Raw genomic sequence first — 72,089 nt, 5'->3', positions numbered from 1 at the left:
ACTCCAGTTAGTCAACCTGGGGCATAATCTTCAGCAGTCAGCATTTTCAGGTGATAAGACTTTAAACAGAATTAGGGCAACTGGATAGATCAGGTAGGTCCAGATAGCAGATGTGGTCGGGAACTCTGGGAGCTTAGGAGTAGCATGTATTGCTTGAGAAAGAGAGAGAAAATGTTAGGTTTCAGAGAAAAAGATGAAAGGGAAACAGTTTTCAGCACAGCTATGATTTATTGCCATGCCATGTAGGCTCTCTACTGTCCCCTTGTTGTTCCGGTGTTTAATTAATAACGATAGGCAAATTCATCCTTGGGGGGTCACGGTGGCTTAGTGGTTAGCATGTTTGCCTCACACCTCCAGGGTTGGGGGTTCGATTCCTGCCTCCGCATTGTGTGTGAGTTTGCATGTTCTCCCCGTGCCACGGGGGTTTCCTCCGGGTACTCTGGTTTCCTCCCCCGGTCCAAAGACATGCATGGTAGGTTGATTGGCATCTCTAAAAAATTGTCCATAGTGTGTGATTGTGTGAGTGAATGAGAGAGTGTGTGTGTGCCCTGCGATGGGTTGGCACTCCGTCCAGGGTGTATCCTGCCTTGATGCCCGATGACGCCTGAGATAGGCACAGGCTCTCCGTGATCCGATAATAGTTCGGCTAAGTGGTAGAAAATGAATGATGAATGAAATGAAAATGAATGATGAATGAAATGAAATGAATGAATGAAATTCATCCTTGCTTACATAAACAACATTCTCAGTTTCTACTTGTATTTCATTCAGGGCTTTAGCTCTATTGCTAGCACACTAGCCACCCTGTTGAAGTAGGGTTCAAAGAAGCTAAAATGGAATTACAAGGCAGATTAATCACTGTCACAGTTGAAAGAGGCATTCATGTCTGCCCCTATTCTCCACCATCCCAAAAACACCACTAAACCATTCAAAGAGCAGAATACAAAGTTCAGAGCAGTACACTCAGTGATTGACCCTCATTTGTTTCCTTACTCCTAGCTTTTTTCTCGTCCTCTAATTACCTGTATGAAAAATCACCAGACACTTTGCATGTTCCTAAATTTTGCCAATGATACTGAGATTTGTATTTTTGTGTTTGTCTTTATATTGAATAAAATCATTCACCACCAATATTGCTGTCTGATGCTTAACACTATTAGTCCATCCATCCATCCATCCATCTTCTACCGCTTATCCGGGGCCGGGTCACGGGGGCAGCAGTCTAAGCAGGGACGCCCAGACTTCCCTCTCCCCAATTTATATTTCTCCAGTTTCCCACTGTTCCAATTTTGACATCAGCACATTTACTTATCTATTTCTTGTTCTACTGATAAAATCTCCTAATATTCCAATATGAGAATGAGATGGATGTGTCCAAACCTTCAAAATGTTTGCAGCCAGAACATGATGCAACAATTGAAATATTATTTAATATAAAAGTTCTCATGATACAAATAATATCCTGGCTACTTATCTGAGCCATTGAGATATTTTAGCTTGGAATCATCCATCCATTAGAATATGCTTTGAGAATGAGGTACTTTACAGTAACATACTCAGAGACAAGATGACAATCAGGACACTGTAATATTTCTACTATTTGCAATGCAGGTCTCAGTTTCAGGTCTTTATCTGGCTAATGCAAGAGTGTATGATGCTCTTTCATTCTTATTTTAAGTGAACCTAACTGAATTCCTGTCTGTTTAAGAGCCTTTGAAAAGATGTGAATCAGGTTAATGACCTCGGGAAAACATTTAACCACGTTCATAAATTGCAAATATCACTTTACAGCTAGTTTCCATTAATCATTGGTCAATTCTGCTGAAACAATGTAATTAACTCCAAAATCCCCAAGATCTCAACTCTGCATTTGAACATTTTGTATCTGTCACTTGCTAGCTTAAAGTATTCTATTGTAATGAGTCTGTCTGTGTTTTCCTTTGTTTCTGTCTGCTGTCATTCCCTGCTGTTAATTGTTGGCCCCGCCCACCTATTTGTTACCATGGATATTAATTGCACTCAATCTCTTCCCCAGGTGTTTTGTCCTAGTCTTTGATTGTCTCCGCCTTGTGATTGGTTCTTGTTCACTAAATCTACTCTGTTTGTCCACTTCCCTGGTGTTAGTTGTTTGTTGGAGTAGTATGTTGTCTGGTTATGTCTCTGTTCCTGTCCCGCTCAGTGTTCTGCCCTGTTTTTGCCTGCCTATCTGTTGTTTATTTCTTGTTTTGGTTTAGTAAAAGTTCAAACTGCACTTGGATCCTCACTCGCCTTTGTCTAATCGTGACATCTAGCTTCTACCATATACTTTATGATGTCCAATATACTTTTGCTAGAGGATTGGCTCTCCATGAGCATCAGGACAGTTGAATGTGAGACTCCTTCCATGAAAAGCCCTAGTAATGCTTCAAGGTTCTTTCCAAAACTATGAATATATCCACACTACACTCCTAATTCCTCAAGATCTGTGGCCATTTATTGGTGCTTGTGTGAAGAGCACCATCCAGACCCTACAGTATCTATCCACACTACACTCTAATTCCTAAAGGAATTCCTTCAGTATAAGAAGAGAATAGGTCTAAAGAGGAAAGTGTTATGGGGAAAATGTATGTTTTAAGTTGTTTGAGATTTAAAGAAGGGAAGGAAATGGTCCTAAAGGTTATGGGGCAGAGTGTTCCATAGTTTGGAATCTGACACTGATGTCAGTTTGATCTTGGGCCTTGCCAGCTGGTAAGCATTGCATTGGATCTATTTTGCTCTGGGATGTGAAGAACCAGTGGCACAGAAAATACTCCATGGGTAGATGGAAGAATGGATTCCAGTAAATATCACCAGTGTGACATAGGCATTTAAGAACAGAAAGGAAACCAGCTTCTGGACCCGAATCAAACACATTCACCATGAATTGCTTCAAGAAATGGGAGCTGAAGATTTTGAAATTGTCTTTAAAGTTACTACGCATCATTCATCATTCTTGTGCTACAAAATGGCACAAGCGTATATCTCTTAACTAGAAATGTTCTTCAAGGAATAATGGGTGAAATTCTCTTAAAATAGAAATGCTCCTAGCTCTTTAGAATTAGCAAGCACTAATATCTGCCCAAGTGGGTATTATCAAGTATTGACTTAGTAGTAGATACCACAAATATAAAATAGTATGTATAGAAACATATTTTAGGAGATTTTTATAGGGATTTTAGCACAACAGTATAAGATCCAACTAATCAAGTGATTTCATTCGTTTTGATTTCCTTTGTGGATTTCATTTGCTTCGACTTCATAAAGAAATGATTGCATATATATTATAATGTATAACGTTAGAAAGTCAAGATTGTGGTGAACTGAACAGTCTATAGGTGTTATGATGGTAAATAACATAAATAACTTTGTGCATGTATATAAAATGATCAGTACTATCTATAAAAATAATGAATGTGAAGCAGAAAATTGCACTTCTGCTTTGTCAGACTGATGATGGCGCCAAAGCACTGTGTCAAATTAACCTATTTATTCCTTTTGTTTGCTTGTATGAAGAAGAAGAAGACTTTATTCTCTCACATATACACTGCAGCACAATGAAATTCTTTCTTCACATACCCCATTTTGGAAACACAGAATCAGCCTTGATACAGCGCTCCTGGAGCAGTAAGGGTTAAGGGCCCAACAGTGGCTGCTTAACAGTATTGGGGACCTAAATCCTCTGAGCAACAACCCAGAGCCTTAACCACTTGAGCCACCACTTCCCCATGCCCCATGGTTGTAGAACTGAAGTGATTAGCCATTTAGTACTCACATTTCATCAATCAAGGTGCAAAACCTAATAATGTAAAGCATTAAGGCACCTTTAACTGAACGCTTTAATTAATAACTAGAAATAAAATAATAGTCTATAGTAATAATAATAATAACCTATATAATAGTGCCTATATTATATAATAATTGTTAAAAAGAAAACACCAGATCTATATATATTCCAGTCATATATAGTATATAGTGTGTATACTGTATATGTGTGTATACTTTTATAACATAACAAAATGTAAGGTAAAAGGGACAATGTTTTTGAAAGTGATGTTGTATTTCACATAGAGTAAAAGGCAAAGATGGAGGAGTAGCATTGAAATGCATAGAATGAAAGTTTAGGATTTGCATAATGTGATCAGAGTAAGGCTCGTTGATGTGTGATGGCTGCATACGATGCATAATTGTGTGCTTAAAGTTTCAGTCTGTGTACATATTATTCAACTAAGGGTACATATGACAACCCATCACATGTTTTCTGAATACAGATATAAACAGCCCTTGGCATTTTCAAAATATTTGACCTTCTGGTTCACTTTAACCTTTATTGCTTAAAATCTTTACCTGCTTTTATATATTCATGCCATGTTCTTAGCCTGGCTATGTAGCGATTATATTCTTCATCCTATTCCTCATATCAGTTTTGTAACCCAGAGTAAAGATATTTTATAATAGTGTATATTCATTTTATAGGCTTATTAATCCTTTTTTTTCTTTCTTTCATACAAATTTCTTCGCATCTTCTATTCTACTCACTGAAGCGTTTTGTTCATAAATTCTTTCCAAATATTGGAAGGCAAAATGAATAACAAACAGCATTTATTTAAATAGATTTTTGGTACATTCCGGACACATTTCCACAGCTTCAAACCAGACAGTCAAAAAGCCTTGCTGATTTAGCAAATGCAAGATAATGAGCACCCGTGGACCGTGGGGCTGATAGCATGATTCTCAGCCGAAAGCATGTCATGTATGATGGTAACTGTGGCAACAAGGCAGAATGGAAATGAATGAAGAACATAAAGCCATTGGAAACATGACACGATGTACCAGTTCATCAAGATCTGGCTGTGTGTATGTGACTATATTCTGTAGTTGTTGATGGACAGTGCACAAATAGCAGCATTCATGTGTCTTCATGAGCAATCCTAATTTGACTGAGATATGCCATTCTGCATTGTGCCATGCAACATAATTGAACTAGCATTCATCTGTGCCTCAATTGTACATTATGCTTCAATCAACCTCATCTTGAAAATCATTTATTCTGAACCGCCAGCATTATTTATAATGTGCCACTCAGTTTAATGTGTTGAATAGATATAATAATGCATTTATTTCGATTGCATTGGTGACAGTAGATATGATCTGTCCGTGTGAGAAATAAAATCTTGAATTTTGAAAGAATAGAGGCTGCATTCAACTAGGCATGTGAAGAGAAAGGAAAGACTGTTTTTTTTTTCTTCACCTTAGCTGTCGGCAAGCTTTCACTACCGCCATTGCTACACAAAGCAAACTGACATGTATTGAAGTGAAATCACCATGGAGCTGCACTACCCACAGGAGATCAAATTATCCTGAAAAGTAGAGTTTTAAGCGATTGCTTTCAACACTGAGAGCAAACGATTTAAAACAGCATTATTAAGCTCATTACCAGGCCCGTATGTATCCATGTAAAATGTATCATGCTGTTCTACTTTAACTTTTGTTTAGAATTTTTTTATTTCTGTTTGTTCGAATGTTTAAAAGCCTCATTTTTAAGGAGTAAATACAGAAAACTTACCATTTGGTTACTCACACATAGATGGAAAATTATCTAATAAATATTGAACCTTCAGAACTGGTTTATAAAGCAACCTAGGTGACTTCTTTCAGAATCTTGATGCTATTTCAATACTTATGCTATAGGCTTCCTCAGTTCTGTGTTCAGTGTGGTTCGGTGTGGTTGTGCTTAACATGAACCGGGTCAAAGTAATTGTCTCCTTTCTGCTCTAAGAATTCAAATTTCACAATCGACATCATCACGCAGTGGATTTAGAGAACTCCAGATGTAGTTTTAGATGCATTATGAACAAACCAGAGGAAAAAGTGTAAAGGAAAAACATCAGGAAGAAACATTGAGAGGAAGCAGACAGTGAAGATGCGCTTTGAGTGACCTGTGAAACTTCTCCAAGCTGCTTAGATTTAAAAATACGAGGCTTTTAAAATGATTAAAAATCTAAAGCATATAAAAACACTTCCATAGTTGCTATTTCAGATGATCAGATATGACACACCATTACCAAACCTTTTTTACAGCGTCATACTTTTTTTTATAGCTTTGTATGCATGTCTCTATGTTGTCTCTATTGTCTAAAATGTCCATCCTATCTTCAGTAAGTGCTGGTTGGTGTCTCAGAAAAAGCAATATATAGCCGAACATTTGTGGACATCTGACCATCACATCCGTATGTGACCATCACATCCCATTTCAGATTTAGTCTACCTTATAATAAGCTCAACTCTTCTGGGAAGGCATTCCAGGAAATTTTGGAGCTTGGAGATTTGCTAATTAAGCAACAAGCAATTCAAATAGATCTCTAAGCCACTGATGTTGATAGAGAAGACCTGGGGAATACCATTTGGTATTGAAGTTCATCCCAAAATTGTTCCTAATGCTACTGCTACTAATCATCAACTGCAATAACAAAAATGAAACCAGTTGCTCAACCACACGCATAAATTGGTGCTAAAACAATACAAACAAATGTGTATCAGTTGTGGTGTGAATATTTATAGAGTGCAATAGAGTACAACTTTAACTGTATGACAGTCCTGTTAATCTGCAGACAGACCCATGTAGACTGGGGTGCAGAACTTGGTACACACCCTTGATGGAACACCAGGGCATCATGCATACACAAAAACACTTTACACTTATGGCTTGTTTTTAGGTGTCAGGAAACCAGTGAACATGAAGGGAACATATGCAGATCACTATAGCTGTAACTTGACAATGCTAACTGCACCACCTTATCATCTTAAATTTAGAACAACAAAGTAGAACATTTTGTTTTGTTGTGAGCAAAGACATATTAGACCCTTAAGTGTGAGTGCCACATCAGAAATAATCAACATGTGCATGTAGTACATGCTATTAATGAATGCTAGAAACACACTGTACACTCAGGAGGCTACTGACCGGTTTGTTTTGCCAAGCACTCAACTGAGTGCAGTATTACCCAAATGATCAGTGCAGCTGTGTGGTTTATACAGAATACAGAGAAGAACATACAATTAGATGTGATTCATTAATTTGTTGCCATGGTTATGTGTTGTTTCCCTAGCTGGAAACTTTGCAGATTAAGATACCCACTATGAGTTCTCTGAATTGGTGCCAATACTCAGCAAGCACATTTAGGAAACTTTTTACTTCAGATGTCCTTAGGGATCCATGATTAAACAGTCAATATTTCTCTTGTCAATGTTTATCCGAGTTGTTTAATGCTTTTCTGTATGGCCACATTTGACCATTATAAATATTTAATGCTTTTCTGTATGGCCATAATTGACCATTGGATATTTGTTTTGCTTATATTTATACAGTATATAGTCCATAGAGAACAGTGACGCCAGTGGTTATGTAATATTCCTCAAATTTCTTGTCTTAAGCCAGCAAATCCACTTGAATTAAAAGAAATCTGGATGTCTGGTTTCATTCACCAGAATGGTCAAGCACCATATTCAGTGCTCATTGAAGTCTTGTCAAAGCAACAAATGTGTATTTCTCCATGTTTTGCTTGAAGAAGCCAAACTGGAACATTTATTTTAACATTCACATTTGTGGCATTTAGTAGCGGCCCTGAAGGTTTATTGTTCACAGTGATATCTGTGTACTGTACTGTTAAACATATATTACTGTAAAGTGCTACAATATATTACATAGTTTAAAATCACACATAACCCTGTACATTTGTTTGACACAGGATACAAATGAGCTAAAGGGTCTATCTCAAGGGCCCATTCGAGGCAGCTTGGGGTGCTGAGATTTGCAAACACAACCTTCTTATATGTGATGCAAAACCTTCACCACCACAACAAACATGGCTTATTTGCACTGATACAATGCAATCTTGTGGAATTAATAGAAAATGAAATGAAAAAAGTGGAATTAATATAAAATTGAATCAATGCAAACTAGTCGCAGGTAGCTCAGAATTGATTTAGAAGCTTGTTTAGAAGGAGAAGACCCTTAAACTTCAGCTCTTTTGTTTCAAGTATCAAGCAAATGTACTGGGTTAAGTTTTATACAACACTGAGATACTACAGGGGGGGGCACTGTGGCCTAGTGGTTAGCATGTTTGCCTCACACCTCCAGGGTTGGGGGTTCGATTCCCACCTCCGCCTTGTGTGTGTGGAGTTTTCATGTTCTCCCCGTGCCTCAGGGGTTTCCTCCGGGTACTCCGGTTTCCTCCCCCGGTCCAAAGACATGCATGGTAGGTTGATTGGCATCTCTGGAAAAATTGTCTGTAGTGTGTGTGTGTGTGTGTGTGTGTGTGTGTGTGTGCCCTGCGATGGGTTGGCACTCCGTCCAGGGTGTATCCTGCCTTGATGCCCGATGATGCCTGAGATAGGCACAGGCTCCCCGTGACCCGAGAAGTTCGGATAAGCGGTAGAAAATGAATGAATGAATGAATCTAATACTAAAGTATCTTACTCTATATTTTATTACATATATATATAATTTTATATATTATATTTATATATATATTTTGTACTTATTATTTATTGTATACTGTACAGACATGAGGAAAGAATGCAACTGTTTCAACTGTTTACATTTATCAGGGCCTAAATAAAAATATTAATTGTCCTCACAATTTTTATTTTAAGCACAAATTATTTATTTAAAAAAACAGGTTAAACGAAAAACACAAAAGAAAATATTAGATGAGTGAATCACCAAGAACTGTCCCTATAAAAAGCAGAAATTTTGTCAGTTTGGTCTTCAGGAGAAGTCAAATATGTGTCTACATCATACTAGGGAGAAATGACATCAGTCATTATTTCAGAGAAGCAATTGCTGCTGCTCATAAATCTTAAATTGGTTAGGAGTTCATCTCCGATTACAATTTGTAATACAATATTATACCGTGAGAAGGATTGTTTACAAATGGAGAGCCTTGAAGTATGTTGCCAATCTTCCTTGGTCCTTAGACTATTGAGCTACATCAGGTTACCTACAGGACTCTGTAAGCACATTTTATTGTATAGGTTTATGACAGACCTATCGGAAGAATACTGAACAAGTATAGTGAGTTCAAATCCCAGGACCACCAAGATGCCACTTCTGGGCCCTTGAGCAAGGCTTTTAATCCTCAACCACTCAGTATAAATGAGATAGATGTAGTTTTCCTACCAAATGCCATAAATATAAGGTTTAAGTAAAAATAAAAAACGAACAAAAAAACAGTATAGTGTTTGTAGATGCGTGGCTAGAAATAAAAATGCCATTTTATTCAAAAATAATATAGCAGATGTTTTGCAACACTGCACCTGAACAAACCACAAAAAAAGAGTTCTGGAACAATATCCTTTGGATTGATGAGATCAGTGTGAGATGTTTGTTCATCATGCACAGTCCAATATTTGGTGAAAACCAAACACAGCACATCACCACAAACACCTAACTCCATCTGTCAAGCAGAGTGATGAAGAGGTGATGGTGGAGAAGCTGTTTTACATTGACAGGTCCTGGGACAGGTCTTGGGAAACTTGTAGAAACTTGAGAAAGCACTTTATAACAGAATATTATTGAGGTAATTGTAAAGTCATCTGTCCAGCAGCTTAAGCTGAGCTAAAATTGAGTTATACAACAGGACAATGATCCCAACACATTAGAAAACTGACATTTGAATGGCTGAAGAAAACAAATAAAATTGTTGGAATGGCTAAGTGAAAGTCTAGAATTCAACTCCATTGAGATACTGTGAATAGAATTTATGTGAGTGTAAACAAATGAACTGATATTTATATGTTAATAAGAGTGGGTCAGAATTCCTCCAATAAGATGTGAGAGACCAAAAAACAAATTAAAAGTAAATTTTTTCTCCAATGTCTACATTGTAGGCAAAAATGAATGAAAAAACATATTTACAATACAGCAGAACATTGCCAATTCAGGTCATCTATAATAAAACCTTCGAATGTAGGTCACTGCAAGAAAAAGGCCAATTAGCCAGTCCCTTGCCTCTGGTGTAAGAGAAAAGGAACTTCGCATCTCACAGACTGCCATTCATTTGTCTGCCTACAGTATGTGCCTGTGAGGTTTCCTCACAATGGCAAGACAGATGTCAAGCCAACATCTGGTCACTTTTGCATGACCTTTTTAGTGGCCCATGAGACCAATGTGGTTCACATCATTAATAAATGTGACCCCATTTATTGTGTTGCCATTTCTGCAATAAAATTCCGAATTTCAGTCCAATAAATACTATACCTTATATTCCTGATGAATTTTTGTTTTGTGGTATTTGAAGAACAGCAGGGACATCGTTGAAGAATTTTTCCTATTAACCAAATAAAACCAGTAGAATGTTATAGATACATTTAGAGAACTTTATTCTTATTCTGAATATGGAACACACCTCATCCTTTTAAGACAGCTTCCTCTTGCATCAGCAGCTATTCCTAATTGATTTAGTTCGTTAGTTTTGCTGGAATACCAACATTACTTGCTGGAAACTTCCTGTTCTGATCACTGAGAAGCAAATCAACGATTTGTCCTCTTTTGAACTCTGATATGTCTCACATTATGTTGTGTGGATTGCAATCTCTAACGTACAGCTGTGCTATTGCTCTGCTAATTTAGCCTTCACACTCTGCTTTTACTTATGGAATGTGAAATTAGTGAAGATTGGCCATCAGACCATGCAAATGTAGGCATTAATCCTCCAACACTATATTTATATTTACATTTACAGCATTTGGCAGACGCCCCTATCCAGATCGACATACAGAAGTGCTTAAGTCTCTATCATTGGATACATTAACTCTGGTTTACGGTTTAAGAGGTTACATACTTAAGATACCAAGTCTAAAACTTTGTTCAATGTTTTTTTTGGTCTTCAACCGTCGTTTGAAAATAGCCAGTGAGTCAACTGTCTGGACCCCTAGGGAAAGTTCATTCCACCACCTTGGTGCCAGAACAGAAAAGAGTCTTGTTGTATACTTACTCTTTCTCATCCAACCCCTTGTACATCTGTAATGCATAGCCACCAAATCTTCCCTCTGAAAAGTCATAGAAAGTTCTATGAAAAATTGTACATATAGATGTTTTGAAAAGTGTTTATTGTCTGCCTCAACACCTGGCTCTAGATTTCCATTATAAGTGTGATTGTATTAAACAAGTTTTCTGTTAATTTATCCGAACAAGTAAGAACACTCATCATCACCTGTGACAAGAAACTGTCTTCCACATCCTTGCACAGCATATCTATAGCTATATATATATATATATATATATATATATATATATATATATATATATATATATATATATATATATATATATATATATATTTTGTGTGTGTGTGTGTGTGTGTGTGGAGATAGTAATGAGTAATACACTTGTTAATCAGATCCAATGGTACTGTTTGCCTGGGAAGTTTATTCATAGCTATGAACAATAATTCTAACCTTTGTTTTCTACAAGGACAGAATGCAATAGATCTCAAAATAAAATAAAATTACTGGCAGCTGCATTTACTAATACACCTCTGTGGAAAAGGCAAGGACAAACAGTATGACTGCAGGTACTTTGCTTAGATGATGAGAAATGGTCCATCACCACAGCAACATCAATCCAGTCGTGACTAAACAGCATGCAGAACCAGCTATGTGAAGGCTGAAAGTTATTGATTAATTTAAGGCTATATAGAAAGCTGAATATGTTGTACTACACCTATAACACCATGGACATTTTAAACATGCAGTCCTTATTCCTTCTCTCTTCTAGATATTTTCTCCACTTCTTTATTCAAATTGAAGTGATTATGCAAATGAAGTAGAATAGAATTTTAATTATACAATTAACACTTGTGTGATAAAAGAAATTACACTCCTGAAAGAATTAAATTTACTGTAAAAAAAAAACCCCAACAATCTGTGTCAATTTAAATTATGAAATGGTCATACGCATTGATATCATAGAGGACATGTATATAGTGTACAATTTCAAGAGAAAACTTCATTCAGTATTTATTTAGAAGAAATGGTTGATTTATAGTTATTATCAGTTGTAAAATATTGTATATTATGCTATTATTCTATTACACAGTGGTTGGGGTGGCTTAAATCTTTAAGGCTCAGGTTGTTGATCAGAAAGTTGAAGGTTCATTGACATATATATTTATAATATATATATATAAATATAATATATTTAATGTTGCATACATTCATTCATTTGTTCAATCTATTTCTGTTTCAAATCCACAAATGCACAGAACGCAATCCACAAATGAGCAGGAAGCCATTCACAAATAAATACAATTAAATATATATTTATAAATATTTTTTTTATTTGCAAATCCCATTTTATTTATTTGTGAATTTCATTTCTTTTTGTGAAATTTGTAACATATATTTAAGGTTTGCTTATTGTACATTTGTTGATTTAAAAAATATTTGTGAATCATAGTATATTTATTCAGAATAACGGAACAATTCTGACCCCGTAGACATGCTGGGGTCTGTTGGTTGAAGGGATGACAATATTAATATGCTGAACTAAAGTCCATGAACAGCATTCGTGCATAAGTGTTGTTATTCTCCAGGTGAGTGAGCACAGAGTGCAGCGCTGAGGAGTCTGCATAAACTGTTGTGGGTCTAATATGGGTGAGTTTTTTAGATGTGCCAGGACCAGTCGCTCAAAGCACTGATAGGTGTGAGTGCTAGTTGGCTGGACAGCACCTTGGTGCCAGAACAGAAAAGAGTCTTGTAGTATGCTTACCTCTTACCCAAGTAGCCTGAGAGGCAAATGTATTCCAGTCAGTATGTTGAAACCTGCCCTGAAGTACAGATTCTGCCTCCGCTGGCCACACTTTGATGGCCGTCATTGTTAGCTTCACACTTTTGATGAGTGGTAAATATTTAAGCTTGAGAAACAAAGAAAGGTGGTCTGACTGTCCCAGATGGGGGAGGGAGGGTCATGTATAAGCTCCAGAGACGTTTGTGTAAACATGGTCCAAAGTTTTGTTTCCTCTTGTATTGCAAGGAACAAACTGGTGAAATTTAGGGCACACTGTCTTTAAGTATAAGTGATTAAAATCACCAGCAACTATATAGGCAGCCTCCAGCTGAGCAGTCTGGGTTTTTTTTAAAGCTTTGCATTAGCATCTGGGGGGACATACAGTGGTGTGAAAAAGTGTTTGCCCCTTCCTGATTTTTCACACTTTAATGTTTCAGATCATTAAACGAATTTAAATATTAGTTAAAGATAACATAAGTAAACAAAACATGCAGTTTTTAAATGGAGGTTGACTGGCAAAATGAAGATCCTCAAAAGCTACACATCATGCCAAAAAAGAAATTCAGGAACAAATGAGAAAGAAAGTAAAGGGAAAGGAAAGTAAATTTCTAAAGTTTTGGGACTTCAGCAAACCACAGTGAGAGCCATTATCCACAAACGGTGAAAACATGGAACAGTAGTGAACCTTCCCAGGAGTGGCCATCTGACCAAAATTACCCCAAGAGCGCAGCAACGACTCATACAAGATGCCACAATATACCCCACAACAACATCCAATGAACTGCAGGCCTCACTTGCCTCAGTGTTCCTGACTGAGCTTCGCTGCTGAGCAAAAAGAACATAAAGGCTCATATCAGATTTGCCATAAAACATTTTGATGATCCCCAAGACTTTTGGGAAAATACGCTGTGGACTGATGAACTTTATTTAAACTTTTTCTAAGGTGTGTGTCCCATTACATCTGGCATAAAAGTAACACTGCATTTCAGAAAAAGAACATCCCATACCGACAATAAAATATGGTGGTGGTAGTGTGACGGTCTGGGTCTGCTTTGCTTACGGTGGCCGAGAAGTGCAAAACACATTAAGAAATCCGAAAACAAATTAACAAATCAAAAAAACACATCAACAAATCTGAAAAAACACATCAACAAATCAGAAAACAAAATAACAATTCCGAAAATAAATTAACAAATCCGAAACCACATTAACAAATCCCAAAACACAACGACAATTCAGACAACCCGGAAACGGTAGGTATGGTTTGTGAATGGAAACTTACCAATCATCGGACGAGACACCTGTCACTCAAGATATACAGATATGGAATCTTATGTGTAATGTGTAAAGTTCTCTGTTTAAATATGTAGCGATTTTGGCTCACGAAGCAAGGAAAATTTTTATAAGTAATTATAACGTGTTATAGTGACTCCTAAATATTTTAACCTAAGTTGAAATTAACGGTAATAGAATTAACGTTACACTTATTTGGTCTGTTTGTCCGGCGAACAGGCCGTGTAACCTCTATTAATTCTATGAAGGCGGTATCTTCCCGGCCGAGAAAGACGCACTTCCCTTTTACTTCATACCGTAATATAAATTAAATTAACTTAATAGAGCATGTAGTTCAGAGCAGATGTTGCAGGTACCTTACATTTGTGAGGGATACTCAGAGATAATCACTTGTGGAACAAAAATATGGCGTTTAATGAATGAGACAAACACAACATAAAGCCACACCCTAACTGGGAAATCGTCACCGGAAACTTAAATTCACCTTAAGACTCAATACAAGGTTCATACTTAAAATATGCATCTAAATTGGTTGGTAAAGGAAACGGTTACTTGCATTGGCTTGCTGCACAAGAGTCCGGATGCAACAGAGAAATCTCTGAAGAGTCAGTTAGGGTGGGGTCAGACATTCTTCCAAGTTCTCGTGAAGATCAGAGCAGTTGTTGTTCTTGGAAGTGAAGCTTGCTGGAAGTTCTTTGAAGGAAGATGGAGTCGTCTTGAAGCTGTTCCGAAAGTCTGACCACGGATTGGTGGTGTTTGTGACATTTTAAAGGTCCCGAACTCCACCCATCTTTGGGGCCAATGGCCAATATTATGGCCTGAAATTTCGGAGGGAAAAACTCCCTTTGTCTCCCAGTGTCTGTGGTCGTGGTTTAGCTATAAAACTTTTAGATGACTTTAAAGTTTTATCCAAGGTGTATTAAGACGGTATGGTGCCTTTCGTGCTCAAATAAATTACACCATTGTTTGAAAAATGAGTAAGCGATAATTTTGTGGTCATTTGGATACTAAACATGAAAGGGAATGACGGTATAAAGGCAGTGGTACATTACATACACAGATCAGTAATCAAAGTGTAACTGATGTTAATACAGTGTTGTGTTCTGACACAAAGAAACGCATTACAACAGGGTTACAAGAATAAGAATCTTAGAGTATCAGTATAATTGGGGAGGAGATACATACGAGTATGGCTCAATGCCGTGGGATGTCGGGCATCTTATTCACTCGTTTTATTAGTTAAAGGAATGTCCCATTGTGTTGTGTGTGTGTGTTCTGGTTGAGGGTCCCTATGAGTTCAATCAGAGAAACGGCATGGGGTTATCTTGTCTTTGTGTAGGCTCCAGGCATTCTAAAGCCAGTTGTGTATGTGTGACAATGTGGAATGTAGCCCTCAGTAAAATCCTAAAACTGGGTTGCCAACTGGTTGATTGAAGAGTAGATGCCGAAATTTAGGGTGCCTGGGACATGAAATCTAAATGACCCGTACCAGACGCTACATATCCCCCTTTTGGGTGCCGAAGTTTCTGATGAACATCATCCAACAGTTATGAAGGTCGGCTGGTAGGTAGATTATGATGGTCAAAGGCAGGTGAATCGTGGTGGTCGGGTCTGTCCCAGGATCTCCCAGGGCGTCCAGCTTGGTATTTGGGACGGGCGCCGCCGTGACCCTGTGGTTCTCTGTTAATTGGAAAGCGTCGTGGCACTTGCTGGACAGGTTTGTCATGATAGCGTTGCTGGGTGCTCCGTACCTCGCGGCTGGAGGGGATCCTGAGGAGGTAGAGTTGGTCTCGTGTAGTAACGTTGGCTACAGTCTGTAAATGAAAGTCAATGTCTTGCAGGTAGGCATGTATGTCATAGACTCCTGCAGGGTCTGGTGTGAAAGTAGGGATGTTTCTAGCCAGTTTGTCCAATTCCTTAGGGGCGACCCTGTGACTGGAATGTGGGGTTTCTTGAAAAGTCTCCCACCCTGGGGAGGTCTCGAGTCGGGATTTCTCACCCCCCTTTTGAAATGTTGATTCTTGTTTTGGGGGTATGAGTCCACTGGTTAAGGGAAACTCCACATTGGGCATTTCCTTTTCAGGGTCCCTTTGTAATCTATATGCGTGTTTTAGTTCCCTGTGAGTTGTGTCAAGTTCATCTTTTAAGTGAGTTCTTTCTTGACACAGGGCATTGATTTCTTCCCGGGCACTTTGCAGATGCCTTTCGTATGCCTTTGGCAACTCTGTCCTTAAGTTCAGATTCTGCTCTTATCAAAAGGGCCTTGGCTTGTCGGAGTTCCTCCTGAGTGTCTTTTTCCTGCTATTCTCTGTTTGCCGTGTCCGCGCCGAGGTCGGTCAGGGGCTGTTGTAGTCCTTTCACTTTCTCCTGCAGTTCTGTGTCCTCTTCATCTGCCGTTTCTTGTTGGCTCTGAGTCCTTGCCTGGACTTGGTCTAGCTGGTCGTGAGCCTGTGCCAGATTCCTCCGAGCCTCCTCAGCTTGGATCTGGAATGACAACGATTCCTGTTGCAGGCGAGAATTTTTTTCTTCCTCCATTTTTGTCTGGGCGATGAGGGTTAGGTCAATAATCCGAGGATCTTGGCCAGCTCCTTGTGGCTATAGTCCTGTGCTGGGTTATGAGACATCACCGCACTCAGGTTGTCATCAAGCTGTTCCCAACTCATGTGTTGCAGATCAACAGCAGTTTCGGGTAGGAGGGTACCCATCGTGGCGTTCAACCAGGTCTCTAGCTGATCCCAGTGTGCCTCAGGGCTGGAGGGTCTGGACATGTAGGCTCACTGGCGAAGAGAGACTGAGACAAGGGCCAATGCAAGTTCTTACAATATTGATAATAATGGGATAATATTATTCTCGACCCTACATGTCATGCAACCTTATTTCGACTGGTTCAAATTAAGGAAGCAGGCTTTATTCGCTACCTCTATAAAATTGTAGGGCTGAGAGGACGAAACTCTCGCTGTTGATATGTAAGATTAGGTCTTAAGAGTTAGCTGATAAGAGTTACACTACTCAAATCACAGTTTACCAACTGAGGGAAGGTTTCTCCTTTCCATAAATTCTACAGTTTGTGCCACTCAACGGCACACAGTGGGTAGGTCAGGCCCCCCCCCCCAATAAATAAACAAACAAAAGAACAGGGTTTCTTCGCTGTTCTTATTTGTTACTTGATCAAGGTTTGGGACTCCTTTTACATACCAATCAACAACTGGTCAGTAGTATCTTTATGATTGGATCTGTATTAGGCATGCATCAGTTAGCTACTCTGATGGTTAAACCTAAAGGAGTGCTATCGTCTAGTTCAGGGGTTGGCAACCTTAAGCACTCAAAGAGCCACTTGGACCTGTTTTCCACAGAAAAAAAAACACAGGGAGCCACAAAACCCTTTTGACATCTAAAATGGAGATAACCCTGCAAGTGTAGAAAAAACTGTAGTGTGTTGCATTTATGAAATCCATGAAATGCTAACGAGTAAACGAAATTTTATTTCTGCAGGCAAACAAAAATATTTTGAACAGTTTGAACTAACCTTAAGAAAAAAGACGCTTTGTTGAAGGTTACTTTCAAATAAAATGTTCAATGTCTAATTGAGTCCTCTTCATATTCATGGCCAGGGCTCTCAAGTTTTGAAGACAGGCAAGCGTGACATCTCCAAACCCCCAAACCCCAATTTTTTTCATTGGTTGTTGCATTAAATCTGTCCCAGATAGTGCTATTTTCTGATTGGCTATTGTGTAGCCTCTTTTTTTGATTGGCTGATAAGTGTCAGGCTCACTAAGAACTGAGACGCGCTTGATTCCTGCACGGTTCCATAGAGACAGCGGTGTGAAGTGATACATTTTGTGTGCTGTGGCTTATTAACTATATGATAATTAGTCAAAAGGAAATACGATGGGGGGCGGGGGGGGGGGGGCAAGACCAAACTCTCAACGTGTGACACTTGACAGCCCTGCATGACATCAAAATTTTAACTTGCCGGCTGCAGCAAACCAAAAATGCTTCTATGTGTCGAATTTCGCAAGTCGGCAGTTATGACGCATAATTAAAAAAAAATTTAACACGATTTATTTTAATGTTACAAGAGCATCATAATCTTAGAATTTTGAATTACATTTTTTAAACTAACAAAATAAAATAAATTTAAATTAAATATTTATTTTCCAAATCTAGAGCTGCAGCAGAGGGATGAAAGAGCCACTTGCGGCTCCGGAGCTGCGGGTTGCCGACCCCTGGTCTAGTTGAACGAAATTGGAACACGCAATGACTTCAACAAAGATACAATTACAAGGCCTTAAAAGAAGATAAGAGGAACACGTTCAAATCAGTCTTTAATCGAACTATGGGGAGATTTCTTCGTCCCCACAGCTGATTTTGATAATATTAAAATGTGCAGTAAAGAGATTTCTTCGTCTTTAAGATTTTTAATATTATGACTGCAGTTAAATTCTTCTCTTTTCTTTTCGATTAATCGTGACTCATAAAAAAATAAAAATAAAAAATGAAATAAAATAAAATCAAATAGCGATCACTGAAGCGGAGTCTATGTTGCAACCTATCTCACCACAAGCGCACAGTAAATCAACACGTAAACTGACGCTGAGTTAGCTCACAAAGCAAAGTTTGAACAACATGCCTGCATTCTCCACCATTATATGTAGCGATTTTGGCTCGCGAAGCACTGTAAATATTTATAAGTAATTATAACGTGTTATAGGGACTCCTAAATATTTTAACCTAAGTTTAAATTAACGGTAATGGAATTAACGTTACACTTATTTGGTCTGTTTGTCCAAAATATAAGAAAATATCAAAATTAATCTACAGTAATCCATCCCATCCCTCCATTCCAACTTTTCCCTGCGGCAGACTGTTGAGCTTCATGTATACCTTGAGTGACAGGTGTCTTGTCCAATGATCGCTAAGTGCTCCAATCACAAACTATACCAACCTCTTCCGGGTTTTCTGAATTGTCGTTGTGTTTTCGGATTTGTTAATGAGTTTCGTCATTCAGACAACCCGGAAAAGGTAGGTATAGTTTGTGAATATAAACTTACCGATCATTGTACAAGAGACCTGTCATTCAAGACATACAGGTGAATGACATGTGTCTTGTCCGATGATTGGTAAGTTTCCATTCGCAAACGATACCTACCTTTTCCGGGTTGTCTGAATTGTCGGTGTGTTTTCTCGGCCACCGTATTTGCTGCTTCAGGACCTGGAAGACTTGCTGTGATATATGAAACCATGAATTCTGCTGTCTACCAAAAAACCCTGAAAGAAATGTGCGGCCATTTGTTTGTGACCTCAAGCTGAAGCTAACGGGTTCTCCAACAGGACAATGATCCAAAACACACCAGCAAATACACCTCTGGATGGCTGAAGAAACAGCGCTGTAACAGACTCATTGCAAGTTATCGCAAACGCTTGATTGCAGTTCTTGCTGCTAAAGCTGGCCCAACCAGTTATTAGGTTTAGGGGACAAACACTTTTTTTCACACAGGGCCATGTAAGTTTGGATTTTGTTTATGTTTAATAATAAAAACCTGCATTTAAAAACTGCATGTTGTGTTTATTTGTGTTATCTTTGAATATTATTTAAATTTGTTTGATGATCTGAAACAAAAGTGTGATAAACATGCAAAAAAAACAAAAAATCAGTAAGGGGCAAACACTTTTTCGCAACACTGTATACTGTGGTAACAATAGTGATAAAATGGTCTACATATAACCATGGGAAATTGAAGGTTAACTGAGCAGTGTTTTCCAATAAAGACAGAGTTTGTACACCAGGCTTTGTTAATATAAATGCACAATCCTCCACCGCTGGTCTTACCGGATTTGTTTGTTATTCTGTCTGCTCGGAACCTGTGGCGTCCAACCCAGCTTGATAGCATTGTCAGGTACGCCACAATTGAGTTACGTTTCAGTGAATTTAGCACAATCCGTACAACTACTTATTTAGAAAGTGTGAGGAAAATGGAGAACCTGAGGGAAACATGTACAGACAGCAGTCTGTGGGGTGCTACAGAAAAGTGTGGCTTTTGAACATAATGAAATTTGATGTTGCATCATTAATATTCAGCTGTACCAATACATATGGTACATATGGTTTTTTATTTAAAGAACAAACACTGAAAATATCAGAAGTTTACTTTCAAAATTGTTAGACAAGATATAAATGGCATCGGCTTCACACATATATTATTCCTATAAAAATATGAAATGGGAAGCAGATGGAGGAATACAGTACAACTCCCCCAAACAGTAGGTGTTTACAGTATAACATGAAAGCTACCTCGGTTTTAATCATTTATTTAAAACTTCACATAAGATTTTCTGCTTGAATATTTCACCCTTTGTCTGGCATTAAAAACTTTCCTGTTATTATTCATTATATTTGAAATAGCATTCTGAGCATTCTTCAGAATTAAATGAAGACAGATATAACCTAGTCCTACAAGACTGAATTTGACAGGTGCTCTGGTGTCATATCTTCTGCTTTTTGAGACATCTCTAGAACTATATGATTTGCTGCAGTGCTATGTGAAGATGAACGAAAATGAATTTGAAATCTTTCCCCGGTCATCTTGTCTGGTGCTGTAACAAATGTCCTTGAAAGCTGGTTTTCATAGTAAAATAAACTGTGTAGACTTTATGAAATGTGGCAATTAGAGTGAATTTCACACCTAAAATTGTGTGTGGAAAAAAAACACAGTGAGAGACATTGTTCTCTGGCTGGAAATGACTTGATGGCCAGATTGGTTCGAGCTGCAAGGAAGGATTATAATAACTCATATAATCACTTTTTAACAACGTCAAACCTCAAGGTGAATTAGCTACAAAAGCTGAGGGCCACATTTAGTTCCACTCCTGTCAGTCAAGAACAGGAATTTAATACTATCATGGGCTCAAACTCATCAAAACACACCAAAAAAAAAAAATATATAAATCAACCATCAGCTGCCGCCTGGTCGTTGTGAGTTTGTGCTCATGGTGGATTTATATTCTTGTTCTTGACTGACAAGAGTGAAAGTTAATGTGGTCTTCTTCTGTTGAATATCATCCACCTCAAGGTGATGTGAACATTAATGACTCTATGCATTGTGTTGCTTTCACATGATTGGTTGATGGAATAACTGCTTAAATGAGCAAGTGTAAAGGTGTTTCTAATAAAGTGGAAAGTTAGTGTATTGTGTGTACAGATGTTCAAATCTAACATTACAGCCATCTGATTTCCTCGTTGAACAGCAGGATATGAATTATATCTTGCTTTTTTTTTTTTTTTAGCTCCAACCAATTTATTGTTTAATAAACCTGTCCATCTCCAAAGCATGCCTGAGATAATGTAATCAAATGCACACAGCAACTTAACAAATTTTGTTGTGTGTTCACCAGCTCTCAGCGAACCTCGCCTGCCATTATGAACCCAAGAATCATTTTGAATGATACCATTTAAAATTTCTCACTCGATGTAAACATAAGCTACTTTCACACCATTTGCTCAGCATTTTACATATTGTAGTTAGCATAATCACTAAAATTTGCCAGAAAGCCTGATGCATTTTCAAGGTTTAAGCACTCTAAAAGCAAGGTAAGTGTACCGACAAGAGATCCTTCAAGCACTTCTAGCTGGGTGAATATTTGGTGTAATTGAACTGTGAGTAATGCATGTTTGCCTTCTAGTTTCACCCACCGTATCGAAACAGAGCACGCACTTCAAATGTCACATTTCCAGGTACGTTCTTTAATAAAGACGAAAGAGCCTGAGTGAATATTTACACACATATTTATGTTATAGCTGTTCACATTTATATCAAAAGATGCACACAAAAGAAATGCACACAGTGAACAGCTACATTTTTCTTCCTGTGTTTCTTCAATGCATTTATCCAGGTAAGGCTAAATGCAAATCTGTGTATGTTCCTTAAACTAGATGGTTTAGAGGCCACTCTTTTAGCCATGAGCAATTTGAATTGAAGAAATCTAATCTAATTCTAATTTAATCGAATATTCACTGAATATGCAATCAAAGATTCTAAGCACATTCATGTATAAATAAATAAAACATTTCCTTTAAATGGAATATTCCAATATTCTGTGCCATGCTTTGGAAGTCACTGCTTTTTTCATTTAAACATCTTACACTGAACACTGAGAGAAACCTCAAAAGTGCATTTTTTCTTTTTATCTTAGTGTTTGTGAAATACTGAAGTGAATTCATATTGTGGAAAAAGATATACTGTATGAGTGACAGGTCTGTTCTGCAGAATATATCTATTTCTCCTTCTGAGGGAATGTAGAATAGAGACTGGAACAAATTCTCATTCGTCTATAACTGAATTTAATGTAAAATCTGCAGGTGTGGTGTTTATGGATTAAAAAATATATATATATTTTTTTACTTAAGTAGGACAGAAATGATTGTGTTGGTGAGGTAGAAACATCAAAATAATTATATACTTCTAAAGGTTAGCTTGACGTGATTATGCATGATCTTGCGTCAAGTAGAAGCACTTCAAGTGTTCCTTCTGGTTTCATGAGCATTTTGCTGAAAATGTTAGAATAGGTTTTGTTTGTTCAAAGCTAAGTGTGTACTGTGGTTATAAAAAGTGTGATAAAGAAATCAAAATAAAGTATGTTGGATATTTACCATTGATCACCTCCTCTATCTTCTCTCCTTTACTAATTCTGAGCCCTCGGTATCCATTTCTGAGATTTAACTGCAAAACTAATTGCCTATATATCTATTATCGGTATTACTGACACAACTGGTTTATCAGCTATATTGTTTCATTAATATATTTCAGTTTGTTGCTCTTGGGAAAAGTAAATCCTCCACTGTCACTCATGGTGTTCCTGAGATCATCCCTTGGCTCCTCGGCTCCTTTTTTATTTTCATGTTCTAACTTTCTGAACTTTCTGAATCCCAGTAAAACCGATGTTTACTCATTGGCTCTAAATTCAGCTGTATCAAAATTGTCCACATTTCCATTACATTTCCATTTATTGCCAGGTATGCTAAAATATACAAGAAATGATGTTGGAGATGGAGGAAAAGTATACATAGAACATTATATTAAGACATAGAAATATAAACAAGGTAAAAAAAAAAAAGATGGTGTAAAAAAACCTGAAAAGTAGAAATACATAGAAAAATACCTGTGAAAGTTCCTCTTTGGGCATCGAATAATAAGGATTATTGATGAATGCAAGAAGCATAGGGTGTACCATGAAACACTTGTAGCACAGAAGAGATGGCCAAGATCAGGATGACCCTCAAGATTTGATGCCAGAACATGTAGAAAACATGTCAGGCAGGCTATAATGATGCCTACAACAACATTAAAGGACTGGAATTTTTTTTTAATAAGTACATAAAACTTTTTGGGTTTTTTTTCTCGAATTTAAAAAGATACAGTGGATTTGGTGCAAATCCAACACAATTTCAAAGAACAGCATCCTGAATGTGAAGCATAGTGGTGGTAGCAGCATCATGCATTTGGACTGCATCTCTACAGCTGGGACAGTGGCTTTAGTTAATATAGGTGAGATAATATCACCTATAGATTTAGTAAACAGGAATATCTGACAGTTTTGACCTGGAGGGACATTTGGCTGGTCCCCACAAAGAAAAGTGCCACTACAGATTATTTATATAACAAAAGAGCCTAAAGATTTCATTTGGTTAATTAGGTAAGGGTTAGTATTAGGGTTAGGTGTCCTATAAACACTAATGATAATAAGTGTTAAGTGATAAGTCCATAAAGCTACTTTAAGATGATCTCTATTGTAGGGAAAAAGCACAATATTCTATTCTATTCTATTCTATTCTATTCTATTCTATTCAGGTCTGTTCTATATCACAGTAGTTGGCTTGTAGTTGGCTTCAGTTCTTTTCTGTACTATATCACAGTAGTATTCAGCCACAGCATGAGGCTGTATGAGGCAGCACACATTAACTTTTTTTTTATTTCAGTTCTCAGAAGTTGCTTTTGCCCTGTGGTGTATTCGAATAAACTCACTCGATATAGCCTCCGGCATGTTTGCCCATGAGATCCTAAATGCCTGGCTTGAAATTTGTAGCATGAAAAAATTTCACTATTTTATCACAAAAAGGAAAATGTGCAGCACCCCAGGCAGCAGGAACAGGAGATTCTGAATCAACAAAGAGATCAAGAACGTGATCAATTTAAAGTTCAAGATACAACAAACTTAAATCCTGAAACTTGGAAGTAAGTGAACTAAATCAAGAACTTCCTAGCAAGGCAATAAAGGACCTTGGAACTAACAAATGCTCTGAGTGACTCTCCAAAAGACTAACTTTAACAAGGAATTTACAAGAAGACATAAACTCACTCTAAGTGAATATCATATGGCAATAAATCTCAGCACATAATGCCAAAGTGAGAGTGTACGGAAAACTCACAATAGCTTTAAAATTATACGACGGGCAGTATTTTTAAAAGGGCTTTTTAGTACAGGAAGCTGCTGCAGGTGTCAGCATGCATGTGTGATTTTGTGTGTGTTTTAGCTTTTGTATGCATTTTATTGAACGGCTGAAATGTTTTGACAATACTGGATCACAGTATGGCCATGGTAAGAATACATCGAGTCAATATGGGCATTCAATCACTGCATACTGAAACAAAGACTGTTTTTTTTTTCCAGCAAATAGCAATCTCTCCAGGCTTCTTCCAAAGGTAGAATATTTGGTCTTGGCTTACAATAAATGAGTAGTTGGACACTGCAGTTCAATAAGTGCTATTACTAAAGTTTCATGTCAGTGAGTGGAAAGCACTTTCCCTCTCAACCAGGCAATGGCAAAACTTGCAGACAGCAGCACTGAAAATAATATTTGCTACTGCAAAAACACAAACAAAAACAGCAGAAGCAAATAAGCTTTTTGAAGGTTAACTTAAAAAAAAATCAAATAACAAAGCTATATCATATAATATCCAAAATAGGCAGCACATGTATTCCATATTTGCCCTTTTAGTGTTTATAGGAATTGCAGCATGTTTTAATATGCAATAGCTTTTTCAATTATGTTTGTTGGGAAATGAATAGTACATAATTATGTGTTTCCAATGCTTTGGTTTAAATATGGGTAGAAAATCATTATAGAGGACAAAATATTCCCAAGGCAAAAAAATCTTATCTATGGCATAATAAAAATTCTCTCTCTCTCTCTCTCTCTCTCTCTCTCTCTCTCTCTCTCTCTCTCTCTCTCTCTCTCTCTCTCTCTCTCTCTCTCTATCTCTCACACACACACACACACACACACAATTTTCTGTAAGTGTTTCAATTCTGTAATGCCCTACTCTGTTCCTTTTGTGTTTCCTCTTCATGCCAAACCTAGTGATAAGAAAATCTGTAACCCTTTCATTAAAAAACAAACAACAAAAATCCTTACAGTTAGTATGTAGCGTGTCATTTGTACTTTGCTTGGACAATGTTTGCTCAGTCTATTTAATTTGGTATTTTTTATTACAGAAACATACAGTATATAACTGCTTGGGGAGATAAACTTCATTTATTAGATCAATGACTACAAATAACATGTGCTTTCTCTGTGATTAGTGATGTGTAAGAAACCCCAAACACCGTTTAACTATCACTTACAAACACATAAGTGTACTCGCTGGCCTAGAAAGAAATCAGCCAAAGCATTGCCTCTTTATACCATTCTGTATATATTTATATTTTTTACAACAGTTAATGCAAACAGCAAAATCTACATATATTACAGTGCTTTTGATATGAATGATTTAGCAAACTACCACAATACACTCAACTTTAACTTTGAAATGCAGTCACCTCTAAGTTCTTAAACACAATTTAATTAAAGAGTGAAAAAAATATACATTTTATAATTTTTGAAAAAGAATGAAAATAGTCACGCACAGACAATAGGAAGCAGTGTAGGATCAAGGCACTGGAGGTGATGGAAGAAAAAGCATTGCAGTAACATTTAAAGGAAATACAGGCTACAACTGGAGACCATGTAATCAGCCTTGACCTATAACATAAGTTGGTCAGAGAGGAGTCAGTCCCCAGGGTTATCTGTAATTTAGAGGTTGAGAAGAAAATAGGTGTGAATTGTTGCTTGAAGTCTTGGTAGTAAATTGCAATTTGTGCTTCACCTTGCAAAATTGGTTCGTTCGTAGGTGGACTGATTGCTGCATCACTCCTGAGTATACAATCAGAATGTTAGTGTGGTTCTTTTTCAGTTCAACATGGCAGTCTCAGTTATGATCTTGTATGTTTCTGTTCGACTGTTGAAAAAATGACAGTGAAACATCAATCAGTGTCAGTGTTAATGTTAGGATTTGTAGCTTAATTTCTGATAATAATAATAACATTGTCTTCTCCTGCCTAATATTGTGTAGCTCTCTTCCTCAAACCATTCCTGAACACGTTTGAGCCTTACCCACTACCCCGGAGGTCACTGATGTTGTACTTGGTCTGCAACAACATGTACTGTAGGTAGATGGGAGATGTCAAAGTTTTATCCACATGAATACTAGGACCCTATGTTTTCCAGCAGAACATTACCCAGAGTATCAGACTGCCTAGGCCACTTTGCTTTCTTCCCATAATCCATCATGTTGCCATCTTTACCAAAAAGCAAATTGCACCCAGCAGGCCAGGTCACATTTATCCATTGCTGCATTCTTGTCTCCTGTAACCTGGTTTGGGCTCTGCTTTTTCTCCATTATGTTTTTGGTTTCAGTTTCTGTTTTCCTGTATCCTGTTTTGTATTGTTGTTGCTGAGTTTTTCCCTAGTCTTCTCCTGTGTCTGTATTTGTTCTTATCTAAATAAAACCGATTGTGCCAAAACCCAAGTGCCATTTTATCTCCGGACAACAAGCAATTTTACATTAATTTGTGCTAAGTAGCACTTTTGTGGGATTGGACCTGACAAGCTAGCAACACAGGAGGCTGGGTGCCCATGACCATGTTGCAGTTCACGGGTTGTCCTTTCTTGTATCACTTTTATAAGGTTCTAACCCCATAAGACTTGTTTTAGAGATCCAGTCTGTTATGTCTAGCCCTAACAATTTGGCTATTGTCAGAGATGCTGATATTCTTATGCTTGCCCATTTTTTCTGATTTCAACACATCAACTTTGAGGATGTATTATCACTTACAATTTGAAGAAATATTAGCTGTAGTTTTAAAACTGTTCTTCTAGCAGGTTTTACAAAATAACAAAGGCACTTCAATAAAACATTTGAAAAACTAGAAAATACATTGATTTTCATGCAAGACAGTAGCCCCTGTCCCATAGCAAAACAGGTAAAGCAGTATCTGGAAGATAAGTACAATAAAATAATGAAATAGCCAGCTTATAGTCCTCATCTAAACGATCAGATCATAGTCCTGATCTTAGCGAATATTCGCTAAGAAACTCACAACAGCTTCTGAACTGTGGAAAAGTCTGGAGGAAGAGTAGGCCAAGATCAGACCAGAGAAACTAGTGATCTTCTGTGTCTGCAGATGTGCTGATGTCATTTAAAGCAAGGTTCTCCACAGTTCATATTCATGAGTGACAGCTGAAACCCTCAAACATTTTATTTATAAACCGTTTTTGTGTTACAGTGGATACAATTCGCTAAATTTGATCACTGTGTTTTTCAGTAAATAAAGTTTTTAGGTTGAAGGGCCTTGGATATTTTGTAAAACATGTTATTAGAACAATGGTGTACATACAGCAGTTATTCCTTCCAATTTTGAGCACTGTAGACTAACAATAATACATAAAAATATGAATAATTTATAAATCTAATTTTGATCTATACTGTATATTAGTAGCTATTTCAAGTCTTGGTTTGCTTTCACCATTTTTGATATGTTCTACCTGCTGTTTAATTCATGACTAAAAATCCATAAATGTAAATTAAGAATGTGTTTACTTATTGCAATGATGAACACCACTGTGATTACTTTGCTTCATGTTCACTAACTCATGCATGTGGAAGAACATATTTGAAAGATCAGAATGAACTGATTGAAATAATCCATTTGCTTCACAGTAACATTTCAAAAGAAATACAGGCTGCCAGTGAAGTCCGTGTAATCAGCCGTGCTCTGTAAAAGAAGGTCCTGGTCTTATCTGTGATTTAGACATTCATACATTATGAAGAGAAGGGCAGAGTGCAATCACAGAAATTAAAAGCATTTAATGGATCTTGAACTCAGGAAGATGATTTTTTTTTTGCAAAACTCAAGAGTACAGTAGGTAATTTATGCCTACATTATGAATTTCCCCTGATTCTGTCTGCTTAATTGTGCTTCTCTCATCTTCTCTGTATTCTGTGAGGAACACTGACAGAGTGGACAAGCTGCGGTCACAGTAGGTAAGGAAATGTTCATCAGTATGCCTTTCTTTAGAGTAGTGCCAGAAATAACCTATAGATTATTGCCTGAAAAATATAACAAGAGAAAATGTGATTTTTCTAAGATTTTATTACTTAGTGAACTACATACATTGTGAATGGTAGGATTTGAGTTTTCCTCAATTTAAGTATATTGTTAAACTCTCAAAACTCTAAATGCAATCAGGATATCATTTCAAACTCTGCAGAAAAAAATGTTTCACTATTATCTCTCTGGAGTTCTCAAAGGTTCAAGAACAAAGAATTCATTCTCTTATTTCAATTTCAGAAAATATTCCAAGCATAATAACAAGAATCGCTCTGCTGATAATAATGTTCCATGCCACCAAAATCGATTCCCTAGAAATGTCGGCATGAATAAAAACACTCTTTAGATGTAAAAAATTATGATCTAAAACCCAAATCATGCCTCTTACAGTAGAACTGCCCAATTATATAGGTTTCAATCCATTTAAGTTTTAAAAAACTGTCCATTGTAAAATTCCAAATTTTCTCCATATCTATCTGTATGCAGTGAGTGAGTGTGCTGAAGCAAAAGGCAGGAAATTTAATATCTCACACAAAGAGTAATGCAGCTGGAGGCAAATAAAACGTCACACATTTGTATAGGTGGGTGAAGTTGTTTTAGCCTGACCAGTCATGAGTCAGGAGTCAGGAGATGCGGTTGAAGCATTGTAGGTCACCCAGCCACTGTGGATGTGCCTGGCCAGCATTGGGGAAAAATAATATGTGGTGTGGGATTTGTCTAAATACCCACAATCACATAATTTATCCAGAGAGCACATAAAAAACGTTTTGTATTCTATTAAATTACCCTTTCCAGGTATGTTGTTTCTCAGAACAAAGACGGAGTTAAGGAACAGTAAAAATCAAAAACAAAAAGTACAACAATAAAACCAGTATAAAACAGTAATGTGCAAAAGTAATAATATATAATACAAGAAAGAAATGAACAAGTTATATCCAATATAAGCTATCCAAATTCCAGAATGTGCTCGGTGGTAATGATAATATAGTTTTCTTCACAGTCGCTTAGACACTTCATTGCAGTAAACAAATTAATAAATGCTAATTAATGTCACATTTCTCAAAGCCACCCACACATTTTACAAAGTTTGTCTCCCAAACCTTGAAAACATGCTTTAAAATTCAATGCATATAAAAAGTTTATCTTAATGACTTCCAAAAAATGACTTCAGTAGTGTTTTCTTTACAATGTAGTGATCTGTTAAGTGTGTGTGTGTGTGTGTGTGTGTGTGTGTGTGTGTGTGTGTGTGTGTGTGTGTGTGTGTGTGTGTGTGTGTGTGTGTGTGTGCATGTTGCTGGGTTACTAGCTGCCTTTTGTATATCTGAATAATTAAAGCTGGAGAGTTTGGAGCTTTGTAATTGATTTTCTTTTGTATGTTTATTTTCAGTCCTTGCATTCATTTATGAAAATTACTTTGTGTTTGAAATCTAGAAGATAGCTTCTGTATACAGGAAAAACAGAATATAAATTAGTGTGTGTGTGTGTGTGTGTGTGTGTGTGTGTGTGTGTGTGTGTGTGTGTGTGTGTGTATGTGTGTGTTAACTGCTGTGTTTTCCAAGTTGGTTTGTTCATGGCAACCTGGTTCAGTAACTCAGTAATGTTCATCAGGTTGGATTTTTACAGAAGGTGACAACATGTTATTTGAGGTTATTTACTATCGGCATTATGTAAATTTCCCAAGATTCTATCTGCTAAATTGTGAGATCTTTGCTGGTCAGATGTAATGATGTGGTTCTTGAAACCCAAGATCAGTAATGTTTAAAGAACACAAGTGTTACATAACATTCAGGAATTCTAACATTTCATGTTCAGACTTGTTCCTCATACATCTCTGCTGTTGAGGTGAAGATGGACAAGCTGAAGTATCCTTAAAGTACTTTTACCCTAATACTAAAGAGAAATAGAATTTCAGTGTGATGAATGCAAGCTCAGAATTTTAATGTAGAGGACAATTTTGTTGAAAGGCACTGAGTGTTAAAAAAAAGTAATTAAAGAGAAATTGTAATTATCCTTCATTCCTCCTCCATTACTGTTCTGTATGTCATTTGTTTTCTTATCTACAGGCATGCAGCTGTGATTATGAGCTGTCACCGTTACCTTGAGTCTCAGCCAAAAATTTAGAACTAGTGCAAGTTTGTATTGCATTTATGGTATGGGAATGAGAGTTTCATTCAAGAGGGGACATCTTTGTGTCCCTTTATAAGGTATGAATTCACAAAATATGCCTTATACCTGTAGAGTTGGTGGTTTGATTCACAACCTCTGGGTTCTCTGGTTTCTTCCCGAGGACAGAAGTATATGCTGGTGGCTGATTGGCATGTTTGTAGGGTGTATAATTAGGCCCTGGTTCTTGAGTGTTCTTTATGTGTGCCTTTAAAATTATGTGAATTAAGTTTTATATGGGGTGGCAAAAAAAAAAGATACAGAAATCTAAGGCATTGTAGACATCATTACATTTACGCCCTTATCCAGAGCAACTAATATTCTATCGCATTTTTATACAACTGAGCAATTGAGAGTTAAGGGCCTTGCTCAGGGGCCCAGCAGTGGCAGCTTGGTGGATCCAATACCTTAACTACTAGGCTACCACATCCCACATCATCTGTTATGAGTAGTCTTGGTGTGTCATATTATATTTTATAATTGGTCCTGGAATCATAAGGTTGTCTGGGAATGGTTCTTTTGTAGACTTCTGTAGAATCTGGAGAAGCTCTAATGAATTTCTGGTCTCTTATTATGTGTGATGGCAAGAATACTAATCTAATTATCAGTGAAAAGCCTATAGTTTATAATTGCATTCAAGCATAGAGACAGATCACAAGATACCTCAAGGGAAAGGGGGGCTATACTTTCGATGACAGAGATATGCTGGAATACAGAACTGGGCTGGTATTACTGATATGTAAATATCGAGGGTTTTGCACATATAGTACATTTAGGTCTGTATTCAAATATTGATAATAAGTAGTTGTTTTATTTATTGTTAAACCAACAGGTTTTTTTTTAAATAAAATGTATAAACATTTAGTTAAATTTAGAACCTAAATTTAGAGAGTAGAGAGGATTGTATTGGAGAACAAAAGAAAAGCCTCCATCATAAATCTGCTGGAGAAGATGCCTTAAGCTTTGTGCACACTTCATCAGGAAAACTGTTAGCATTTTCAAATAAGAAAAAAGCATGTTCAAATCTAATATAGTTGAATAAATAACTTCAAATATTTTCATTTCTCGCTTTGTTTTAATAACTTTCAATTTTTCATTCAGTGTAGTTGGCAGGTAGATACGGGCACTGATAACTCAGTGCTTAAGGCACTGGGCTCCTGATTGAAAGGTTGTGAATTCACATCTCATCGCACCAAGCTGCCAATGTTGGGCCCTTGAGCAAGACCCTTAACCTTCATCTGCTCGGGTTTGTCAAAGTGCTAAATGTAAGTTTCTCTGGATAAGAGCATCAGCCAAATGCTGTAAATGGCTGTATCTCACAAGTATTGGCGGTACAATATTTTTTTATATAATAAATTAATAGTTTATAAAATTATATGCAGTTTAGGGTTACTATATAAATGCTTAAACACAATTCAATCCAAACACTGACCAAAATATTGAATTACAAAACATGCAATTTAACTACTAAGAGCATAAACATAATTATAAGGTTTAACAACAAAAGAGCTGAAATCAGAACTACGCCATCATTTTTGGCCTCACATGGCTGACATGTCATAACTCCCTGCTGTCCTGACAAGAAGCTGGTATGCTGGTCCCCCTTTTGCCTTAACCATTGCATTGAAACACCCATACGGACACTTCTCTTCCTCTAACTTGTCTTGTCTACCTCTATCATCTATCTCTGTGGAGAGTCCAGTGTTCTGCCACATATCCTATTAAAGTACAGAGACTTTAAAGACAGAGACAGCCACGTTGTCTTCAACAAAAAAAAGCTACGTTTTCACATCTGAGACCCTATGCATACTGTGGTATACACAATCCATGCTTGTCTTTTGGGCAAAGAAAGTCATATTTTATGTAATCCAGCTCTTGCTTTCATTAGCCATGTGTGGTTTTTATGTTTGTTTGTTTTTTTGAGAAAGAGAGAATTTCAATTTGTCTATCCATGTAAACACAAACTGTTTACAGACGAATTAGCAAAGAAATTGGCAGAATCAGACTGGATGGGTGTCAGAAGATGACTCATTTACTTTATTGTTATATTTTACAAATGATTTTCTGTTTTGTTATGTTTTACTTTTTTGAATTCATTCGTGACCCAAACATAAAAGGCTAACTAACAACCAGTTGATGGAATTCTTTATGGTCCTATAATAAGCCTTTGAAATGATTCTATATAACACTAAAAATTTGTTGTGTCTGACTGAGTTTTAATATTACATTGAACAATATTTTAATAAGCTCTAGCAGAATATTGCTAGCCAGTTATCCTTTTTGAAAACTTGAAAAACATTATGTGAGACATGTTGAAGGTCACAATGTGCAACATCAAGGATCCCTCTTCGAAGCAGGCAACAAATATGGCCTTAGTGGACTCTAATTTCCAGCATCCACCAGTGCTCCCACGTTTCCAGTCACTGGAATTTTAATTTAGCTCAAATTGTACCTAACATGTGTTTTGTTTTCCTCTTTTTTCAGTGCTTCTTCTGAAGGTGTTTGCTCAGTTTCCTTTGATATTGCTAAGCCTTTGTATTTGCTGCTGCATTGTCCTGTTTGGAACCTATTTTCTCTTGTCTCTCTTTGATATTGCTGTTTTTCCAGTATTTTTGAATAATCCTATTTCTGTGACTCTTTTCCTTATTTTTGCATTTCCTGGCTTTATGCATCCCTGCATTTTTTCACTTACTCTACCTTCCATTTGGAACTGTTTCGTTTTTGCATCTGATTGTTGGAGATTAAACTAGCCCTGCTCTTGAGTGTGAGTGTGATACATGACAAACTACACTGCCCCCCATGGAGGCAGCAGGCGATTTAGGCTGGCACCAGGCCGTAACAGCTTACGGACAGTTGGCAGGAGATCAGCAACAAAATATTTTTGACCTCAAAGCCCAATGGAACATCTGACCCAAACAGTTGCTTTCATGGCTCTGTGCTTCACCACAAGGCTGCCACCCATGCCAACACCAGAGAAGTATGCAGGTGGTGTTTCTCAGTGTAGAGGGTTCCTCTTACACTTTTCTATATACTTCATCAGCTTTGAGGGGATATTGGAATCCTTGGATTTTCTGACTGGAAAAGCTCTGGAGTGAGCCAATGTAGTTTGGGACCAAGGTGTTACAGAGTTTTCCTCCTAGCAATACTTTACTGAGCTCTTCCGAAGCCTCTTCAACCATTTGTATGATGGAAAAGAAGTAGAAGAGCAGTTGCTGACCCTCTCTCAGAGGACATCACACGTGGCAGATTATGCACTTGAATTTCACATCATAGCTGCAGGGAGTGGGTGGAAAGAAACAGCACTGAAAGCTACGTTTCGATGTGGACACAGATGTGCTTATGGAGCTCACATGCTGCAATAAATAATTGACTCTGAACTCTCTTATCGACATGGCTACAAAGTTGGGCCAATTGCCATAAAGCTGACATCACTAAAGCTGGGAAAGCCTGTTCTACAGGCTCTCAATGAGAAAGGCAGAGGCATGATGAATGATGCTTCTACGGCAAATTAGCTGATAATTTCCCTACCCCATGCGTGTGTACTCATAATCTGTGGTCAAGCAATGAGCATGGTCACAACCAATGCACTGTCAAGTACCTTACTCCCTTAATTCTTCTCCCAGCAGCACTGGAGCAACTACATATTTCACCAAGCTCAACATCCAGCATGCTTATAATCTAATGAGGATTTGCAAGAAAGATGATTGGAAAATGGTGTTTAGCACCACCAATGGTGATCATGAGAAATATGTTGTTAGAAACCTTAAAATGTCTACTTTTAAATGGACCAATTTAAAATACAAATAATCTCTATGTGCATAATATGCATGAAAACTCGATGGGTACAGTTTTCTACTGTATCTCAGCTCATTAGCAAACTATTCCAATGTGTTAAACACCCAACTATAAGTTCACCAAGCAACTATATGGCAACATGGGCCACAAGGACATTAGGGGTTGATGATCACATGTTGCTTACATAATATTGTAGCAGACCATGTGTTGAATTTAATGTGAGTTTTTCCATTAATATGCCATAGGTAACTGAAATAAGAACAATATTCATTGCATGTCAAAACATCTCTAAGGCCTTAAAATAGGCATCAGACCTCTAAGGGTTAAGCCAGTCAAACCTGGTACTTTGGCCAAGAGCCAAACAATAGCCACCCTCTTTCCATGTTTGAAGGCAAGGAGCAGTGCTGGGTACAATGTCACAATTTCTTGAACCTTTGGCCTAGGCGGAAGCCCAGAATAATTCCGTTTTGCCTTGATCAAACTTTGCCCGTTTTACATCTGTTTGTGCATTATGATTTGGACTCTCAATCTGTTCAATATTTGTTCCAGTATTTTTAAATGTTCCTATTTTTATGACTTTTTACCTTATTTTTGCATTTCCTGTTTTTGTGTGTTCCCAGGGTGTCGTCATAGACAAAAAGACCCAAATGCAGGATAGTGTAAAAATAAACTGATTTAATAAATAAAACACACAGAACAGGACCAAAGACAAAAAAAGACGTGACAAATAATGACTAAGTACTAATAACTATTAGACACATAAGGAACAGGTGTGGAACATGGGCGGAACAGACACATTACACAGAACATAAACAAAAGCACATGGCTAAGTCTGAGATGAATCCTGACAGTACCCCCCCCTCGAGGCGCGGCTCCCGATGTGCCATCCTGTATCAATGACCATGTCCGAGGGGACCATGATCCCGACAAGATCCAGGAGGGGGAGCGAGGCACACGGCAAGGCAGGTGGGGGGAGCAAGGCACGTGGCAAGGCAGGTGGAGGAGCAAGGCACACGGTGAGGCAAATGGGGGAGCAAGGCACACGGCAAGGCAGGTGGGGGGAGCAAGGCACATGGCAATGTAGGTGGGGGGAGCAAGGCACATGGCAGCGCAGCCAGAGAGGGCCGAGCGATGTCCACAGCCGAGCAGAAGGACCGAGCGATGTCCACAGCTGAGCAGAAGGGCCGAGGGACATCCACAGCCGAGCAGAAGGGAATCAGAAGGTAACCCAGAACAGCGTCCCCCACTGGAACAAACATGGAGCGATGTCACTAAAACACAATAGAAAAATCAGCAATTCGCAGTGATAAGAAAACCCATGTGAGGATGCGTGTGAGTATACAGGGAGAAAAGAGAAGATGAGCCCTGCGTGACACCAGTGGAGAGTCTGCATGGAGCAGGTGTCACTCTACTTCATGTTACTTGATATGAGCAACATTGCAGGAAGTGATAGGTGATATGTGATGGGATTGATTTGCCTGAGGATCTTGAATGGGCCAATATGCAGTACTATGGGCTGGCCGAGTTGGTAGTGAGGGGCAACACTGCCAGTCCGCCTGAGTACGTTGGTGTCAGATGACTCTTTGCAAGTGTATAGCATGAGAATTATCAATAATTATGAGCATTATCCCAGATCCTCTGACTATGCCAGATCCAATCATTCACCATGGGGTATTCCTTTGCACACTCCTGGGTGCCTTTATTTGGGTTTGTTGTTGGTACTGTAATTCCTAATGAAGCAGCAGTAGAAATAAGCTCCTTCATTGTTTTAGGTATCAGCCATTCTGTGACTGCACATATTTTGCTTTGGTTCATATCCACCCCTTGATTACTGTTGACGTAGCTCCAGGAAAGTGATAGAGGTGTCGTGGAACTTACATTTTTTGGCCTTGGCATACAGTTGATGACAGGATCATTACTGGACCTTTCACAAATGGTTAATGAGTAGCTGCTTGGTCTTGGAGTGGATCAAAGGTCTGAAGATTTTGCCACCCTCTGGTGTTGTCAAAGGCTATTTTCCACTCATTCCCTTTATTGATCTGACAAGATTGTGATCTCTCCTTAAATCCAGATTTGTGTCAATCTCAGATTAAAAAGTGGGTAAGGAAACTTAAATGTTAAAGCATTGTGTCCACAGCAGTCAATACAAGATATTTTTGACAAAGAAAAAACCCTAAACATAATCTTCTTTGGCCTTTTTCTCAGGGATTGAGAGTGGATAAACTTTACTCTTTTGAAGCAATTTGTTAGGTAACAGTCCATTTGCACAGTTCTATGGTTAAGGTGAAGGTAACTGAGTGTCCTCTTCTTTGCTAAACACTTTTTTAAATCCTGGTATTCAGTGGGTATGTCAAAGACTTTCTTGGGCTTGGGACTCTCAATACTCAGGCAGTATTTGGGGCATTACGAGGACCAGTGTTTGAGCTTGTTCTGTTGCCAGGTGCGTAAGCTCTTTGTGTTGCAACTGCAGGTCATGTAGACTCAACCACAAGTACACCAGGATGATACAAACAAAGTGAGCTCCTCTGCATGGAAAAGTTTAATTTGAAGCCTCATTTAGGCTGTGTGAAGGGTGATAAAACAGTCACTGATTGGTTGGTTGTCCACTACCATTATTCTGAAGGTAGAGGAACATGGCACTGTAAGGAGGAGATCTTGAACTAACTTGTAGTGAATAAGGTTGACGGCGGATCCTAAATCTAGTAGGGCTGAGACATGATGCCCTTGGTTAACATGGATTAAGCAAACAGGCATATAAAAACAATGATGGTAAGACTTTTGACTCATTTTTATTGTCCTTGGTCCTTTCTTGAACAGGCAGGCAGCATGGCAATGTCCTGATTCTTCAAAATAAAAGCATAGTTACTGGAGTAGCCAGCACTGATATTGCTCATTGGACACTTGGGCTTTTCCCACTGCAGGAACCTTTGAGAGTCATGGAAGGTGTGACTGTGACCTTCCTCAAAAACCGGAAAAGCCATAGGCAGCCTAGGGAAGAGCTGATTACGTATTAGGTTATCAAGATGGCTAGGTTGATGGACTGGGACAGGGTTAGGGACTTGATGTTGCCCACCATCCTAACTTGCATGTTTGGATTTAATGCCTCACAAAACTCAGCCCAAAAGGCTGCATCATTCCACCCACTCTGTGTAGCTATTGTACCAGTTCACAGCACACTCTGAAGCAGTTGGATTGCCCCGATGTAGCTGCAGCAATTTAACAGGCACATTTTTTCCACCCTCTAGGATTCACAAACACATCCTTAATTTGCTGGGAAAAATATGCAAAAGAGCTACACACATGAGGATCATTACACCCAAACTGTCAATGCCCAATCCAACACTTTACCTGTGGGCAGAGATATAAGGAAGCTGCATTTTTTTTTTACTCTAGAAGAACCTAAAGACCTTAAGTTGCTGAGAGAAGAAAACACTTTTCCCAGGCATTTATCTGCGGACCTGTCAAATTTATCCAGTAGCGCCATTCTTAATGGCTTGGTGCAGGTAGTCAGGAGGATGTGGACGAATTGCATTAAAGGTTCATCTGTAGCTCGTAGTATTGTTTGCTGTTTTTGCTACAGTTGTGTGAAATTAAACTTGCCCTGTACTTGTGTGAGTCTGAAGCACGTAATAGCTACAAACAAGTGACAAATTAAAGGAAAATAACGAATAAATGAGTGGAGAAGCAAGTATAGGTCTACTGAATGGTACCATTAGGTATTAAATATTTTAACTGTTAAATATGTGTTAAATATTGTAACTGTTTAAAATGTAGCAATATAAATATAAAAATTTTGACATAGATGGCAAGAGGGGAAAAACCTGTCTTTGAAAACAGATTGACAGATAACAGGGGATTCTGTCATGAAAGCTGTTCATTTAGCTTCTGTTTCAATGGGAACAAGGACTAAAGTGACTAAAGTGCATATAGATCTGTAAACACTGAGGATCATGCAGTAACATCTTTAAAGGAAAAAAGAAAACATCCAGGCTTCAGGTGAGAATGTCAGTGCAAGACGTGATCAGACTGCCAACAAGATCGGTCTCTCAGCAAGCAATAGTTTTTTCTACAATTTGCCAGCAGTCTCTATTTTGTATTAGCAATTTTATAGCGAATATTTATAATAATAGTACAATAATAATAGTAAAAATATCTAACTTCATTTCCAGATTATAGTAAGCCCTTATCAGTGTATCCTGCAATAATCACCAAATAAATTAGGGATATATCTATACAGTATACTACGCATGTATTTTATGAAAGTGTACCCCCCTTTTTTTCCCCCTTTCTCCTCCCTCCTTTTTTCCCTCCCTCTCTCTCTACCTCATTCTCTGAATTGGGCACAATGTATGCAATGCCTATCCCCAAACTGTTGCTAGGAGACCCCTAGCTCTCTTTTCTACAGCCCTGCTGATGCCCACGTGTATTCAGGCTCAGTATAAATCTGATGCAAACTTGCCTCAGAGTGGACGCAGCTCGGAAAGCTCCTTCGAAGAGCATCCGGTTCAGATAAGTTTACAATTTTTCAGAAAAGCCATTTTACACACTATATTGTCATATACCCTACAAGAAGAACCTAACAAAATAAAAACTTTAGGAGCCACTATGTTCTCCAGCGAAATGTGGAACTCTTCCGAGATGCTGCTGAATGATTCTGCAAGGAATTTGTCCTTGGAGGAGGTTGAAGAAGGTGAGCACCCTTTCCTGACAGATGCCTGGCTGGTGCCACTATTTTTTTCACTCATCATGCTGGTGGGACTCGTAGGGAACTCTCTGGTCATCTATGTAATCTCCAAGCATAGGCAGATGAGGACTGCCACCAACTTCTATATCGGTGAGTTTCAGTTCTTCACAGTGTTAGAAAAAAGAAATTTAAATGATTCTGAATGTGATTTGCACAACAGTTCAACACATCTGGCAGTTTGTAAATTATTCTAAAATCATGGACTAGCCAGTTGTGTGAAGACCTTTTTTTTTTCTTTTGCACTGAATATGATAATTCAGTACTCTTTTTTTGTGCAGTTTTTTCAGAGTTAGCGCTGGTGTCCACTCAAAGTATTAACCTGAAATCTCATTTCAAACTAAATTAAACTCTGGCCTTTACTGCCACTATATCAATTTAATTTAATTTGAATCATTTTTCATCTAATAAAATTTGTAATGAAAGCATGACGTCAATAGGGTGTGCACTAATATAGTAACGGCAGGGCTATTAGACTAGAAGCAAAATGTGCTCGCTATGCAGAGAACCAACGTACTGTAGATTTATTCAGTTAGACAATACTGAGCACACAATTGCTAATAGAGTTATAAAAATGTATTTGATCAAGTTTATTAAGATTGTACATAGTGCTGTAAAAGTGCATGTTGTACATTTATTTCCATGTTCATGAGGGTTAAGTTCAACACACACACACACACACACCCACACACACACACACACACACACACACACACACACACACACACACACACACACACACACACACACACTCTCTCTTACTTGAATATACAAGGTTTCCTTTCTTTATTTTTGTTCTATATGCTGCCTTTAACCTGGACACTGTAATAAAGCTTTGCTTTCTTCTGTAGCTAACCTGGCTGCCACAGATATCATCTTCCTGGTGTGTTGTGTGCCATTCACAGCTACCCTTTACCCACTGCCTGGGTGGATTTTCGGTGACTTCATGTGCAAATTTGTTGCTTTTCTTCAGCAGGTATGCATGCACCCTGATCTTTCCAGGCAAATGAAAACTGTAAGCTATCAGGGGGAAAAAAGGTTGGTCTGTTGAATTGAATTGATGCTGGAAGAAAATCAATGTTTTTCTACTGAAATAATATTTTTATTAAATTTTCTCCAGAAACATATGTACATTATGCTGAGTAATTAAGGCAAACAGACTACCTAAGGCACTATTTGAGCCCTCTGCTACCACCACACCAACAAATGACAAACAGCAAACGACATGAAATTGTAAAATTGTTCAATATGACTGTGATCTGACCGTAGGCACAAACCTGCAGGGTGAGTGCCGTAGCTATTAAACATAACCACACAACTGTATGATATTGTTTTTATACTATAGTTACATAAACAAAAGAATTATATAGAATAAACAACATTTCGAACAAAAAATTGTTTATAGAAACACTTCCCTGGGTCACCACAATCACTTTATAGCATGTCATCTAGATGGCTACCTACTGTAGCTCACATTGATTTGTATGTTCCTATTAAAGGTGTTTACTGATAAGCTTTCATATTTTAGGTGAAAAATTTTCTATTCGGAAAATTATCGGTTGCCATGTCCTCTGATGAGCTCTACTGTAATAACCGTTTCGAAATAGGGATTGTTACATGATGAACACAGACTAATGTAGTGATACACAGAGTGAAACACCCCAGTGCAAGTTATACTAAATATAGGCACTCTTGGAACGCTGATCAATCAATTAGATTAGCGGAGAAGAACTAAATGTTGTATAAAATATGATATATTGCAGAACAGCACAATCCTTAGTAGCTATAAATTAGTGTTTGAAGGGTGTTATGTGTTCTAGAGGATTTGGGGGCCTGTGATTCACCTGCCCTTGTGTAGATATTCAGATAAGTGAGTCATGTCTTAGTCACAGCTTAACAGCAGGGCGTTTTTCAGGAAGCAGTAACTCAAAATTCATAAGCAGTATTTGTCAGGCCATAAGAAAACCCAAAGTAAAGACACTGATGAGATTAGGGGGACCTGTAGTCAAATAACGCCAGGTTTTCTCTGTATTGTGGATTTTATTTTTATAGTCAGGCAGAAGCATTTTAAAATTAAGATAAAAAAAAATGCATATTTCCTGTTCTGGGTTATACACAATTTATGTTTATGTGTAAAATAGTATGAAGAGGACTTTTCTGGTGCCGAGCAGAGCAATCCTCTCCAGAATTTTAAATATTGTACAATTAGTCATGACCCAATTATTGTAGTTAATAGAAGACATACCCAGTCTAAATATAGGGTCACATTTTTCAATCAGCAATTCCATCGAAAGAGCCAAACCTGCAATTATAGTAGCTAGGCTTATGGTACGCACTAGCTCTCTCTGTCCATTTGAGACAAATGATATACTGTAATGTCTCAAACCTTTACTCAGTTCTTACAGATTGATGTGTTCTACTCTCACACTGGGTGTCAAAACTTTCTAACGTGTTTGGGGTTTAGCTTTAGTCTAATTCCTACAATCCAAAAGAATATTTTTGTTGCACCAACAGATATCAGCACTAGCATCTAGCATAGGATTTAGTATCAGCACTAGCATCCAGCATAGGAGTTACTGTAGTATCATACGTCGAGAGTTGTTTGAAATTGATTGGCAAATGTGACATAATCTGACAGACATTGGGGAAGCAGGGTGACTAACATTCTAGCTGCATTTCCCAGTCACAGTGAGACTGAGTGCTGTAATGTGTGTATAAAGGGGTGGAATTGGATGACATGTTCCTTGGTGGATGCAAATAGGACAGAGTCATCCAAAATTCTTTAAGCCTCCGGCCATCATCTTCAACAGATGCATGTATTCACACTTCAAAACACCAGTGGCGATAGATATTTTGCTGAGGGGGAGGATTTCAGCTTCAGGAAGCTTCAGATTGCAAAGTGATCTTTCGATTGCAAGCAGCATGTGTAACAAATTGCCTGTATGTGCCGTAAGCGTGAGGTCAGATGAAACCATTAACATCATGATGCACTCTTAAAAATCAGACGTGCAGCTTTGCTCATAATCTGTCATGTACCAATTGGAAGCAATTCATCTCTGAATCAGAATCTAAATCTGTTTGCCATGTGCACCATGTCAGCAGTGGCATCACTGCATAGTCAGGGCAGGAGGCATCTGACAACTGACACTGTGTCGTATGAATACTGAGGAAGTGTACCGAAAGCACGTGCATGTTTTTATCATCTGGGGGCATAGATGATGCCTGCATGAGCATGAATTCTGCAGCATGGTACTCATTCAGAGTCTTTATAATGGAACCAAGCTCACTTGGTGGTGTGGGACTTAGAGGTGAGTACCGTCCTGAACAGCAGAACAATTCCTGTGTGAGGACAAATACTTCTCTTAATATCTGGAGTTTCCTGTGTGAATGTTTATACTTATCATTTAAATAGGAACATCTCCTGCTCATTCATTCACTTGTTAAATCATCCAATCATGTGACAGCAATGCAATGCATAAAATCAGGCAAATACGGATCAAGACACTTAGTTAATCTTTACATTTCAGAATGGGGAAAATGTAGTAATAATAATAACAGTGGGATGCTTGTTTATGACAGATGGTATCTCCTGGGTTTTTTATACAATATTTTTAGAAGCACACAGAAGCATTCTTTTTCTTTTAAGCTCCTTATAAAAGACAAGATTACACTACATTTGGTAGACCTCTCAGTGTTAGCACTGTACTCTAGGTGCAAGTCGGTTTTTCCAAGCCCATCTGCTCAGAGACCCTAAGCAGAATAGCCTGACCAGGTTAAAGTGGGGTGAGTAGACAGCCATTTCATTGCTGAAAGCACTACCTTCTTGCTCCAGAAGTATCACTAATTTTGAGCTATGTTTAGAAAAATCACAAATGATTCATATTTTTATGGCCAGTATATATTTGGATGCTCTTCAAGCCCCAGTAAAAAGAACATGTTGAGCTACAGTAACAAAGAGCATGACGTGCGCCACCGAGATTCCTCTATTTTTGGAGCATGAGTCTAAATGGCATTAGGCACCTACATGTGCTTTATTTACAACTCAGTTGGTTCAATGAGTCATTTAAATCTAAGACTTGATCTTGAATTTTCCATTTAATTATTTCCCCAGTGCAAAAAGAAATAAATGGACATGTTTTTTGTCCCTCCATGAAAGAAGATATAATTACTAAAATTACTTATTGCTGTCTGTTTGAGGCAAATGTTTGAGTAGCACAATATTAAAAGATACCATTTGAGTTGTTTAAGGGCATTGCAAATTTAGATTCATTTGTACTTTGAAGCAAGACTCATCTCTAAGAAATTCAGAAGCATGGCTGCTATTGATTGCACATATTGTATCGTTGTTTGTCTTAATCGTGCCTACATACTTTGTTCACAGATTATCTGTGGAAATGATAAGGTAGGTCACTCATGACAGTGTGAGACCTGTTTCTGCTGCAATGGATTTAAAGAAAATCAATTATTGGTAGAACAGAGCCAGTCGTGTCAGACCTTGTGCGTTTTTTACACTGCTCTTTGTAGAGCTAATCTCTTTTGTGCCAGATGGTGATGTTAGGATCCTCTTAATGGAAAGAAAAAAGCTCTTAATGTCTACTTCCACATTCTTCTGGTCTTTCAAATGATTTCAGTAAGATATTGTGTCCAGTTAATTTTCCCACATAGAAGCAGTTCCAGAAACTTAACACATCTCCATTATTGCCCCATTAATACAAAGACTGCCCTAAGATCCATTATTTTTTGTTTTGGAAGTATCCAGCCTAAGAATGACCATTGACGTGGTACTGTTTGTTAAGTTTATGATGTAGTTCCAATCATGTCTGGTTCCGTAGCTATAAATGAGCTTCGAATACAAACTTTGACTTAGACAGCAGCAGTGTTGTTCAATATCCTCTTTGTGCTAATGATGTAATGATGTTTAATCCCCAGCTTTTACCACCTGTGTTAAATGTTGAACTATAATCAGTAAACAACAGTTGCTGGAGGGCAAAAGCAAATGACATTCACAAATCTGTTGAGATTCTACTCTTGATACGAATTAGTACTAGGAGTTCTTCCAGGCATCTAAAATCCTCTGAGATGAATGCTATATAACGGCATATTATTGGATGTTGTTTTAGATTTTTGGGACTAGCGATGATATTTCTTTAAATATTGCCTGTTGATTTACAAGCTGTTTTTCAACCTACATTTTTAACACCCTTGGTTGTTGATCCATTGGGTCCTGCAGTTTTGTATGCATTGACTCTTTGCTGTTACCTATAAACATTTTGCTCACTTACAAGATATAAATTCACTTGTATGGCATGAATTAATAGTTCTTGGGCTTTTGTAGTTTGTTCTGGCCTATTGTCCTTGGCATAATCTCCTAACTTTTTGGCTCCATAGACTGTCTAGGCTAATGTGATAACCTTCTATGTATTTTATACACAATTTCTGTTGAACCGTGGTTTTTGTTTAGGAAAAAATGTCACAGTATGTAAATGAAGCTGCTAAATCCCTTCCACACCAAACACAGTAACATTATGGTGGAAAAAATGGACAGGTTAGTTTATTCAGTGTTATTGTCTTCTTTTGTTATTCCTGTGCTCTTGAAGAGAAGTGGACTGTAAAACAAAAGAACAATCAATGCTAACCACTGCAGAGGCAGTCTCTTTGTCCTTTTTTTTTTTAATCTCTCTGAGAAAGTCCATGGTAGTTTAATGTTAGAAAAATATGAATAATTGTGGCCAGAAAAATAACAGATCCCCCATACCCTAATTTGCTAGTGTAGCTGCTGTGAACTACAGCTAGTTAAAAGCAAATTGGAGATGGTGGACATTGATCTGTTCCACGCCGAGTTTAACACTGAGGTTTATGCTATCCCTGATGTTTCGTGCTCCTTAGAAGTGATAATTAGGCATAGCTCATTTGTTGTGGCTCGTTAACACAGAAAACAGTTGCTTGAAAGGTGTCTTTAAAACCAAACTGATCTATAATAACTACAGAGTATTCTTAATGTTATTTTCGATCATATTATTGAGCACTTCAGCTGCTTCAAATGATAGATACTTTAATGTGGCTGATTCACAGCTCTAACAATGGAAGCAGTGGCGTCTCTCTTTCAATTAAATATTTTCCTGAGCTTTAATGAGACTTGATCTTGAACCTTCTATTCAATTGGTTCCCTTGAAAAGATGAATAACAAGACATGTTTTGTCTGCTCTGCAAAAGAAGGTTGCATTATACTTGTTACATACGTCAGCCTTCTTTTTGTCTGTCAGACGAATAGACTGTCTGGCTCAGACCCCTAAAACTTTTGGATGCTTTCTCTGTATAATGGCTTTCATAATAACCCCTTATAAATAGAAGAATGGCTGTGGCTATTTCCAGGTGACAGTCCAGGCCACGTGCATCACATTGACAGCAATGAGTGGGGATCGTTGCTATGTGACCGTGTACCCCTTGAAATCTCTCCGTCATCGTACTTCACGTGTTGCCATGATTGTAAGCGTCTGCATCTGGATTGGTAAGTCATACATTACAATAAAGATCTTTAAAAAAAAAAAAAGTTAAACCTTTAAAAACTACTAAGTTATTTTAAATGATTTTTGCATACAATAGTCTACAATTGTTTTATAAATGTGCCTTCTTAGTACAACAGATCATCTGCATAATATCGTCAATCTTATTATTAACTGGGCATTGCTTTATATTACCTAATTATAAACTAATTATTTACTATGCTAATTAAAAAGTAACAAATATTAAACGTGTATTACATTCATTTAATTGTTACGTAAAAACACCTGCATTGACAGTTTATACAATGACAAAAAAAAAATCCACGTAAATTAAGTTCTTAAATGTTGCTAACACTTTTTAAAAAAAAAAAAAAAAACTTTTATAGGCCTCAGTTCTGAATTTAGCTACTTTTACTACCAATTGCAAACATGTTAATGAAGGTGTTAGTTGGTATTCTTAGGGATGTGATAGCCTAGTGTTTAAGGTGTTGGACTACCAATCGGAAGGTTGTGAGTTTGATTCCCATGTCCACCAAGCTGCCACTGATGGGCCCTTGAGCAAGGCCCTTAACCCTCAATTGCTCAGTTGTATAAAACATAAGTCACTCTGGATAAGGGCATCTGCTAAATGCTGTAAATTGTTAATGTGGACTTAATATTAATCCTTGATTGTATGTATATTGATTAATTTAGGTGTTGATTATATGCCTTATTATATTTAATATTAAAAAACATTAATCAATACAAGTGGAATTTGCTCATCGTTTGTTCCTGCTAACTGAATAATGCTATAATATAGATGTAAACCTACAAACATTTACTTTATATAATAAGTAACATAGTTTTGTGTCTTTTCTGGTCCAGGCTCTTTCATTCTGTCCATCCCAATTTTAATGTATCAAAGGCTTGAGGATGGCTACTGGTATGGACCAAGACAGTACTGTATGGAGCGCTTTCCCTCAAAGACACATGAAAGAGCCTTCATACTGTACCAGTTCATAGCCGTTTACCTGCTGCCTGTTCTAACCATCTCATTCTGCTATTCCTTCATGCTGAAGAGAGTGGGCCAGCCAACTGTGGAGCCTGTTGATATTAACCACCAGGTAGGAGCAGTGGTCTTCTTTACAGCGCTTCATTTTTTAATATGCGCATATTATAGTCCATATCCTGTAACTCAAATAAAAGATATTGCATGTGGAGATGCTGGTATATAATTCATAACTCTACTGCTTGAAGGGTCTAGCCTTTGATAGGGTGGCCTTTTGAGATGGCTACTGAGCTGTTTATTTTAAGTGTCATGTGTGTTGAAGCCCTGCCAGAGACAAAGCTGATCTATTTTCAGGTGCACCTGCTCTCAGAGAGAACTATTTCCATCAGGAGTAAGGTTTCCAAAATGGTGGTAGTCATCGTGGTGCTCTTCACAATCTGCTGGGGTCCAATTCAAATCTTTGTCCTCTTTCAGTCTTTCTACCCGAACTTTAAGGTCAATTATGCCACATATAAGATCAAGACATGGGCCAACTGCATGTCGTATGCCAACTCGTCTATCAACCCCATCGTGTATGGCTTTATGGGTGCCAGCTTCCGAAAGTCCTTCAAGAAGACTTTCCCCTTCCTCTTCAAGCATGCGGTGAGGGACAGCAGCGTAATCTCCCGTACAGCAAATGCAGAAATCAAATTTGTTGCAACAGACGAGAGCAATACAGAAAGAAAATGAGCAGCAGTCAAGGAAGAGAATTAGCACCTTCATCCTCACATAGACAAATGCTTAATTGCTGGCACGTCCTGCACCATAACAAACTGATGAATTTGGAAATTACATGATTTCTTCAGGGAGATCCAGTGTGCATAATAAGGAGATGTACAATGACATGGAAAATGACATTTGCATGCTAATTCTTTGATGCATATTTAACCTTTGACAAGTATAGCACATGACCAATATGAAATAGATGAAATGAGATTTAATACTACATGTCAGTTAACGTAAACAGCGGATGCTAGCAGTAACATGAATGGCATATAAATCAGAGACACCAAGGTCTTTGCCGGACGAAAGACTGTTCTGACAAACAGTGATATGCAGTAACCTGCCAAGAGAGGATGTTATCTGAATAATCCTTGGAGACGTATGACTCATTGATTGAGATTAAGATAAAGGTTGGTCCTGCACCTCCCTGTGTACACACACAACAGTTGAATATAAACCTGTACATTTTGATCTTACTGGGTGTTACTGATGTTCTCAGTTCACCTCCTGACTCAGTCGAGACTCTTCCTACTTTGGCAGCGAGTCTAAACACATCTAGTATTGTTACAAATTACAGCTTGTGTTGGCAATGCGTTTACTCTGTAGAAAATTGTGTTGTTGAAAAACACAGTTGTTGAAAGACACACAGTTGTGTTGTTGAAAGACACACAGTCTAATGAGAGAAGGGTCAATAAGATTAAACATTCTTGAGAGATGAGTCTTCTGTGACCTTCTGACTTACCAAGAAATAACACTGTGACACTTCTGATGAACTCAGATGGATTACTGATTTTCTAAAATGATGATATGATGATCGTAATATAGCACATAAAGAAATAATATGATTGTCATTTAACTTGGATATTGTATGTTCTGTACAAATGTACTTATGTATATTCGTATATATATATATGTGTGAGTTCAATATGCTCTCTAGACATATTGTTATCCTTCATAACAATAAGCATACATTAATATATAAAAGAATATCTCATGCTGTAAGTGATATAATGAGCTTATTGTGGAACACTGATTAACTTTATTTAAACCTTTTTTTAAACCCCAAAAAGCTTTATATTAAGCAGTGCCTTCTACTACAAAACGCTGTTTTTAAAATATTACGCATGCTTACAATTAATATTAATCGCCTACTCTGAAGAGAACAGCACTGAACTTCTTTCTATCTCTTTCTCAACAAGGCTGGAGACATTATAAGGTGCCTCTTGGTCTAATCGTTTTCAGCTCGTTTATATTCCTGGGTTTGCTCATGTGGAATTTTTTCTTCTTTTCCAACACTGCAGCTTTTTTTTTTTTTTTTTTTTTTTTTTTAAAGCGATCAAATCTGGAGATTGAGATAGTCAAATAACTGATTGTGTGTTTCTGTAACCACATCTATGTCTATTTGAAGTGTGTTCGGCTCATCATCTTTGTCAAAAGCTCGAAACATGGCCAAGTGGTTTTGGGATGAAATATCCTGATACTTAACACAATTATTGGTGCCATAAATCTTCACAAAGCCCCTGAAGCACCTGCTACAAAACAGCCCTGAAGAATTCACTGCATATTTTCCACTGAGCTTTAGGTGCTTTTACTTGTGTGCGGAGTCCAAGTCACCAAAATGTGCTAAAGGTGCACATTTTCTCATCTGACTGTATCACATAATACCACCTGTACTTCTGACGATGCTTGGTGAAGATTAAATGTTGCATTAAGTTAGTTTTTTTTTTTTTTTTTTTAAATATTGTTACATCAAAACTGTGCAGTTCTAAAAGTGTGATCTCTGGAGGTCTTTTCCTCTCCTTTACCATCATCCTCACTGTGCCCTAATTGTGTGTAATGCCATTATTTATTTTTTTATTTATTTTGTTACTGCTTGTTGTTTGTATTTATGTAAAAAGGACCTTAGGGGTATCAATAATTTTGCAATTACCTTTGTGAGAGAAAGTATCATTATTTTAAAAAGGAGTTCTGTGTAAATGTAACCAATGTAATGGTTTTGTATATGTACAGTACACATATATGTACAATATGTACATATATGTACAATATGTACATATATATATATATATATATATATATATATATATATATATGTGTGTGTGTGTGTGTGTGTGTGTGTGTGTGTGTGTGTGTGTGTGTGTGTGTGTGTGTGTGTATACAATATATGATTATATCAAAACAAAACAGACCTTCTTCACATCTGTATCAGTGCAATGTATTTGTATTACAGGACATATATACAGTATGTACATTTAAAAGCAACCCTCTACTCCTTCTTTCTCCTTTTCACCTTGAGGACTCATCTATAATTTATGTAGCACAGCTTTATCCCCGACCTTCGCAGTTTTAGAAATGCCTCTGTGAATATATTGGATTTTATCAATCTGAATTCTTTTTCTTGTTTTCCTAAAGATCATAATGTTGCATTTTATGAAATGCATAACAGTATATTATACGCATTGTACAATATTTCATAGACTCGCCTCCGTAAATCTATTGCCATAAAAAGAAAGATTTCGTTCGTTTTTGATTTGTAGGAATTTTTACCGGCTTGTTCAACGATGCAAAATGAAATAAAACTTTTTTAAAACACAATAAAGGATCAACCTCATACATGTACAAAGACAAACATACAGTATATCATATTAAATTAAGTATATAATTAAAAAAGTTTACCAATTCCAGCAAATGTAAGTATAGAATAGAAGGATCATCAAACTGCATTGACTCTGGACTCCAGGAGTCCTAGAGATAAATCCCTGATCTAAAAGGTATTACTGTCCATAAGTATTGGCACCTGGGGTCTTTACACATTCAAGGACTGTGATAAATAACTCTAAATAATAATGTGTTTAAATAACTCTAAAAGCTACAGCAGTTAATTATTTGAATCAGTGTTTTTCCTGTGTTTTGCTGTCAGAATTTGGGATCTAAGCCATAGATCAGACGGCCCACCAAGGCTGGCGAGGCTTAATTAAGCTGGTACCTTGGAAGTCATACTGCACACAATTACCCAGTCATTTTCTCTGTTTCTGGGAACAAAAAAGAAAGAGAAAAAAAAAAGAAAAAAAAGGAGAAACATATTTCTTTGGGTTAGGGTTTATTTTCAGGTAAAGAGTAACAAGAATAATTAATAGTAACACATTATTCTAGCTTGTACACTCACACACAATGCAAGATGCCCTGACCTCTTAAGTTTGTGTGCCAGGGCTGCTACATGCTTCTCTCCAGCATTTATCAAAGGGTGAGAAAGATTAGGAATGACTGGAAGGCTGCAACATGACAGAAATCCAGAATGAGCATCTCTGCTAGATAAGAATCATAAAGCTTTTCTCATTAATGATCTCTTGAAAGCGAGAAAGGAAGAACATTGGAAAGAAAACAGATCCAGTTTATGCAGCTGACACTGTCACTTTTACAATGTCCCTAACATCCTTTTTCGTTGTATCTGTTAACTAATTGCATCTAAATATAATTACGGAGGCGAAAGATGAACCTATAACTAGTCCCTCACAAAGTCGAGCAACTGCACCCATGCACACATTACTGCTGATTGATGCATGGACAGGACATTTCACACATCTATTTATTGAGATGACTGTTGGCTATGGTAAAGTTCTTGTGATCAAAAGAAATAAACCTTTCTAGTGTGTGTGTGTGTGTGTGTGTGTGTGTGTGTGTGTGTGTGTGTGTGTGTGTGTGTGTGTGTGTGTGTGTGTGTATATATATATATATATATACTGCAGATTTGTTTAAAATAGGACTTAAATAGGTTTTAGACCCTATCATGATTGTTTGCTAATGATGAATTAAAACTCATAAGCTCTTATATTTCCATTTGTTTGCTTGTTTATTTATTCATAGGCATATAGAAGGAATAAATAGAAGAAATAAAGGATAAATACAAGGAATTTGTCGTAACAACTTTTTTAAGGGGGGGAATTTTTTGTGCCCTGAAGGGGGTGCCAGTGAGCCGAATTGCAAGTGTCATGCTTTTCACAGCATTAAATTTGTCTGAGAAGTCAGAGAATAAAGCCTTCAAGGGAAACTTTATCCTCCAAGGGTGCTTTTCTTTGGCATAGAGTGTCCATAATGAGGGGTGAAAACCGTAGCAGAGAAAGTCGAAGCCTTAACTAGGAATCTCCCAGCATGCACCTTTCACAGGCATGGCAATTAGAGTGTTCTTCTGTAGTTACGCTTGAACACAAAAACCACATCAGGACCAGACGTGGCTCAGAGGGGCTTGCTGTGTGAAACTGTTGGAGTTAAAAAAAATCTCAGCACTGCGTTTGCAGTATTTTTGAGCGCAGCTGCTGAAATGGAGAGTTTGAAGGAGACACAGACAGTAAAGCAGGCTGGCAGGCAGTTGTGTGTTTGAGCGTCGGTGGGTGTGGAGGGGAAAAATAGTGTCAGTGCTTGAGATCAGTACAAAGAACCCATTCTATGAGCTGAGTGTGTGCGCGCGCAAGCATTTGTGGCTGACCGGCTTGCGTCACAACACAAGCAGGAAACTGCTCTCGGCCTCCGACAGGGCACAGGCTGTCTGGGGCCCTCGCAGCCAATTTAATGAAACCCAATATTGCAAATAACTAAAAATACACTGTGTCATTTGGCACAGTAACACAACAATATGAACGTTAAAAGCAGGAGTCATTGTTATTATTCACAGTGACGCAGCAGGCAGCCGGATAAGCAAATTTACCTGTTAATGTAATTTCCCCAGAAGATTACCTGCATTTACGTCAAGGCATCATGTCAAATTTTCAGAACCTTTGTGTCTCATTTGCTGCTTAATCCTGGTTATTGTCTTTGCGGATCCAGAGACTGTCCTGGAAAGATGTCAAACACACAAGCACACATAATCATTCACACACTCCTGCAAACCTAGGGGCAATTTTAGTAGCCATCCCCCTGTACCTGCATGTTTTCCAGGGTGGGTAGAAAACAGAATCTAGAGAATAACCATGAGGAACTCGTGAAGAACATCGCTCAGATATTCCAGATATCTCATTAGCTTCCCTATTTCTGTAAAATTATTTTAAAAAATCCATGCGGATTAGATTTCTAATCCACCGGAATAGAAATCTGATCCTTTTTTCCACACGCAATTTTATTCATGCATGTCTGCAAGTTTAGTGCATCCCAACCACAATACCTCCCTCCCTTTCCTCGATTGTGTCTTTGTGGGAAATGATGAACTCACAACATAAAACTTTTCTTTTTGATCCGATTTGACAAGATGATTTATCTATCAACTAAATAAAATAAACTATTTTTATTAAATGACTGTGTGTAACGACATATCTCTTGGTAATGCATATTAATGTTAATAAAAACATATGGGCTTATTTCTATTTATTCATACGAAAGTCTGATTGAGTATTAAACGTGTCTTGTCTTGTACAATCCTTTTAAACTCCTAAAGTGGCTCCCTTTCATCAAGGAATATAACCGTTGTGTTTGATTTTACATAGACAGAAGAGGAAGAAGTGTAACCACGATGTTTAATGCTGAATGGCTCACTAAAGACATGCTGGTAGCTGCTGGTTAATGCCATTGCTTCTACTTAGTTATTACACAAAATACAATTACAGTATCAATTTATTTTTTGTCATTAAACCTTTGCAAGGAAATTGATGTCAATTAATTATCCCTATTATTGTTATTAAATAAAATGCAGGAAGTCATATTGTAAAAGAGGATATAATATTATACAGAATAAAATATATAGAATTTCTTTTATCAAATTAGGACTTTTAGTATATTGGTAATTAGTAATTTACAGTAAATGTATTATTATTATTATTATTATTATTAGTAGTAGTAGTAGTAGTAGTAATAATAATAATAATACATTTTAATTAATTCCAGTGAAGTTGAACAGAATAAGTTTCAAACCATCTACAAGAGTACGATTTGTATTTTGGTAATTATTTTTCCAGCGCTGCTTAATATCAGGGCTTTTTTTTTTCTTTTGACATGGCTGGAACACATCAGGCTTTATAGAGGTTCAGGGACATATTAATGAGCAAGCTATTGAAAAGACTCATTCGGGTTCAAAAACCATGCACTTCTGGCTCCCCTTCTTCATGGTAAATGTCAGCTTAAGTGGGTCTTAAGCCACACCTCAGCTACACCTAACACATGCATGTTGGAATGTCTTAGTTGTCTGATGTTTGCATGTCATATAGTATATATAATATATAAATTATTCCTATACATAAAAAAAAATATATATATATATATAATATATATAATACTTAATGTAAGCATTAAGCACTGACCAATGCTTCTATATTGTTGCCGCCTGCTGCAAAGGCTTCTACCTCCCTCTGTATGTGCCTGTGTACAGGTCATGCCTCCATGAGGCTGCCAAGCCACCTGGAGCAGGTATTATTTGTGTTCATGTGCCAGGAGACACTTAAAGCATAGTCGCTCTGTCTAGCACCAACACGTCCATCTGGGTGTATTTCAGCCATGACTACCTGATGGAGGCCAAGTGAAGGCAAGAATGAAGTTCTTGGAAAAATTTCCTCAACCTCACCTTTTTGTCAGGAACTCTTTCTGTCACTGTCTGACAAGCAATAATTACTATACTGTATGTGGTTCTCAGAAAAATTTGATTCAGAATTTATTTTTAAAAAGTTTTTTTTAGACAATTTTAGATTGAACTATGTAATTGAAGAACACACCTCACTCAAAATGAAACATTTCAGAATTTTCCCCTACATTTGAACCTCCGTCGCTGGCTTGCCTCGTCCCATAATACATAAGCAACACAGTCACACCACATGATGTAAAGAAAACATGATCCATCAAACCAGGCCACCTTCTTCCATTGCTCTATGGTTCACTTCTGATGCTTTCGTGTTCATTGTAGGTGCTTTCGTTAGTGGACAGGGGTCAGCATGGGCACTCTGTCTGGTCTGAGGCTTTACAGCTCCAAGCTGTGATGTATTGTGTTCTGAAACCTTTCTACCCGAGCCAGCATAAACATTTCTAGTGCATTATATAATAGCTCTTCTTCTGTGACTTTCACTCTTCAAGCACATCACCAAGCATTCCCAGCCCATGAGTTGTTCACTGTGTAACCTGTTGTCCTACTGCTAGACATCTACACATCACTATTTGACCATTGTCAAAGTCAGTACATGGTGTTGCTCACTTCTGATGAGAATGCCCCACATGGACAACTTAAAGATATATGGGTCTGCTGTGAATAGAAAACACCACGGGGATCACAGCACCGACTTTGAACTGCTGTTGTGGTGATCGGTGTTTGCTCAGGTTTTTATCATTGGTCATATGATGACTTTTGGCAAGAATGAATTACTGTTCAATTTATAATGAATATAGAATATTCATAATTATTATTAGAAGTTTATTCTAAGTATATTTTATTTAAGTATATTATAAGTTTGCTATATACAGCCGACATTATATCCCACTCTCCGGTGTCTCCCAGATGAAAATGGCTTCCCTTTCAGAGAGAGAGAGAGAGAGAGAGAGAGAGAGAGAGAGAGAGAGAGAGAGAGAGAGAGAGAGAGAGAGAGAGAGAGAGAGAGAGAGAGAGAGAGAGAGAGAGAGAGAGAGAGAGAGAGAGAGAGGGAGGGAGGGATTTTTGTTTCTATCTGCTCATGTGCCAGTAAAATAAAGCTTCATGAAACACATGGTGTTAAAGGAACAGCATTTCCTTCCAGCCACTGCTGATTTGTAAAGTCAGACAGCAAATAATATTTTCTATCCTAAACAGTACAATAATTAAGACAAATTAATCCTGATAAACATATTAATATATATATATATATATATATATATATATATATATATATATATGTATATATATATATATATATATATATATAACGTGTTGGCCTGTGAAAATCTAGAGGAGGTATCAAATTAACAATCATGTGTTGATGTTAATTTAATTATATTATTATTCATATGTAATTAATGTTTATCTGAACATAATAGTCAATAAAACTTAATCAGGAATATTAACAAAAACAATCTGACTGCAATGAAATAGACTAAATAAAACATTTGTCCATATGGTTTTCTGTACTTTATATTCTCTCAGTCCAAATTTGTAACAAATTATATTGTTAATTTTACAATTTTTACCCAGTATAATAATTTATACATTTTATTATTTGATGCTATTTTTATAGCATTATGTAGAGTATATAAATACTTTCTATCTTTCTTGACAAAATTTCAAATATTTTTGAATTACAAAAAAATTTTGAATTGCTGAGTGAATTGAGATGTTTTTATTAAATGTTTACTGGATTCAAAGGTGTTGGAAATTACTTATATGTCACACCACATATTCAGGTTTTACACCATCTTAGAAAAATATATAATTACTCTCCTATAATTTTTTTTGTAGTGCACCAGCCTGTGATAAAGCACTTATTAAAACTTGTATTAGAATCTCATAGCAAGCAGTTAATATGATTTGTAACTTTTTTATATTAGGTATTAATTATAAAAATTGCTAATCTCTATTCTTTATAATAGGAATAAATTGAATAACACATTTACTCAATATTAAAATAGACATTTTATACTGTATTAAAGCAGCAAATTTTTATTTTTTCTATATCTATGTCAATATGTTACTTTTCCATTCTGATTATTTTTTTTATTTTATAATAACTTATATACACTACCACATGTCTTTCTCCTTATACAATAAATAATGCGTGTGAAAAGACATGCTAATCGCTTCTGCAGTGAGAGGAAGGAATAAAATAAAGCAGTAAATGGTAACAGGACAAAACCACTTTTCCACCACATATGTTAAAGTTTTCTTGGAAATCAAATGAAGGTAATATCTTTAAATTTTTAAATGCAGACTACTATGTGCATATATGAAACGGCTTTACTCGAACTAATAGCGACAAAGAACATGCTATGAATCATAGCTGTTGGAGGAATAATAAAGTAAGTCACTCTCATGCTGGCTCAATGGATGGAAAGCTTAAAACTACTGAAGTTAAGCCAGCACTAGAACTGAATGTACCCACCCAAAAAAACAAACAAACAAAAAAAAACGAGCTCTGCTAACAGAATTCATAGTAGACTCATGGCAACTCAAAATAAAGTGTGATTTAATTATTGAGACAAGCTCCGGCAGGTACAGAAATTGAAACATTTATATTATACTGTGTAAGATTAATGGAGACTACTTTGCTATATGAATACTGAATGATCTTTTAAAATTTTTCTCATTTCTCGATGATTGCTGCATAGCAACTGAGAGGAAAGCATGTGCAACTTCTGCTATTCTGGATGAGAAAAACTACAGATGTTTTTTTACCCCAACATGCTTCTTTTTTCTTTTTTTGCTGTTTTATCCCATTAGTCGGCTCGACGTCCGGAAAGACGAGATATTCTTCAGGAATTGTCATGATCAAGATTAATGGCACTGCATATCATACATAACATATCATATCATATCATACATAATATATCATACATAATATATAATATAATATAATATAATATAATATAATATAATATAATATAATATAATATAATATCATATCATATAATATCATATCATATCATATCATATCATATCATAGCATATCATATAATACATAACATAACATAACATAACATATCATACATAACATGTCATATCATATCATATCATATCACACATAACATAACATAACATAACATAACATAACATAACATAACATAACATAACATAACATAACATAACATATCATATCATATCATACATAACATGTCATATCATATCATATATCATACATAACATAACATAACATAACATAACATAACATAACGTATCATATCATATCATACATAACATGTCATATCATATCATATCATATCATATCATACATAACATAACATAACATAACATAACATAACATAACGTATCATATCATATCATACATAACATGTCATATCATATCATATCATATCATATCATATCATATCATATCATATCATACATAACATCATAACATAACATAACATAACATATCTCATATCATATCACATATCATATCATATCATATCATATCATATCATACATAACATATCATATCATATTATATCACATCATATCATATCACACATAACATATCATACATAACATATCATATCAAATCATATATCATATCTAGATAAGCATTTCACATTCACAAAGAAGAAAAATGAGACATTTTAAAGCTTGAGTATAAGTTCATTTAAGTTCATAAATTCAGGTTCATTTACACATTAAGACGAGCTCGAGTGTAGGTCTCTTCCTTCGTGCTATTGTGATCATTCATTTGTTGGACTGAATGAGGTAAGACGCTGCATGTAGTAAAGACTACAAGATTTTTTAACATACTGGACCAATTATGTTTCTTCTCTTAATGTTTTCTTTAAAAACATATTGTTTATTTTTTTCTGAAAAATGGGAGGAAGTCTCAAACTCCACCTACTTGCCATATCATATAATGTATTACTTAAAAGCTAGTTTCCTGATATATATGCTATGTGTCATTAACCTATGACAGTTTCCCACTTAACAGACTGCTAACAAATGAAGCCACATTGTATCTGTTCCATATTTACAACTTCAAAAACAGCAATGCTTCTAGATGACCTGCATTCATACATTTTTTTTTACCTTATCTTATTTACCGGAACCACCAGAGGAAGCACGTGATTTTTGGATGATTATAATAAATATTTATGATTTAAATAATAAGTACAAGTCCAGTTCTTTATTAAATAATCCCATTGAAACAGATATTTAATTCAACAAAAAGAAAAACAATTTTTACATTTTTTAAATGATTTGTGTGCATTTACAAGAAAGAATGTATTTATTTATTGGAAAGGTTCCAGGACAAAAACAAGCGCTTACAAAGAAAATCAGTAGTTAACTGACAAAATCTGATTATGATATTTCTTGTGTTTTTCCATCAGATTTTGGCAGTAAATCGCTCAGACTTGTTTTGCTGTTTGTTGTATGCATTTACGGTATATTACATTGCCTGGAATTTTAGGTTCAGTACACAGCTCCGAGAAGAAGAAGGGATTTTGTGCTCAGTGCTTCGTTGTTTGTTCCTTCCTGTGTGAGTCATTAAGCTGTGGCATTGTGCTTTGCTCCTCATTACAAGCCACAATTTGACATCTGCCCTCTGGATTAAATGATTCCAGCTCCACTGCATTAAAATTTTCTACAATGCCTCTTTTTTTCTGCATTAAATTGACCATTTGTCACTTTCTAGAAAGCTCGCTTGCATGGGAAGTTATTCATGGCGCTGGTGACTTACTTTCTCTTTGCGTGTGTATCTTTCTCTCATCTGCCAAGGTCATTTCAGGTATATCTACACAAAAACATTTAGAAAGTCTTTCAGAAATGTATTTTGGAAAAAAAAATAAATTCTATTGAAATGCTATCCACCACGTTTATGTAGAAAGAAGAGCAGGCTATCAAACAGTGACTCATCCACCTTGGTCGAATGCATAGTTGTGACCTGAGTCAGACCAGTCACACCCCTCGATGAGTCACCCAGGTTACGCCCTCCATAACAGTCACTCTACCAGTTCCTCATCTACCTCTTCCACCATCTCTTCCATTCTTCGGACCCGCATGCACAAACCTCTCTCGCTCTTTTAATTCACGCTTTCTGGCAGCTTTTCACACTGGAACAGAATTTCCTTGTGCACACAGTCACTTTAAACACCAGACAAAGCAAGTAACGAAACTAATTCTATACAAGCAAATGAAATAATTGAGCACAAATTTACTGTATAATATATAATTAATTAGCCAATTGTCTAAATATCTGCTTAACAGATACGGAATTAGCTCAGTGGAATATTCTGATGCTTTATTTTACAGAGAAATTACTGCACCGATTTCTCACATTTATTCCTTTTTCATTTATATTAATATGCTGTCTGGGATCGGTATGTTGTTCATGTTTAAGGAAGCACATTCAAAGTAACAGATAGTTGAAAGAACATTCTGTTGAATGATGCTTACGTACAATGCAGGAAAAAAAAAACTCAAATTCCCTTCGGAGACACACCTATCCTGCAATGACTAATAGCGTGCAGAAAGTCATGCTAGCTTTGATGCCTAGCCTTGATCTAAGTCTTAAGTCTGCATTAATGGCTTGTGAGCATTCAAGAGAGGACATGGGTTGTGTCTGTCTTCGCCCAAAGGAAGAACGGCTCGCACGTCTTCTTTGCGCTCACATTGCATTCTGCGTTTAAGGGAGAAAAAAAAACAGACCATACCCACTTTCTGATGAGTTTCCCAGCTGTAGCTTGGCATCTCAGCCACTTTTGCACATAGACGGCGAGAAATCACACGGGGAAAAGAGCAAGCTGGGTCACGATAAATGGGTCAGTTTCTCCATCTGTTCTGCCACTAAGTAGCTCATTTTCTATTTTGCCCTCCTGGTTTCCCGGCAGTACTACTGTAAATGTAATTAAGACCTTAGGAAACCACACATTATACCATTTAAAATACGCCATAAATAAACCTCAGCAAAAAGATATATATGATTGCTTATTCATGCTCATCAACGTTGATATGCACAATTGAAAGAAATAAAGAGATGAACTGGGAAAACTGATCTCCAACAACTAAGAGCCATGCTGACTCCAGATAATGCCGCTCTTTGTGATATTTTTACAATTTCGTATCACACACACATGATTCATCGCTTACTAAAACACTGATACCTTTCATACACACACAAAAACCTACAGAGAGCAGTTTAATATTTCAGAGATTTGCATGAACACAAATTGTGCCCACAATAAATCAGGAGCACCCACTGCAAAGCAAGATTAGACAAGCCTTATTTAGCCAGACAGTATTTTAAGGAGCCAGATATCTAAGCGTCTGCTACTTACAGAATGTGGGCAAGAACCACATACTTACACAGTTAAAAGCTACCTTGGCAAACACACTTACTGTATAACTGTTGAAAAAATGATAACATGAGGTTTGTACAATCTATTGATTTAAAAACTGCACTAAAATGCTTATTTGTTTTGTGCCCATAATCTTGTTTGGTCCCTCTTTATAAGTGTATCTTATGACTGTGTAGTTACACATAAATAATAACTGGTACAAACTGGTGGGATAAAAAAATAAATTTTTTGAGTGTATGCAGGTTCACCTTTTTTTTTTTTCATTTAAGAAGTCGTCGACTTAACTTTAGCAGCCGTAACAAAACTTGAGATTGCCCTTTTTCACAGTATCTGTGTGCACCCTGAGCTATTGGCTGTGATGATGTTATCAAGGAGCCTGACATGGAGGAGTTTGTCAGATTAACGTCCACTTCTCAGACGCATATTACTTTAGGTGGATTGGCAATGTGTTTCTGGGATCGAACGATTGTGTGAATGCGTGTGTGCGACACTCTGTGATGAACTGGCATGTATTCCCGCACGGTGCCCATTTTTTAAAGGATAGGCAACAGGATTAAATGGATACTGAATGTTTTGTACAACCTTCCATCTGTTTGTGAGTAAGTAATACTAGCTGAGACTGTCAAAGAATGTGGGAATGATCGTTGTGCAATAGGAAGGATATGGGTGGCAAAACTTTGACAAAAAAAAAAGAAAAGAAAAAAAAAAGCTGAGCTCTTTATAAATCTTCTCTGTCGAGTGTATATTGTGCAAGCTTCAGCACTGGTGATCAGTCAAGCAGAGTGTGAGATGAAATAGTGCACCATCATATTTTTAAGTATTTTTTGCTCCCAGCGGATGAAAATTCCCTGTGTTTCACCCAGCATGTGTGTTAATGCCCTCCTGAATGAAGCATCAGCCCAGAATGCTGAAAGTGGCTTCTGAACATGGTCATATCAAGTGCATATGATTTACAGCATGTGTTGGAACATTATTCCTATTGAGAGATTGGGTGTGAATGGAAAACTCCCAGCATGATACATGTCGTATTTTTAAAGTTTGAAGTGGTTGAAATCGTCCAGAAGGAGTGTTGGTGTGATGGGTGTGTGCATGGCAGGAATGTAATTTGGAGGGGATGCTGGAAATGCTCTTCTCTTCCTCACTCTAACACACACTGACACAAAGAGGACCATCAGGATCTGCTTTCTGTTAGTATACTGAAACAGCGTATAAATTGTGTATGTGTTACTCTGTTGGAGTCTTTTTATAGGGACATTTCTCCGGCCCTCACGAAGAAACAAATTTCTTTAAAAACGACAGCCAAAAAATCAGCGTGATTACTAGGTTTTAGCTAGAGATAGGCCAGAGGTTACAGATAACAACATAGATTATTATTTAAAAAAATCAATAAACATAATAATATTACACATGTACTGAGCGTGCATGCCAAGACTAATGGTTCTACAGCACCTTTAATAAGGCAGACCTCCTGGATCCCCAGTCAAGAGGAAATGAAGAAGCAGTCGTGATGTTTGTGGCTGTTACAACGATATAATAAGGACTCTCTCGGGCAGGAAGAAATCTTTTCAAAGGAAGTGTTCTGAGCTGCTTTCACTTTGCTATCCACCGAATGATATGATAATACGTATGAAAACCCGGACCTGTTCTTTTTTTTTTTTATTGTGGAAGACTTGTATAAACTTAAGCTATTGGAAAGCATTGCGAATAAAGAAAGCTTTGCACAAGCATTGCACAATAAGCGGCGAATGAAATTCATTAGAACTACAACTGAAATTATATGTTGTGGTCAGATGAGTCTTCTGTGGTCATGCACCCCATCAGCATGTTTGGTGACAAATCACACAAACTGAACACAATGAATAGCACTTGATAATCACTGTAAAATATGTGAGTGGTTTAATGATGATTTCAAACTGTTTTGTGGCTGGTGCTTCATGGGCTTTTGTGAATATTTACAGCATTGTGTACTAGGATATTTCATAAAAATGACAAAAACCTTGATGCTTCTGCCAGTGGAAAAAAAGTCCACAGAGAGGGCTCTGAAAAACATACTTTGAAATAAACACCAGCAGTTAAAGAAATACAAGAGGAAACACCCCCCCCCCCCAAAAAAAAAACAAAAAAAAAACCTACAAAATATCTGAAAGGTTTTAAATGAACGGAGCATCTATACAAGTTTCAACAACCTTCTTATACATTAAAGAAAGAAAGAAAAACAGACTGAGTTTCTTTGCTTTCCAGGCCAAATAAAACAACATATTAATTGCGTGTTGATCTTTTGTAATCGTTGGTTTTGTAGGAAAAAAAAGTTATATAATCGTTTCATAGTTTTCAAAGTTATGCAATTCGTAATAAGTACGTCAATGTAAATGTAAAAAAAGTTTCAGTTTGAAGAGATGATAATTGATTATGGATGTACACTGTAGGATCAGAGGCAGCCATGTGAAAGCTCACACTAGAACTCTCCTGTTAACTCACTCGACACTTGTCCAGGCCTCAGATCACACACTGTGCACCACCGGCATAGTGCAACTCAATCTACCATGTTTAAAGGCCCTTGACAATGTTCCCCCCCTTTCCCACCAGAGCTGGAGCCCTGCTCCAAAAACCGCAGGATGACTCATGAGCATGGAAATGAGTAGGGGACACAAACCCAAATGAAGTGGGGGGAAGTGCTCATGATCAGAGGTGGATACGTTCTTCTCAACGCTTCAGGAGAAAAACTACAACAAAAACAACCTTATTTATAAAGAGAAAGAGAGGGAGAGAGGGGGAGAGAGAGAGAGAACAAAGAACTCCACCAATAACGAACAGTTTTTTTTGCTTGATCTTAATCTAAGATATGCCTTTCCCCTGTGACTCATTAGTTCATGTCAAAGACTCATGCCAAAGCTCATGTTACAAAACCACTTAGTGCTTTCAGGAGAAGTATACATTAATATCCTTTTTACTACAATAATGTGCAAAAAAGGCACATTTTTTGGTAACACTACAAGCCTTTTGCTTAAATGAGTAAAGTACATTTTAATTAAGGAGCCTTTAAATAACATTTTAGTGCAGTGATTTCTAAATATGTACTATATTATTATACTGGAGTCATCATGGTAGTTTATTATAGTGATCAACCATCTTTGATGATTGGTATCTAACCTCAAGTCCTGAAGCATTAATTAAGGCTGTATTTGATGAGTCTTCTGAGGCATCAAGAGATTGCACCAGCTCCAGTTGTGTTTCAGTGTCATAAAGATTTCGGATCTTCACCGATAAGAAACCAACCCTGTGAGGATCCTGAGGCATCTAGAGATGTACCAGCTCCAGTTGGACTGTGCTTCATGAAGTATTCAAACATTCAGAGAAGATGTTGTCTTTCAGAACAACAACCTCCTAATCAATACACAATTGTCAGACTGTACATTTATAATCACACCCTCCGGTGTCACCCAAATGAGGATGAGGTTCCCTTTTGAGTCTGGTTCCTCTCAAGGTTTGTGTTAAGGTTCCTCTCAAGGTTTCTTCCTCTTCCATCTAAGGTGAGTTTTTCCTCACCACATTCGCCTCAGTCACCTCAGGCTTGTTCATTGGGGATAAATACAAACACATTAAAATATACGTCTAATATTAATTTTTGTATTATATTAGACTTCTTGTATTATGTTTTCTTATGTTCTGTAAAGCTGCTTTAAAAGCACTATCCAAATAAATTTGAATTGAATTGTATATTAGTGCGTCAGTAGAAACGAGAGAATTTTACCTTAATGTTGCAATAAGTATTTGCTAAAATATTAATCACTTTTCAGATGCAAACATAATTACTCTGTGAATATAAACCAGGGCATAATTATACAACAGGTTTGCACAAGAACTGTGGCAGGTTCTCTATAACGCTTGACAATCAGTCAAATAAAACAACTGTACTGTACTTACTTTGAATTGAATTACTGTCATTTTGAAGGCAAGGAAAGATTACACCCTTTATTGACTTTATATCCTTTCATTTATTTTGACTGTTTTATTTTTTTATTTCTTTTACATACATGCAGATAAAACTCTAGGACATTATAATGTGTGAATTTTCATTTCTCAAAAGAAAAAAAACCTATTTGAAGTCAAGTCAAGATATTTTCTTTTCTACATAAAATTCAATTCAATTCAATTATTTTTTATAGTGCATTTAACAATAGACATCGTCTCAAAGCAGCTTTACAGAAGCATAGAAACTGAATAAAAATTGTTTAAAATTAAATACAACATCTATCCCCTATCATCTAAATTGCAGAGCTTAAAGAGACAACAGAGCATTAAAATACACTTCACATTACTACCTAAAGTGCATGTGTGCCGATGTGTGCACACAGTACAAGACAGTACAAGACAGACAGCTTTGACAGTGTGTCGCCGACCATTTCACATGTTCTGTAATGTGGAAAATGCTAAAAAATAATAATCCTAAGAAAAACAGTAACTCAAATATGATGTGCGATACAAGAATATTTCAAATAATGGTTGTGTGAAACACAAATGTATATTCAAGGCGTGCAATAACAACTCAACTAACAAATAAAAGTTAAATCCTTGGTTTAATCCTTGGAGGTTTTGATGTAGTAGAAAAAAGAAAGGAAGTAGTAGTAATAAGAAACTGCTAAATCTTCTCCAAACCTAATTATTTGACAATTGCAAATTCCTTTGGGAATTTGGGTTTATTATTATATGGTATTATTACCATTATTGAACACAAATGTATTTATGAATGCATGCATTTGAAATACTCATTGATGTACATATATTTACTTATAAAGCCATACTGAAATGAATAGCTTACTTTACTTATGGCATTTGACAGAACATTTAGGGCATTTGGCGGACACCCTTATCCTGAGTGACTTACATTTTTATCTCATTTGATACAACTGAGCAATTGAGGGATAATTGCCTTGTTCAGTGATGGCAGCTTGGTGGGCCTGGGAGTCAAACTCATGACCTTCTGATCAGTAGACCAACACATAACAACTAAGCTAACACATCCAGGCCAAGGGGCTATTTGAGACCCAATTACATGCCCCCACCCAAAAAAAAAATCATTTGTTTTAAGCATATTTATAGAAGAAGGAAACGGAGATATGCATTTTTTTTTTCCATACACAGAGAAATGACAAACAATTTAAAGTAAACTAAAAACTCAAATAAATTCAAAGTTTTTTTATTGACCGAATTCATCTTTTTCCTCCTTAAATCATATTTTTGTCAAAATATTTCTTGGGGAAAAAAATGGATAGCATATTTTGTTTCAAACAAGTGGTTAGACCTGGAAAAGAAACAACCAAATAAAATGAATATTTTCCCAAAACCGAGAACTCTTTATTTTTTTGGTGTAAATATTACTTACAAGAAAACATTTCACGTTTATTTGTTATAAAATGAATTTTGTTCTTGCTTCCAACCTCATGTGTATTATTCATTCATCACTACCCTGACAACAAAACAGCAAGATCAAAGATAAACATCCAGTGTCAATAAATCACAGATCTAGAGTCAAACTCTAGACTCTTAGATGGCCGCTCTTAGATCTTCTCATGTAGTTAATCAGAGTGCACTTAAATAGTTACAGTAGATACAATAGATAAAACACAACACTCATACTCACTATCACTGGCAACTTTATTAGGAACACTATAGTAATACTGAGTGGTGTCTCTCTTTGGTCTCAGAAGTCTTCCTTCTTTGTGGCATGGACTCCACAAGGTGTTAGAGTCTGGTCCACGTTAACATGACGATTTAATCTGCAAATATCCTACTCTACTACATCTACTGTAAATGTTGCTCTAATGGATTCATAGCTTGTGCCTAAGCAGACCACTGAAGTACACAGAAGGAATCTCACTGTCATGTTAATCAATCCATTAAGACTACTTGAGTAAATTGTGGCCATAAAGGCATTTTTGTGGTCACCAACAAAACTCAGATATTCTCTGGCAAGAAAACAATGCTTGATTCATATTAAGGGGCCCAGAGTGTGTCAAGATAAAGTTTTGTCCATCATTACACCACCAGCACCAGCACCACCAGTCTACTTTGCATTCTGAGATGTTTTTCTGTTCACCATGGTTGTAAAAAGTGGTGATATGATTTAGACTTGTCAGCTGAGAAGAGCTTGGCCGCTCTCCTCTCAGCTTTCATTAGATTAGATTTCATTTTCTTCACGAGCCATTTACATAAACATAGCTACATATTGTACATAGCGACACATAGCTACATATTCACTACCTAAAATAAACTAGACTGCAGTTAATTGTTGTTGTTTATTTGGTTGTTTTTAGTCTGCATTTTAGTTTATTTAGCTTATAAAATCAAGCAGTGAAATGTTACTGGTAAATAAAACTGGTAACAGTGTCAGCTACTGTTTAACTGTGTTTGTGTAACTGTAAAACACAATAGTTTGGGTTTTGGAAAATGACACTGGAGTTGATTCTATATCCTCATGTTAAAGGACTCATCAGGGTCCACATTTTCAGCAGAAGTAAGACAGTCACGATTCACTTCAGAAATGACTGCAGCCTTTGTTGGATGGTTAATCTACTCATTTGTTCCTTGCCTCCCTGATTTCTTTTGTGTTCCATGGTATTTTCTGATTTTGTGCTAGGCTTGCATGTGATCTGTTTGTGATCTGACCTCTGCTGTGGACCATGATTTTTGGCAAGGCCTGAATAAAATATCTTCCAACTCTGTCTGGCTGCCATATGTTACAGACAGCCACTTCCCTAAACATCAGGACCCACTCAAATCCACAATTAATACCATGACTGATTCTTTAGCTACTGATAGCAAGTATCCTGCCATATGGAAGAGAAAGAAGTATGTGGTACAACCATGTGGCAACAAAAATCTTTGGCTAAATGTATTTTCCTCAGTTGCACTGTTGCTTAAATGACAAATTAACAGGTCAGTGAGGGCATTGACAGAGCTCCAGACAGGAGTCTTGTTGTAGCTGTAGATCAAGTGCTTGATTTTTTTGTCACGGTTAGTCATTAAAAAAAGAAAGGGGAAATCTGATATCACCAACCTGTTAGTTACATAAAGTAGAACACATAAGTACAATGTGAGAAGAAAATACAAACACAGAGTGCCACATCGATTCAGCTAACAAACAAGAGATATCCTTGAAAAGCCTGAGGTGGTAAAACTACGAAATCTGTTCCTAATCACTTGTTACATTTTTATTGGAATTCGTTTTCAAATTCCTACAAATGTGCAGCAGTGGAAATCCCATCCAGCAGTGTTAAAGTTATTATAGTCATTAGCCTGTTTAACTGGTCTCTTGGATTGAATGTGTTCAAAACAAGTAGGCCTTCAAATAACATCCACTTAAACCTAATGTGTCCTCTGGAAGTCTCAGGAAGAAACACAAGCAATCTCGTTCTCATCAAAAGTGAAAATATTGTTGTACACATTTAAATAATGCTTATGAAACCAATCTTTCCGGAGAATTTTTTTTACATTTGACACGGATATTTGCTCCATTGAGAAGACACTGTTATCCAGAGTGACATACAGCGGTGGTTTTGAATTCTCTATCAATGAATACACTGATACTAGATCAGTAGGTCCAATATTATCTTCAATCTTAAGGGCTAAGATTATCTTCAATCTAAACTGTTGGAAGGGAATGACACACAGACTCTAAAAGGGGAAAAAAGGTGCTAGTTTAAGATAGGTCTTTTCCTGTTTATAAATCCCTGGCTCTAATACATTTAAGAACCCTGACCTACTAACTACAAAGCTAACTAACTAGCTAACTAATTACCAAGTGCCATGGAATGTATTAGTTTGCTGTGTTTATGTTTAAATACTGACCATGTACTGTTTACATATCTGTGTTCATGAATGCAGGCTAGCAGGCTTCTGTTGTTAGCCAGCTAATTTAATGTAAAGTGCTTTAGCTAGCTAGATTTTTACCCATGGATCAAGCTTTCAAGTTGCATGGAAGAAGAGAGGCTTTTGTTCCATTTTGATAAAGCGCTTCAGTGCAGTTAAGAAAACTTGGTTTCATTGTCTTCATTGCTTCAGAGAATCCCTCACTGTCAATGAACGATTGTCAAGAACAATATGTCAAGTTTTATATAACATAAGAAATATATCATTAAAATAAGAATAGTTTGAGTCATTTTAAGCTAAAAACACTACTGAAAAAAAAGCCATTGTAATTAATATTAGATAAAATGAAGTGCCTGTCCATTAAAGTGCAGAACATTAAAGTAAACATCTATTTCTTATTTATTTAAATTGACTTTAACAGAGCCTTTTATTGGTTTAATTCCTTTGTTTAATCTATTAGCAACTATACTCTGAAATACTGAATTTCTTTTACTATCTAACAAAACAAACACCTGAAAGTGAGACTGATGAGGAAGCAGATGTCATTATCAACACATCCAGCTAGAAACTCTAGATCATTTCCACAGGTTTCAGTCAGTCATTCACTGCAAAATGATTCCATCCAATTTAATCACCTCACTTTCTACGTACATTTTCATGGATCTATCCCAGTATCCAGTGCTCCGCCTCCTCCTAATTATTAACACTTGCATGCTACCAACACAGCAATCAGTACTCGTTTTAAATAAAGCATTTGCAGGGGCGCTAGTCATGAAGCCACCTACCTATTTATGCGCATGTGTTTTCAAAATTCCTAATGTTCTAGCTTTGCCCTGTTTTTTTTTTTGGATGCTTTTCTTATAGCACGCCTTGTTTCTGTTCATGTCTAGTTCTTGTTTTCGTCTAGCCTTTGTTGTTTCATGTTAATCGTAGGCTAGATTACTTTGGCTAGTCTGTTCTCGCCCAGTCTGCGCCACGCTACAGGATAATCAGGACGAATTTAAGGTCAATTGCAAAATGTACCTTTTAAATATTTATCTTCCAAGATTATCCTGTGGTGTAGAGTGAAGAAAAAAACAATCGTTACCTATTAAACACAAAGACGAACAGTAATTTTTAAACTCAATCTTTCTGCACAAAGAAATGATAACAGCTAACAGACAAGATGAACCGTCATTCTCCATGCAGCCATTTTGATTCATGAGAAATCTCTGACTGTCAGCATTAATGATTGATGAAAGCAACATAACGGTTTATTTAGAGAAAATACTGAAATGGATTTGATCCATCTAGAAAAACAAATCTGTGAAATCAGTCCGAACATCTATAGACTATAACATTTTAAACATTAGTTAAGATTGTATTACTTTCACCATGTATGCTACTGCATCCAGTCATTCCTATTCATGTATAAGACCTAGTTCATTTTTGTTTTTCCTGTTCATTATGTTATTAAACTTCTGCCATTTTAATTCATATAGAATGTGTTTGTTACATTAGTTGATAACACTTTTGTCTGTTTCACTGGTAAAACGACACTTTGTGTGGTTCCTAATGAATTCATTTTCAGTAATCGGTTGTTATTGATCAGGGCCGTAGTGGCTTTAGTAGCAGAATTCAGTCCCATTTGGGGTAAGGTTTGAGCAGAGTCTTGCAGAGGAAGCACGCTGGGCCCATAAGCCTGTGGTCGATGGACCGAAACCATTCTCTGCTAATTGCAGCCTGTATTTGCTTAACGCCATATCATCCTGAGATTGTCTGGCTCTGTCTGACCTGGTTAGTAAGTAGATGGGACACTGCCTGGGAATGTTAGGTGCTGTTAGCTTTCTCACTGGTGGCTATGGACGATTGTGGATCAAGCTGCCACTGTTGGGCCCTTGAACAAGGCCCTTAACATTCTCTGATCCAGGGGTGCTAGATAAACTCTGACCCCAACCTCCAAATTGGGATATGTGACAAAAGCATTTTGCTATATTGTATATGTGACAACATAAGGGCTGCTATTTTAGGAAGCAAACCCTGTATGGTGTATAAATTTCTATAGAGCCACCATTTATTCCCATTTTGTAGATTTTTATGTATGGAACATATTTTTATGTATTATTTTCATGCACTGTGTAACTGCATGTTGTGTTACTACAAATCTCACATTTGTGTTTTACAAATCAAATAAACTAACAATAAATATATTTATGAGACACTTTGCCTCATAAATCCAATTCTTATATGTATTATTATTAATAATAAAAGTCTTTGCCAGTTTGATGTAGATTGGAATATGCTGAAACGTTCTTGTCTGAACAACTGAGTCCAATTCTCGTAAATACAAAAATGATTAGATGGATGAACTTGAGTGCAGACCAATAAAGGAACTCTCCCATATACTGTACAGACTCCTTTTTAAAAACAATGCAATAACAATGACGTGAGCTTTATTGAATTTGATTTAAATCTATAAATATCCTTTTTATTTAAAAAAAAAAAATAAATAAATCTTCGGGTTGACTTATATTGTACTCCAAAAATGGATATTTAATTTTAACGTACTCACTGCAGGGCTTGCCATAATACATGTAAAATAAATGATACAGACAGTTAGACGAATTCTATCCACCCTGTGCTCATTCCGGCAACTGAAGTCAGTCTGTACTCTGTATGAAATTAAGGCCTGCGTCTGTGAGGCCATCTGAGGTGAAGACTGACAGTAGGAGTTATGCTCACCACCCACCATCTGGTCAGAGACAGAGACAGAGAGAGAGACAGAGACAGGCAGAGGGAGAGAGAGAGAGAGACAGAAAGTGAGTGAAGTGCTCTTCCTTGTGTGGGAAAGCAACAAAGACTCAATCTCAGAGCCAGCTCTTTCGTCTTGTGTAAGGAAAGACCTACAACACAATAGCCGGCCTTACAGTTTGGCCAAGTCGCCGAACGATGTGCCCCAAGGCGATGGGTGACTCATGCTGCAAGCCTCCCTGACGCTTTTTCTCTCTGCACAACGACGAGCAGAAAAAGAGGAAATAAGACCCAGCTGCTGACTGAGAGCCAGAAACACATGGCTCACAATATGCCACTCGGATTGCATGCAGAAGAATCACATAGTGACCCAGAGAAAATTCTTTTAATGGCGCGGGGCACGAGAAAAGGCAGTTCAAGTCACGTCAAGTCAAATACTATCTCATTCCTGTACGGTGGGGGGAAATACTGTACCTGCAGCAGCATGGTGTACAATACAAGGCCTAGAAAAACAGTGGCTTAAACTGCAGTCCTGGTACAGAAACTGTCAAGTGTAGCAGCAAGGAAACTGGAATAACTAGATGGCATGAATGTCAAAGTGGAAAAGAACAGCTATGCAAATGATTTAAAACAGTGAAGGATTGTTAAATATAAAGAATAAACAGCAGCCAGTCTTACAGCAATATGCTGAGCATGTTAATGCAAGTTGGCAGAACTTGTACAACATTGTATGTCTGCGGTTTTAAGCTCCATCCATTTTACTGAAAAAAGTTCAAAAGGGACATGTCCTTTACAAGATCTGATTTCATAATCTTACTTCACAAATACAAACAATAAAGAGATGTTGAAACGTCTATTACTTTCTGTTGCCATTACCTTTTGCCTTGTAAGGAGAAGTGCACAGTGAAAAGAGATCATGTTGGATAAAATGGTAACATCTAAATCAAGTGCTTCGTGGTGCGTCTGTGTGCTTCGAGTTGTAAAAGTGCGCATTTGTGCAAACAGAAAAGTCATTATCATAAAAAAGTTTATTATCTTTCTAATTCTACAGCAGCATGACAAGTCCTTACTGGCTCCGGAGCTAAG

The 72,089-nt window shown here is 37.0% G+C and overlaps 1 protein-coding gene across 1 annotated transcript; it reads left to right on the top strand.

Annotated features, from left to right (window-relative positions):
- Window positions 1-28,420: 28,420 nt before the first annotated feature.
- On the top strand, window positions 28,421-49,479 carry kiss1ra (KISS1 receptor a). The gene is made up of 6 exons (XM_027178961.2): window positions 28,421-28,455; window positions 38,860-39,314; window positions 40,073-40,197; window positions 45,594-45,729; window positions 46,589-46,827; window positions 47,067-49,479. Exons 2-6 carry the CDS (start codon window positions 38,894-38,896, stop codon window positions 47,439-47,441), a joined length of 1,296 nt encoding a protein of 431 aa, XP_027034762.1. The 5' UTR covers window positions 28,421-28,455; window positions 38,860-38,893; the 3' UTR covers window positions 47,442-49,479.
- Window positions 49,480-72,089: the final 22,610 nt, after the last annotated feature.

This window comes from Tachysurus fulvidraco, chromosome 1 (genome assembly GCF_022655615.1).
Source record: "Tachysurus fulvidraco isolate hzauxx_2018 chromosome 1, HZAU_PFXX_2.0, whole genome shotgun sequence".
Lineage (NCBI taxonomy): Eukaryota > Metazoa > Chordata > Actinopteri > Siluriformes > Bagridae > Tachysurus > Tachysurus fulvidraco.
The sequence above is the reverse complement of the archived record's forward strand: the minus strand, read 5'-3'. Positions and strand labels throughout refer to the sequence as shown.

Coding starts and splice junctions, on each gene's coding strand:
- kiss1ra (XM_027178961.2), top strand. CDS start 38,894: ATGCCCACGTGTATTCAGGCTCAGTATAAATCTGATGCAAACTTGCCT. Junction 39,315..40,072: donor TGCCACCAACTTCTATATCG/GTGAGTTTCAGT, acceptor TTTCTTCTGTAG/CTAACCTGGCTGCCACAGAT. Junction 40,198..45,593: donor TTGTTGCTTTTCTTCAGCAG/GTATGCATGCAC, acceptor GGCTATTTCCAG/GTGACAGTCCAGGCCACGTG.